The sequence below is a fragment of the Myiozetetes cayanensis genome, unplaced genomic scaffold (genome assembly GCF_022539395.1).
Source record: "Myiozetetes cayanensis isolate MyiCay16 unplaced genomic scaffold, myiCay2020 scf4, whole genome shotgun sequence".
Taxonomy (NCBI): domain Eukaryota; kingdom Metazoa; phylum Chordata; class Aves; order Passeriformes; family Tyrannidae; genus Myiozetetes; species Myiozetetes cayanensis.
Window position 1 is genome coordinate 26,288,366 of NW_026087631.1, and position 72,089 is coordinate 26,360,454.

At 38.0% G+C, this 72,089-nt stretch overlaps 1 protein-coding gene across 1 annotated transcript; it reads right to left on the minus strand.

Annotated features, from left to right (window-relative positions):
- Positions 1 to 29,936: 29,936 nt before the first annotated feature.
- On the minus strand, positions 29,937 to 37,961 carry LOC126647497 (fas-binding factor 1 homolog). The gene is made up of 16 exons (XM_050329796.1): positions 37,675 to 37,961; positions 36,936 to 37,013; positions 36,542 to 36,636; positions 36,132 to 36,222; positions 35,631 to 35,688; positions 34,410 to 34,502; positions 34,113 to 34,213; positions 33,655 to 33,809; positions 33,261 to 33,379; positions 33,022 to 33,144; positions 32,451 to 32,624; positions 31,529 to 31,705; positions 31,213 to 31,350; positions 31,021 to 31,120; positions 30,574 to 30,677; positions 29,937 to 30,005 (listed from the first exon to the last, which is right to left on the minus strand). Exons 1-16 carry the CDS (start codon positions 37,959 to 37,961, stop codon positions 29,937 to 29,939), a joined length of 1,962 nt encoding a protein of 653 aa, XP_050185753.1.
- Between the last annotated feature and the right edge of the window lie 34,128 nt (positions 37,962 to 72,089).

Consider the following 72,089-nt stretch of genomic DNA (forward strand, 5'->3'; position numbering starts at 1 on the left):
AACTGTTTTGATACTAAGTTGCTTAAAATCTAATGTAAATAAGATTAAATTAGTGCATGTAGCAAAAGATTAACAATGAATGGCAGTACACATATAAACTAATCACCTGCCCATTAGAAGATACAGAGAAATAAGTTGGAAAGTGAAGAGGATGAGTATTATGAAAATTTGATTTATGAAAGGGAAGAAATAATGCATTTAATGAAAAACCTGGTCTCATGATGTTACAGAAAGCAACTATTTTTTTGACCAGGGTGGGGGGAAGTATACATAGACCAAAAGGTTACTGTTTTTGCTCTGTGAGCAAACAGAAGGCTACAGAAGTTTTTGACGAGATCTCTTGTAGGCAAAAATTTTTAAAAAAAAGACATATAGGGAGGAGAGTTTAGAGAATGAGGAATAGTCTGCTGAAACTGAGGCTGTGGACTTACTGGGAATAAAAATCTTAAGGTAAATACACATTTTATGAAGCTATTAACAGTTATGAGGTCACAGGGTCTCTATTAGAATGAAAACTGTATGTGTGTATTTGATAATTCAATCATACTTTGAATAAAACTATGTAAAATACTAAATAGAATTATTGTAATAAATAATAAATAATATAATTATAATAAATAATATAATGAAAAATAAAACTATCTCTATTGCATGACACTTAAGTATTTTTACAAACTTGGTGCTTATGTCTTGCTTTGTAGGTGTTGAATAGACCACCGCAGTCATGATTTTATAAGTGCCATGTAACCACTTAAGAACCATTTATAGAATCCTGTGATGATAATTAACCAAATTAATCTAACCAAGATACCAGTAACCTAATTTAAGTGAATATTTACTTGAAAGCATATTCATGTTAATAATTTTACTAAATTATAATTGCAATTTACGTGTCACTCAAGAACAAGAAGTTAAATTTTTTGTTAGATAATTTGCAATAAAATATTATTATTGATATTTTAACAATAATATTACTTTGTTGAAAGGAGAAAGATAATTTCCTACTTGAGCTCTTGATGTGGCAAATATTAATTTTGTGGCTAATTTGAAATCAATGGAGATCCTTATATTAATAAAGCACTTACATGCACAGACATTTCTAGGATCAGTCAGACAGACAGGTCAGACAGAGAGGCTTTGGTGGGCTGCTGGTATCCAGCCCACGTCAAACCACCACAAACTGTTAACCTAGCAACCGTCTTTTCATCTTTAAGCAGTGTCTTCCAAGTGCCACATCCACGCATTTTTTGAACACTGTCAGGGATGGCAATTCTACCAATTTGCTGAGAAGCCTGTTCCAATGCCTGACTGGCCTTTCAGTGAAGAAATTTTCCCTAATATCTAATCTAATCTAAATTTCCACTGCTGCAACTTGTTCTGTCACTAATTTCCCGGGAGGAAAGGCCAACCCCTACCTGGCTACAACCTCCTTTGAGGTAGTTGTAGAGAGTGATAAGGTCTCACTTAAGCCTCCTTTTATCCAGGCTAAACACCTCCAGCTCCCTCAGCCGCTCCCCCCAGGATTTGTGCTCCATCCCCTTCTCCAGCTCTGTTGCCCTTGTCTGAACACACTCCAGCACCTCACTGTCTTTTTTGTACTGAAAACCCCAAAACTGAACACAGGATTAGAAGTGCAGCTTCACCAGTGCCCAGGACCTGTGGGCCACGCTATTTCTGATCTAAACCAGGATGCTGCTGGTCTTCTTGGCCACCTGGGCATACTCTGGCTCATGTTCAGCTTCTGTCAATCAGCACCCTCAGGTCCTTTCCTGATGGGTAGATTTCCAGACACTCTTCCCAAAGCCCATAACACTGCATGGGGTAGTTGTGACACAAGTGCATAGAATGCACTACAACTCAAAAAAATCCGAAGATCCCAATGACCCCAAAGATAATACAAATGAGTGACATCAGAAAATGGTAAATATATATCCATTACAGAAAAGTGAAAATAGTAAGGATTATACTTTGGTATAGCATGATGTTATATGAACAGTGGCAGAGTTAATGGTGTGGCAGAATCCTTTATAAAACTACTTTACCTCAAAATGCATGGAGAATTCTTTCCATTCAGTGTTTTCTGGTCCATGAATTCTTGCCTGTTGCATCTCTAATGGGAAGGGGTGGCAATTTGTTCTAGACATACTGACTTTAATTTGTCTCTATTGTGTCATTCTAGTCCCTTTCCTTCAGATGAGGAACCTGTATAATTCAGGAGCAATCATAGCTCACTTTATAAAACAGGTTTTACACAAAACGGTTTTACAATTGTTGTTTGATCTGAGCGGTAGAAGGGGAGTGTGGTCTAAAGATAGAATGGAATAAATCTTTGCAAAACATAATTGAACAAAAAAGAGGAAAGCATCAGATCACGGAAATTTGCACTTCCAACCCAGCTAACAAGGACCCAGAGAGGTCAAAGTCATTGGAAATGTAAATTGCTCCTGCTGTAATTGTTTAATAGAAAGCTTTCTGATGTCCAACAGCTGCAAGAAGAGGGATAAGTGGAATATCATCATAATAAGAAAAAAGAAAGGATCAGCAACAAACCCCAAAAGAAATTCAATGAATGGGGGATTTTGGGAAAACAGAAGGAAAAAATATTTAAGAGAGTATGGAATCCACTTTTAAAAAGGTATTTCAAAAGTATGCCACTCAATAGATTTCTAATGTGCAAATAAATAATGTCATTTTGAAAATTTTATGTAGACTCTGAAGTCTCAGTTAATCATAAACTTTTATCACAAATATATATATTTATAAAATATAAAATGTGTAATAAAGAAATTGACATCCTTAACTAACAAAAATAATAAAGTTACCTTTATTTAGGCATCTTTAGCACAATGTTGTGCTAAATGTTAGTTTAGCTCTGTGTTGGTTGAAACCATGGTATTTAGGCTATAAGTCAAACTAATGCATTAAAGTATCACACATAAGCTAATCTATATCTTAATAGGCATCTACCTATTGTGTGATTTACTCAATTCTTGAAAAGCTAAAAGAATAATGCAATTTTTAATCAACTGGAGAGCTAGCTTATCACAAGAATGAAAATCATGTCTCAATACTTGTTTCATCTGAGTAACTAATTGTATGACATTCTTTTACTTCATTATAGTCAGAAAGTCATGCCACAGATACATCTTCTCTATATCACTGGTATAATATTTTTCTTGCTTTATTGCACTCTTCTAAAAGATTGTTAACCAGAATCATTCTGAGATAAAGGCAGTATTCTCAGTATTGACTAAGCTACATTAGAGAATATAAATATGTACATTTCTTAAGCTGTAGTAAAATGGTTTATTCTATTTACAGCTGGCATTTTTTTTATATGTAAAAACACATAGTGACATAGTAATAAAAATGGAACATGACAGTGGCAAAAGAAAGCATTCACTTTTATATTGCTTGATGTTCCATTGGTAATAAAACAGTTGGGCACACCGCTAATTTTCTAATAATGACACATTTGTGCAGCTAACATATTCTCAACTCCTTAATTAAGTTAAATGATGCTTTTCTTACAATTATGATCTTTAAAGTATGTGTGACATTTGTTGATTTTTTTTATAATGGTTAAATAGATGAGTAGTACAGCAAGCAAAATCCTTAGAAAAAGGTAATGTAATTTTATCAGTGAAGTTTGGATTTTTTTTTTTTATTCCTTTATGAAAGATATGAGGGAAACAGCTATAAAGGAACAGATAATTCATACATAATGCATTTGAATTACCAATTTTATTTCTGATGTATATAAAGATAGGAAGGGTTTACTAGGAAATAGATCACTATCTGAAGATCAAGAAACCTATATTTGAAGTGATTCAAAACTGCTGCTGACCTGCTTTGTAACTTGAAAGTTACTTTCCTTCTCTTCCCTTCAGTATCTCTTTTCACTGGGGCAAGCTTCAGCTGCCGAAGGAAAAGTCATTTAAGACTCCCTGGAGTACTTCTCTTGGATTGCAAAAGCACATGTTTTGACAAGATTTGGGTGAATTCTGCCTGTTCCATGTTGATATCTTAGATGTACCATCATGCCTTAATGGTACCTGTGTTAAGGTAACAGCACTGAGCCCTGGTTTTCTTCGAGAATCTTGTGCACTGCTATGGCAGTATATGTACATGACAAATAGAACATATTCAGTAGCTGTTCTGGTAAGAAATAGTAAAAATCATAAGGATACAGAAAGGCTTTTAATAAATTAAAAGTAGTTTGTTCCGATAAGCATTTGGTCAAAGTAATTTCTTCTTACATGTTAATAATTTCTTGAAGTCAGAGATTCATACCCAACAGAAGGGCCATTAAGAAAATATCAATTACTTTATTAATGAAGTGGTAGAAAATAACTAACTTTCAAAGTCTTCTGCTGTAGTTCTTTGGCAGAAGAGAAAGATCTGGGATTTTTTTCTATATGAAAGAGATTTTTGTCTTTTTTTCCTGTGCATCTCTTTTCTTGCAGATCATGTCTGTGGTGCTTAAGTTTGGGAGAATCACAAAGCAAAGCTGAACAGTTCTGCCAGACTGAAGAGTTACAAGGTGATGCTTCTGCTCTTGGAAAAGTCTGAGAAGAACATCTATTAACATGTATGTATGCAAAGACAGAACAAATAATCCTTCCAAAATTATTTAAGAGTTTTTTCTTTGAAAAAGAAGCTATACCAGAAGCTTAGCTTCAAGTAATTGGGGTTGCATTTGCTTATTTCATATCTCTGAGTTACAATCTCAAATAAATACAGAATAAAACCAAAATCTTGCAATACTAGGCAGAATCTCTAGGAGGGCTCTCAGCTCATTTCTTGATATCAGCTGTGGATATTGAAGGAACTGCTTTCCTTGCCATATCATTGTGACTTCCTGGCACAGCAGTCAGGATTGATCTCTAATTTAATTTATTTTTCATCTAAAAAGACAATCTAAGTACAGTAGAATCTTACTTAAGTAAACCTTCATATGGACAACATTAATTCCTAGAATTGTTCTAGCACACGTGTTTGAGCTATGTTAGGAACACTTTACTACTTTTGTTTTTGTGAACCGTGTATGATCTGAGATAGCATGATGCTATTGTCATGAGCAGACTTGATTCCATTAGACTTTAGTGGTTAAATGGTTAAGCTAATCAACATCTCACAAATTCAGGACCAGAGACCACACAACTGCATATCATAGTTGCACTTATACTGTATACTTTTCTAGGGCAAATTTGTCAAACAGTGATTACACAAAGCAATCAGATCTACTGATACATTTTTAATTTTTTCCTTTAGATTCTGAACTTAGAAATATTAAAAGCCAAATTTTAACTTTAAACACAAATGGATGATTAATCTGCACATTTTTTCTGCACTGTTGTTTAAGTTACATCATCAGACAACTGATAAATGTCCCCTAAGTTCATAAAAGCATTAAGTGATTAGCATCACGAACTGTTGATGAGAATAGCAGAGAGTGAGCAAAATAGACAGTTGAATATTCAGTTGAAAAATTCAGTTGAATAACAAAGAATACAGAGATGATAATTGGACGTGGGAAGGAAAAATCCTTTTAACTGGCAAACATGATCATTAATACTTGATTCTACACATAAGAAGAAAACAAGAGCACCTACACTTACATAGATTCTTCTAATATAAGCAGATTTCTTACTGCTGTAGAATTCCAAGTGATAACTCTATACAACAGAAGAAAACTAGAAAAGCTATTTTTGCTCTATAGAGAAAGGATTCGGAATCAAAAATTTTAAGGAGTTTTACCTGTCAGTCACAGAAAGACGAGATGAAAACGGTTGGCAACAAAAGATACTCTTTAAGAGTACATCCTGAAAAATAACTCTTTTACAAAAGAAATGCTAGTACATAGAAAAAGTGAAACCACAGTTAGAGAAACATGAAATTGGTTGCAATGATTTTCTCATCAAAATTTTTCAATAGGCCATGGTTAGAATAGAAATATGTACTGAGAGGATGCACAGAATGACAGAACGGTTGAGACTGGAATGGCCTTTTGGAGGTCATATCGTGCACAGCCACCTCCAGCTAGTTTCCCGGGATAGGCTTTCATATCTATATGGCTTTTTTATATCTGTAAGGAGGGAGACTCCACCACGACTCTGGGCAACCTGTGCCAGTGATCAGGTTATGGTCACACTAAAAAAACTTTACTGAAACTCAGAGGGAACCTCCTGTGCTTCAGGTTGTGCCAGTTGCCTCTGGGCACCACTGAAATAGCCTGCCTTCATTTAGATCTCAACACCCTTAATGGTAGTAAAATGATGCATAAGTATGCAGTTTATTCACTTCTTTAGTGAAAGCAGCATTTCATATGTATGCAGTTTTCATAGTTTAACCCCAGCCAGCAACTAACCTTCACACAACCGCTCACTCACTTTACTCCCATGGGATGGGGGAGAGAATCAAGAGAGTTAAAGTGATAGAACTTGTGCGTTGAGGTACAGACAGTTTAATAGGAAAGGTAAAAGCCACATACATAAGTAAAGCAAAACAAGGAATTCATTCACTGCTTCCCAAGGGCAGCTGGGTATTTAGGTTTTCCTAGGAAAGCAGAGCTCCCTCAGTGTAACAGTGACTCGGGAAGATAAACATTGTCACTTCAAACATCTTCTTTCATCCTTCTTTTCCCCCCACCGTTATGTGCAGAGCATGAAGCCATATGGCCTGGAATATCCCTGTAGTCAGTTGGGATCAGCTGTCCTGGCTGTGTCCACTCCCAACTGTTTGAGCACCCCCAGCCTGTTCACTGGCAGGGTGAGGAAAAGGCCTTGTCTCTGTGAAAGACCTTCTCAGCAGTTACCAAAACATCCCTGTGTTACAAGGTTGTTTTCAGAGTAAATCCAAAGCACAACTCCACACTGTGAAAAAATTAACTTTATCCCACTCAAAACCAACCTACTCAGTGTATGTTTTCTACACTGTATATACGTAGAGATTTTTGAAAGAAAATCACTGGTGTCTGCTAGCAAAGGCATGAGTAGTTTGATTGTCTGGATCTTTAGATTGATTGCAACTGTATGCATTCTACTGTTCAGTTCTAATTAAAGTTTCCTTTAATAGATTATTGGGCGGTTAATCCCTGTTGGAAATAAGAACGAAAACTTTTATTAAACTAGAACAGCTTTTCTTTTAGTTTGTTTTGATTTCCTTTTATGAGTCAAGGTTACCTATAGGCCTTTGAAAAATCTTCATGTAAAAAGAAGGAAATAAATAATAACAAAATAGCAACCAAAAAAAAAACCTATAAGCTCAGTGAAAAGAATGGGAACTTGGGATGCGGAAACCCTAAATGATACTCAGATGAAAACATATATGTTGTTATAAACTGAAATTGTCAACAAAAGACTTTTAATAGTCTGGAGATAACATGAAGTTAAAAATCAAGGTTCTTTATCAAAAAAATGCAAGACTGGATTTTAAGCATCTCTAAAAAATACTCTATATGTGTTAGACAATACTAAATTGAATGTAAGCTTCTCCCAGAAATTTCAGTGTTGCTGATATTTGCATATTTTTCTATCAAGTTTTAGATTTGACGTCCTATAGCAATAATAATTATCACCTAGTGTAATTACTGATATCACTGGCAAATTATCCTTATTTCACAAAGACTATGACTTTATCTGTGTGATTGATATGAAAATGTTGTATTTAAGTACTACAAATTAATCTTGCGTTTTCTACCTAAGTACATTATATTAGCCTGACTATTTCAATTCAGTTGTCAGAGTTTGTAAATGGTGATGAAGTGTGTAAAGATAGTAGATTAAGAGATTATACACATTTGTTTAGTGATTATGTTCTTTGCTTCTTCTAGAATAATATGCTGACATAAAATGACCATTCTTTTGTTTAACTTTGAAGACAAAATTAAAAACTTTCAAAACTAATTAATTTCATAAAATTAAAAATAAATATCGTGCTAAGGTTGGATTACATTTGTTGTTTTGTTTTTTTTTTTCTTTTTATCGTTCTGTAAAATGAAATTATAGTATAAGAACTTTATAACAAAACATCAGAACTATTTGATCTTTGGAATTAACAAAGAACTTTTTTTTGACAAGTACTTTGAAATTGACTAGCTAAGGAATTCAGAACAGAGTTTGTAAAACATGTATTTTGTTTCTTGAATGTAAGAACAAAGCTGGAATTTGGGCAGATCAAAAGAAATAGTACAATGCTGTCTTATTAATTCTGTGAAAAGAAAGTTCTTCAGCCCCAATAATGGATGAAATAGTGCAGCAAAAAATGCCCACACTCACAGCTCTTAAATAGACATAACATATCCTAGACTATACACAAATTTTAAAGGAGTAAATTAGTTTGTTGCAGTATTGAATGCAGCTGAGCACACAATAAGAACCAGAAATCTGAGAAGAAATAGAATTCCTCAAGATGACAACAGAGACATAGACCCTTTTCATATGTCTAGCTTGTCTAACTAGGTAGACATTATGGCATTCCACAACTCCACTATAAGTGTATTTGAAGTTTGAAAGGACATTGTTTCAAAAAAATATGATGAAGTGTAAAAAAAAGAGATGCGATGAAGTAATTTACTGCTAGTTTTCCTCCTTCTGTAACTAAAAATACTGTTTATTAATTAAAAATTTTAGAACATTACTAACAAAAATTTAGTCAGACATAGCAACATAATTCAAGAAAAAATCAATTGATTAAAAATTCAATTGATTGAAAGTTCAATTGATTAAAAAGAAGTAAACATGAATGAATGCCTGCTTAAGTGACATTGTACTGATTACTAATAGAAGAATAATAACCACCATATGACTTCTACTTTATTTCATCGTAAACTATTTCTAAGTATTTCCAGGTAGGATCTGTAGAATACTGAAAAGATCTTCTACATCAATGAGTTGTCAATCTGAGGAGGTTTCTACAACAGACAGATGGCTAAATAGTAAAGGAGCTGACAAGGCATCAGGCATTTGCTTGAATTTTGTTAATCATTCTTAAACCTTTAAGTATAGTGTCCATTGCATATTTGGTAGGTTGTCAGCTTTTAATGGGACCATTTAAATTTGTTTAATAATTTAAATTTTAAATTTGCTTACTAATAGTTGTTGTAGTGGATTGACCCTGGCCGGATGCAGGTACCCGCTAACATCACTCTCTCACTCTCCCTCTGCAACTAGTCAGAAGAAAGAAAAAAAACCAACCCAGGATTCATGAGATGAGATAACAGCTGGGAGAGGTCACTTACTGATTACCTTCATGGGCAAAACAAACTCAAAATGGGGATAGTACTTAAATTTATTACTAACAGTATAAAAGTCAAAGAGTGAGAAATAAATCAGTCTCAAAAACAACTTCCCCCCATCCCTCCTTCCTCCCATGTTCTCCCTCTTCCCCCCCGGCAGTGCAGGGGGATGGGGAATGGGTGTTATGGTCAGTTGTTGTTTCTGCAGCTGCTCAGAGAGAGGAGTCCTTCCCCTGCTGCTGTGGGGTCCCTCCCACGGGAGACACCACCTGATGGACCTCTCTGGCATGAGTCCATCCCTCAGGCAGCAGTTCTTCCCAAACTCCTGTCCTGTGGGTCAGTCCTCCATGGGGTGCAGTCCTTCACAAATGAGTTGTGCCAGCATGGGTCCCCCACAGGGGCCATAAGTCCTACCCAGGAAAAACCTGCTGTAGTGTGGGCTTCCCACTCCATAGGCTGCAGGTCTCTGGCAGGACCCTGCTCCATCTTGGGCCTCCCACGGGGTCACAGCCTCCTTCGTGCATCCACCTGCTCCAGCATGGGCTCCTCCATGGGCTGCAGGGGGGTCTCTGCACCCCGATGTCCCTCCCTGGGCTGCAGGGGCACAGCTGCCCCACCATGGGCTGCACCAGGGGCTGCAGGGCCTCAGCTCTGGTGCCTGGATCACCTCCTGCGGCTACCTTGTTCTCATGATCTCACTCTGCTCTTCCCTGTCTGGAATTCCCCCTGTGCTATATTTTCTGTTCTTAAATATGTTATCACAGAGGCGTTACTATTACTGCTGATTGGTTCATCCTTGGCCAGTGCAGGAAATCCATACTGGAGCCGGCTGGCATTGGTTCCACCGAACAGGAAAAGCTTATAGCAGCTTCTAACAGAAGCTGCTCCTGTAGCCCCTCCCACCTCTGGCTACCAAAATGTAGCCACAGAAACCCATTACATTTGTATACAGCAATTTGATAAAACACTGCTAAGTCATTGGGCTACATTTTTAATTACCCTTTTATCTACTAATTAACAAAAATTAACAAATAAAAAGTTCAATATTAACATATTTCATGCATCATCTGTAGTATATTTATCCATCTACTGCTGTTTGTGATTAAAAAGTTGGTTAATACCAACATGAAATAGACGAGGTGCTAGGTAATTTAAACATGAAAATTTGCACAAATGTACTTCAGGTTTGACTTGGCCACAGTTATTCTAATCTACGTGTTAATGAGAGAAGGCTAAATGACAGCCAGTACTAAGGCTTAGGGAAAATTTAGTAAAAATAAAAAATTATCTGGGTGACACTTATTAAGGTTGTGGATAGAAAAGAAGGATAGCTGTAATTCTGGGCAATAGCATATTAAAATTTTTTCTGGTTCAAGAACTTCAATGTTTGAAAAGATAATAATGTAAAAAATGTAAAAATAAAATAATAATAATAATATAAAAATAGTATAAAAACTTTCAAGATTTCAGTTCTCTAACTTCCCAAATTAGGAAGTTAAGTTTTTAAAAATGAATAGTAATAATAATCCTAAAATAGATATTTTAAGTTGGAGTAAATGTTTTCTGCCTATTGACCAAGAAGGAAACCTCTAATTTTAACTGATTTTTGTAATTTTATTTATTTATTTTTATAGATGTGTACTTAATTTAAACTGACATAACGACTTTCTGGAAACACCAAAGAAAACCTCCAGGACAAGGCATGACTTCAACTATTTTCAGTCAAAGCATTTCTTAAAATTAAGATTTATTCATGCAGTTAAGTTTGCGCACATCTAATGATATTTTGCACTGTGAAAAATATTATTTGAGAAAAAAAAGAATCACTTATATTGTACCTCTCTATTTCAGGTGCGTGATCCCACTTGTATCATACAAGAATGCAGGTTCTTCCCAGTTCCTGTGATGTCAAGCAAAAGAAACTTGTTCTATCATTTTGCCAGTACTATTAGTGTGTTGTTTGCATTAATTATTCTGCATGAACCATTTATAACCACATACACACTGATTTAGTATCAGAAGGAAGGATGTTTTGGTCAGCTGAATTGCTAACATGAATTGATATGTTAAAAATAATGTTGCAGAAATTTGGGAGGCACTGGCAATCCGATGGACTTCCCAAACCCTATCGCCACCTCCACTGAGATGCATACATATCACTTTTCTTCATCTACTACTGCAATGTTTCAAGGTTCAGTTATTTCTATAGTTTCTCAGGTGCTTATCTCATATTTTCACATGTGTAAATCAGAGACATTTGGGTTCACTGTAAGTTTTGCTACAAGTATGCCTAGAGGCATTAAATTCACCTTTCACAGTTCCCCTGCAGCCCTGATCTCTTTGCCATTCACTTTCTGCCATGTTGCCATGAAATTGACAAATATGCTATTAGTATGCTCTTAATAGTGTTTTTCCAATTTCTTAAAAGAAAAACATTGTGTTAATGTTTTAAAAATATTTTAAAAGATTTTAAGAGTGTTTCTTGGAACACTGTCTCTGGAAGTGTTCAAGACATGACTGGAGGCGGCATTCACTGCTCTGGTATACCTGCCAAAGTGATGATTGGTCAAAAGTTGAACTCTGTGATCTCAGAGGTCTTTTCAAAACTTAATAATTCTGTGATTCTATGATCTTTCTTATGAGCCCCCTCTAAAGATTGAAAAGATGCAAGAAAGTCTCCTCACATAATTGTGTTCTCCAGGCTGAGCAATCCCAACACCCTGAGCCTTTCCTGATAGGAGAGATTATTTGTGTGGCCCTCCTCTGGACTCGATTCAACAGGTCCATATATTTTCTGTTCTGAGGACTCCAGAGGTGCATGCAGCACTGCAGGTGGGGTCCCACAAGAGCAGAGTAGAGGAGCAGAATCCCTTCTCTTGACCTGCAGCCACACTGCTTTGGATGTAGTCCATTGTGTAGTTGACTTTTTGGGGTGTGAACACACATTTCCAGCTCGTGTCTGGCTTGACATCCTCCCATACCCCCAAGTTCTTCTCCACAGCCTGTACTCTACATCCCCCAGCCTGTACTGAAACCAGCAGTTGCCTCGATCTCTTGCATTTGGCCTAGTTGAATCTCATCAGATTCACACGGATCCAGTTCTTAAGCTCTTCCAGGTCCCTTTGGATGACATTCCATCCTTCAGGTGTGTGAACCTCACCTTTCAGCTTGGTGTCTGCAAATTTGCTGAGGATACACTCAATTCCACTGCCTGTGGCATTAATGAAGTTAATAAACAGTACTTGTCCCAGTACAGATCCATGAGGAACACCATTCATCACTGATCTTCGTCCATACAGTAAGCTGTTGACCATTAAACTATGAATATGACAATCCAACAAATTCTTTATCCACCAAACAGTCTACCCATCATAGCCATGTCTCCTCAATTTGGAGATAAAGATGTTGTGGGGACTTACACTTAGAGATGGCCAGATAGATGACATCCTCAGCCCTTCCCTTGTTCACTGATGTAGTCACTCTATCAGAGAAGGCCTCTACATTGATCAGGTAGGATTTACACTTGTTGAAGCCATGCTGTCTGCCTTGAATGTACCCTGCCTTCTATGTGCCATAGCACAGCTTTTAGGAGGATTTATTCCATGAACTTCCCAGGTACAGAGGTAAACCTGACAGGTCAGTAATTTCCCTGATCCTCTTTTCTCCCCTTTTTATAAATGAAAGCAACCTTTACACCCCTTTCTAGATAGAGGTTCCTTATCATTTTGGTTGTAATATGTACCTATTTTCCAAGTACCTGTTACTATTTCACAGAATCACAGAAATCATGCGCCACAATTTCTTTGGTTTTAGCACAGTTTACATGGTTAGTCTATTTGTTTTAATAAATTATGTAAAAGAATTTAAAACAATCTGTCTGTAACAGTGAGAGAGATAAAATTCTCTACTATTTGGTTTTTATTAATCTACATCTAAAATATGGAAAAAACAAATAGTGGCAGACATAATTTCCTGTGTTTGAACATTTTATTTCTTCTAACTCTGACATATTTTCCGGTTTTATTTATGGTTTGTATTAAAAGAGAACATTCAAGCATAATACAGATTCCTCAGGCAAAAGTATTACAAAACATATGCCAAAACCCAGGGGTGGTTGCTATTGCTCTTTATTAGTAACTGGGGTTTAAACAGGTTCCTTCTAACAAAGCATTTTTAAAAAATGAAATTGCAATGTCATACAAAGTACTGGAGATGTCTGTGTGCTTGTAACTGATTTTTATTTGATGAACCAGTTAATGTACTGATCTGAATCTCAAATCATCCCAGTATTTTTCTCTTGTCATTCGCTATGTATATATTATATGCAAATCTACACTATTTGCAACAGTATTACCTTATACTTCAGACTGGAGTTCCAACTGCAGTGGTTCCAGTTACACCCTTCACACAAAAATTCACTGATTCATGTCACAGTGAAATTATTCTATAAGCTTTATGGTCACTCTTTTACACATGAACTGGATAGGAAATGAGACTTCATGTAAAACTTGCACTCTGATGTATTGTTTATTTAAGTTCCATTTATTGTAACTGGAAAAAAAGACAAAGTAAATAACAGCCTCCTCTCCAAATTGAAAGATAGATCTGTGGGTCTAGGAAAGTTATAAGATTATCTTAGAAGTACAAATCAGTAGTGTTTGCAATTTAAAAGTTTTTGATAATATTGTTGTAGATGTCCTCATATTTCTACTGGAAAATACAAAAATTGCCTAGAACCATAGGAATAAATTGACACAATGTATTTTGTTTCCTGAATCCATATGTCCTAACCAGTCTACTTCCTCTTTCTTCATCAGAAGAAAGAATAGAAAAACTGAAAGCTATCATTTATTTCCAGTACTGATTGTTGCTTTAAGTTTGAATACTTTCAGTTTAACACTGTTACAACTGTTAAAGCCATTTTACAGATTGACAAAGTTTCTGCGGTGATGGCAACAACAAGAAGTAGATTTTCTGGAAACACCTGTGCAGATGTTTTTGATGAATGTGAGAAGATAATACAAACAAGGAAAAGAGAGAAGAAAAATAACACAGCTGGTTTTGTTTCTAATGGTTTTCCAAGTTTAAACTCATCCTCATAATTGTGAAAGACAGCACATACCTGCTACTTTCGCTACAACATTAGTGATAAAAATATGTATTTATTATTAACATTTCTTGGTTTAGTTCTCTTTCATTCTTCAAAGCAGTTAGAGAGAAAAGAGAAATCTCCATCCATGGCAGTTTATGAAAAGAAGCTCTGAAGAAAGCTCTGAAGAGAACACATGGTCTCCATTTCTTAAATGAGGCATATACATGTCTGAACATCCACCATATTTAGAATATTGTCAAAATATGTTTATGATTAGGCCAGTGCTGTTAGAGATTTTGGAAGTGGCTGTGATAGTTACTAAAAAATACATAAAGCACCAAGCAGTCTTCTAATCCCCCTTGAATGTCAGAAGACATTTAATTTTTTTAATGGCTCTGGAGAGCCAGATCTGAACCATGAAAGAATGTGAAGCCAATTCACACATGCAGTTAGAATAATAATCCTTTTAACGTTATCCTGAGGGTATCTTAGCCTGGCACAGTTTTTCCCATATGAAACTCAAGGTATAACTATGTAATTGAGCTCATTTTTAGACCTTTTTTTCCATTACAACCTTGGTAATACATAACTGAGCAGATTAATTTGGATATTTGTGAGTAATATCTGAACTCAGGATAGGCCTATGGATATTGAACTTGTATATTCTAAGATATATGTGAATGGTATCAGTGAGAAAAAAAATATTGATTTCCATAACATCAGGTAAAGCACTAACCCAAAATAATCCCCTTCCTCACCTCACTTACATTTTTGATTCAGAGAGTAAATGGAAGTGTGGAAAATAAAGACTGCCAAACAAATACAGGCCTAATGTACATATATATCTGTGTGATAAATTTATTATTCCATAAGCCACATGGGAATTAAGTGTTGATAATAAGATTAATTAATTTCTAATAGCTCAGTCTTTAAAGAGCATAGTTTAGAATACTTAATTTGCATTTATCAATGAGCACAACATGAGTTAAATCACAAAAAGGCTTCAATACATGTTTTAAAGTTGGTTGAAGTAATGAGAACCAAATACAATACCCATAATCCAAAGGCTGAAAAAGATTTGCCATCTGTCTTCAAAACAATTAAGAAAATTAAGAAAAAAAATCTTTTGTGAGATTAATATTTCCTGTAAAATTACTATAGTGTAGTTAAGAAACATAATGAAGAATTAGGTTCATAAAAATTAGATTTGGACCTTCTCTTACAAAATACAAGCTGAATCTTAAAGCAATTCATAGTAAGAGTACTTTAAGGCACTTTTTTTCCTCCTTTCAGAGAAATTATTAAATAGACAAAATTACACCCTGAATTTATTTCATCCACATTGTACATGGCTACATTTAAGAGTTATTTTCATAAAGTATGTGATATCTGTGAGGTTTGTCTACAGTAATGAAGAACATGGCCCAGCAGGAGTGCATCTGAAAGTCAGAGAATTCAAGCTAACTTTTAACGCTGTGTGCATTTTGGATATGTAGGGCTCTGGGTTACATGGTTTTTTTTGTAACTTCTTTACTTTGATATGCTGGAGCAAGTACTTGTCAGTCACGAGGGAGCACCGGATCTTGGAGTTAATTTGCTTACAGGCTCAAAACAGGTTCTACCCTTCTAGCCCCATCTGCGATGTGAAACGAAAGTATTACTGCACCGCAGAAGAACCACAGCAAATGCACACTCCTGGGCCAAGTTGAAATGTTTACATAGAAGCACTACTAGCACACGACCTCATCCATGTCATGACATGGAAATAGATCTTCTTGAATGCCCATAGAATGGACAATAGATTCACATTTTTCAATGTGCACTAGCTTCTCCAAACAACATCAGTGGTTAAATTTTTATCTCTGTGTACCAAGGATTTCAAGCATTTTAGTGAAGCATAAATTCTTACTTGAATGTCAGTTCATTATTATAGACAGGTCTCAATGCATTTGTCAACCTGCTTCTTTTACTCCCCCTGTTACACCTGCCAAAAACAGTAAACATCTAAAGGGAAATATACAAAGCTCAGTAGTATTAGTAACAATCCCAAAGAAAATGTGTTACTGAATTCATACTCCTTTCACCTTCGGAGTCTCTCTTCAGAACTTTGATTTCCCAAACAAATAAAAATGCAGATTTGGCCTCATCATAAATATATATATATATATACAAACAGATATATATATATATATATACACTTTAAATGCTTTCATTGGTATGCTTTTTGACTAATACACATGATTTTAGCTGTAGTAGTTGAACATGAATGGAATAATTGACAATTTTCTTTCCCTTTGCCCACAATATTGCAAGTCTTTTCTCCTACATATGTGCACAGTGTGAGTTGAGGGTCATGGTATTACTTTCCTATTGCTCTGACGGAGATGAATGTCATCATCTTCATAATACATATGGTTGTCTTGAACTACCTTATTTTGGAGTATATCTGTTGCATGCTAGTGAAGTTTCCATTAAAAAAACAGTGTAAAATTCTGGACTATCTTTCATTGTTATGAGATAAAGAATCACATCATGAAAGCTCTGTTTGTTTTTGTTGGTTTTTTTTGGTTTTTTTTTTTTTGCCTGAATGCTCTTGCATTATATTAGATATTATTGCAACATTTGTACCTTTACACCTGCAGATATGAAGTTCAGTGTATATTAATGGAGAGTGCAGACAGAGCACCAAACAAAAAAACATGGTTTGGAAATTAAACTCTCTTATTGTACAGAAGACATACTTGTTCTCAGGAACTTGGTTTGTCTGTTGCATTAAACCTACCAAAATGTTGCTTGCATGCTCTTACATCTGTAGGTAATGACTCTTGAAAAGAACTTTCCTGAATGCAGCCTTATGCTGACAACAAAATAATAACAGAGGAAACCACCTACCTATTTCATAATTGTTTAGCTTGCATAACCTTATGTAAGAAAAGTCACTATACCTATGTGGACCTGTTCTGGGGTCTCTGGTGTTCTCTGGTGGCAGATTGGAGAGGCTCCCCCTACTCAGTTTTAAGCAACGTTCAGTTCAGGAAGTGGAGAAGCCCAAGTTGAGTGCCAAAGAATATGTGATCTGTAATTTGATGTCACATCTTCTCAGACAATTGGCAGTAGGTTGTAAAATACAAAAGTTTCCCATAACCTTTGAGCAACATCTGCTTAACACACTTGGCAGCATCTTTTTACATTCAAAAGAGGGGTTAAAGATGAGAATAATTCTTTCAGATTTCATCTGCAACAGAGATGAAAGTAAGGGATAGGAACAAAGAATTCTCCTTAAAGACAAAAGGACAACAGGAAAGGACCTCAAGATAGGCCAGGGGAGGTTCAGGTTGGACAACAGGAAGAATTTCTTCATGGAATGGATTGTCAAGCTTTGAAGTGGGCTGTCCAGTAAGGCGATAGTCACCATCCCTGGAGGTATTCGAGAAACAACTGGATGTGTCACTTGGGCTACAGTCTAGTTGCTGTGGTGCTCGATAGTCCAATCTAAATGATTCTGTGATTCTATGATTGCTTTTTAGGATTGCCATTTTTTTTCTGTCTTTTCTAAGTTGTAGTGCTCATAATTGATATTCAAGACATTTTGTCTTCACTCCTCCTTAAAAAAAAATTCAAAAAATGATGTAACATCTTTTGCTATTGTCTGAAGCTTTAATACCTTCTCTGCAGTTTTCTATTAGTTGAAAGTGGGTTTAGACAGCTGGACCCATGTATTTCAGTCAATTACTGGCTTTTATCTTGCTGTTATCATAAAAGGCCATTTCTTTCTTAAATTGGTCAATTAAGTTCATGGAAATAAATGGGGAAGAGTGTACAATTTCTTAACAACACTGTCAGGATTATTCTGGCATTGAAGAAGAAACTATCACAGACTTTCTTAATGAACAGAAGTAGCTTTCATCAAAGTAGATGTTGTTTTCCCAGGTTTTTTTCTTTCCTTTGGTCACAATTCAGAGTTAACTACACAGCAATTGAGTGCTTTAAAGCTTTTAAAATATCCACAATGCATTTAAAGTACATGTCTGTGTTTTTACTTATCTGTTCCATTTGTTTCAGTTTTTATAAAGCACATTATAAAATCAATTGAAGAAGTCATTTTCATGAAAAGAAGCAAACTACAGGTTCATTTTTTATCAGGAGGTAATGTGATAGAAGAAACAAGCAGATGGAATAAATCAATCAAAGGGAAATTATTCCAAAGCATAGAGGAAAGTTAAAGCAATGAATATGGGACTTAAAGAGATATTAAAGTGACAGAAGGTACTATAAGGAGTAGAGAAATCCTATTCCATTCACTTAGGAAGCCTGAAAACTACAAAAAGGTCTTTTGAAATAACAGAAGATAATGACTGGACCCACTTCTTAGGAAAGTCTGCTACCTCCCTGAGGACCAGTTGAAAGACATGACAAAAAAAGCTTCCTAACCTTATACAGCCCTTGGATTATTATCTATTATTGATTTCTCATGTGGGCAGAGATGAAGTTGCAGTAAGAAATCCAAGGGCAATCAAGAGAGACTTCAGGGCCTTGGAACAATTGGTTAAGGGATCAGGAGCACAATATTGTTCTCTAAACTGTCAGTTGCAGGGAATGACGTTGGAAGAAACACGGAGACCAAGCAGATCAATACCTGGCTCCCTGACTGGTGTCACAGGTAAAATTTTGAGTTTTTTGATCATGGGTCAGTCTATACAACACCAGGCTTGCTGGTGACAGACAGGGTATACCTATCTCAAAGTAATAAAGGATCTTTGTGGAGGACGTATCAAGGCTCACTGAAAGAGCTTTAAAGTAGATTTGAAGGGGAAAGGGATAAAATTAGTCTCATTAGAGATAAACCTGGGGGTGGCACATCAGTGTGTAAGGTCTGCTGTTATGGTCCCTTGGTGTGCTCTACAATGTGCTGAGTACACTGGAGCACATTTGAAATGTCCCCTTACCAACACACGCAGTAGCTTGGCTGTCTCAGGAAAGGTAGGGAATGAAGATACACAGCAGCGAAGACGCAAGTCTTGTTGACGTGTTAGAAACCATAGAAACACCTGAGAACAGTTACATAGGAGTTAGTGTTTCTTGCAAAAAAAAAGTGGCAGGATTAATAGCCCAGTTGAAATGCATATAGAAGAATGAATAGCAAACAGCAGGAGTTGGAAGCTGTTGTGCAGCTGGAAAACAATTATGCAATTACAAGAAGTAAAATGTGGTGGAATAGCTCACACAATTAGAGAGCTGCAATGCATGGTTAGAAACTTTTCAGAAGGGATAGGCAAAGGATGGGTGCAGGGGGTAACCCTGTATGTTAAGTAGGTTTTTCGTTGTCTACAGCTTGAAAATGGCAGTGGAAATATGGAGTGTTTTTGGATAAGAATCAGGGTAAAGGACAACCAGGCAGATATCATGGTGTGAATCTGTTATAGACTACTCAACCAGGATGAAGAGAGAGGGGAAACATAAGCAGTTGGAAGCAGTCTCATGATTACTACTCTTTGTTCTCATCAAGGATTTCCACTTACCAGATATCTGCTGGAGACAAAACAGTCTAGGAGGTTCCTGGAGTGTGTGAAAGATAACTTCCTGTAATAGCTGGTGGGGGAGCTAATTAGGGAAGGCACCCAACTGGACCTGCTGTTTGTGAACAGAGAAGAACTTGTGGGTGATGTGATGGTTGGGGGCCACCTTTCTTCACTGAAAAGCTGCTCAGGCACTGGAGCAGGTTGCCCAGTGTCTCAGGTTGGACTTGGCTTCCAGCCAAGTTCCCAGACCACAGTGAAAAACCTTCCCCCTCCCTCTCCCTCTCTTCGGACAGACCAAAAAGACTATATAAAACTAAAAGAACCCAAACTGCCTGAATTCCAAGTAACACACATTTATATATATATTTAGAATTATATACAGTTAAGATATCACCTACAGGGAACCCCCTGAAAGGGAAAAAGGAACGGAAAGGAAAAGGGAAAAAAGGGTCAAAACCCAGATACTTCCCTCAAGATAGCAGAGAACCCCACCAAGAACCGCCAGCACTCTCTGCTTCTCAAGGCCAGCCAGGTGCATCAGGCCTCACTCCTTCACCGGGGCAGAACGACAGCAAAGAACCTTCTCTTTCAGTCCCCTGGAAGAAAGAGAGCGAGAGCTTCCTCTCCCTTCTTGTTTATAGTCTTGCTTACGTAAAAATTGTATAGAATACTGGGAACATGGCCTTTGTTCCTTGGTTACAACCTGGTTACCAAGAAAGGTCTGGATTCAAAACCACTACACCAAGGGAAGTGGCTAAGCCACCAGTCCTGAAGGTATTTAACACACATGTAGATGTGGCATACAGGGACATGGTTTAGTGGTGGATTTGCAGTGCTGGTTTACGTTTAGACTCAATGATGGGTCTTTTCCCACCTAAGTGAATCTACATTTCTTTGATTCTAAGTCATGTGCTCAGAATGTTTTCATTATCGATGACCTTAACAACCTGGTTGTTTTATGTTCTTAATGTTGCTTTCTGTGATGCAGAGTACAGGGGTGGATCTTAGATAAATCTTTGAGGCTCTGTGGACAAAGGTGTATATTTTCCAAGCAAATAAGTAGATTTCTATAGACTAAGACATGATGCTAAAAGAAAAAGACCGAAGTGTTTTCTTAAATCTATAAAATCCAGAAAACAAATCTAAAATGTACTAGATTTATTCCTCTACAATTTAAAGGCTATTCATAATGTAATGCCAAAATAGAGTTAGAATTTATTTCAGTCTATTTACTTCAATCTATATGGAAGTAATTTAATAGAAAACCAGTAGTATTCAAGTTGTATCAAAATACATATAATGAGAAATAATTAGAAAATATTACTAAAGCTGTTCAAAAATAAGTCATATAAGCCCTGTACTGTTTAAAAGAATAATGTTACTCTAGAAAATAATCCTAAAATTTTTTTAATGAAGAAGAACTTTTGTTCTTCAAATACAGGGTTTAAAAAAATTATTTTATTTCCAATATATTCCTTCAGTGCAACAGCTTTTCAGCTTTTCAGTAGCTCTGATAATTATCAATATATTTCATTAAATTTTGGTGTTACCTTCTAACTAGGGAAAGTCTTTGACGGGAAAATTCTAATATTCTTTAATGTATTCTTGTTTTCTTGTTTTCTTAAAATAGGAATTATTAAAATAATGATATTTTAACAGAAGAAATTTAAAAGTAATATATGTTGTACTATAGCTTATGCAATTCATATTCCATAAGTATGGAAGAGTCTACATCCAACTCAGGAATACACAACTCTCTGCTTCCACTATGGCCAATAATACCTGGACATAAGCTAGGCAGAGTGGCACCCTAGCAGGACGGAGCAGCAAAATAATTCAAAGGTGTCATAAATCCCTTGAGGTACGCTACTACTCCTTTGGCCAGGGAACTGTGTTTTGAATTTAAGAAGTTTTCAGCACCCTTGGTGGCAGCAAATATTGTGTATGTTACAATTTCTGGAATGCCATCACAGAATTTTTTCCAACATTTTCTAGAACTTTTTAAATGTCAACGATTCCATTTAGGGACAGTTAAAATTTTATTTAAATTGAAAGAATGGTTATTATTCACAATCCATAGAGTAATTCACTTGACTCTTTTTGTCCTTTTATTCAATTCAACAATAAAAATATCTTACAGGAAATCTTACATATTTACAGAGTGGTTAGAACAGGGAGAAGCTAGAAAGTCATATCTTTCTCTCCTATTCTCCCATTCATGAAATTATTAACCTGAATCTACTTCCATTTTTACTGTGTCTTTATTAAGAAGACATTATCCTAAAATGTTTTCACATTGTGTTAAGCTGAGGCTGACTGACACCAAGTCCTTGATCTCAGCTTGTGCCTCCAAATGTCTGCTTATAATACATAATATTAAACCAAAGGAAAAGCATTTCAGAAATACAGGCAAAAGGTTTTTAATTAGTGCACAGAATATTGATGTGCTTCCTAAGTATAAATAAATGCTTACTATTGACCATAGAGCTGATTTTTCTTACACTTACACAAGTTGTTCTGCAACTGGTAGACATGCCATAACTTAGAATACTCCCTTCGTAAAGCTAGAAAATAAATTACAATTCTCTCACTTATCCTTCTACAATACCCCAGAAATTTACCTCACCTACTAAGGAGATGTAATGTCAGGATGCAGGGAAAAGTACGATTTTGATAGAGGGTCAGAAAGCATGGAAGAAAGTAATGACACTTCATAAACTTGAGTAGTCATCCAAAACCGAGAAGTATCAGACTACTAAACTTGAGAAATTAGCAGTAACATGTTTTTTTCTCTCTCTGTAAGCAGACTTGCCAGTTTAACATTGGCTATAATTTCTGAAGGAAATTTGATTCCAAACCAGTGACATAACAGAAGAATTAGGTAAGTGAGAAATAAAAAAGAAAAATCCAGGCAAACACAACAAACCCCTAAATAAACAGAAATTGGAGCATTTCCCCCACTCATTTAAAATATAAAATGCCTTATTCCAACTCACCCTATAGTTTCTATTGAGAATTTGCATCTCATTTCTTATAAAAATACAGAACAACTCTTGAAAGATGATATGTAGTCACGTGGTGATTGCACTCCCACTGCAATGTTTATGTTTATTTTTATTAGTGGAATGTGCTTCACTTAGTCAGAAACAAGCAATGTGGTTCCTCACGGAAAAAAGAAGGCTTTGATTTTAGTGTTATTATCTTATTTAAAGGTACAGGCAGGGAAATATGTTGAATGTCTTCTCTATATGTTTCAGTGGTTTTAACATGTCTTCCAGTTTTCCAGATGCAGATATACACAGATAGAAAACCATGTGTTTTTTTCATAGTCTTTAAACTTTTCTTTTCTTGTGTTGTTATGTCTCAATCTGTGTTATAAAGTGCCAAATCTGAACATTATAAATCATAATACCTAAGCATCATAATAATCAAATGCCTGAATAGCTAGAGGTTTTTGCAACATAACCTACACTGCTATAAATATTAGGTCTCTTATTCTCAGATAGCTGGGACATTTCAATTATCAGTTAACTTGTTTATTTCCTGAAATCAGTTTAGGAGTTCTTCATTTTAGCCCAGTAAGAGACAGTTTCATTGAGGAAAAAGTATCACGGTGTCTGACAGGTCAATCTAGTTAGAAATCCATACCCTTGTGTGAAGTTTACTCCTGCCAGTACTATGCAGCTCCATTATAAAAGTTGTATCCCATAGGTACACCAGATAACAGACACAAACTCTCCTCTACTTGTGACCTGTAGGTTATTTAAACCTCTTATTGATCCAACTAGGGATCATTAGCTCAAATGGAACTAATACTTGCTTCCTTGCCAGTGTAGTCTCATAAGTGGTGGTTGAAACAGTGAAACAGCAATGACACACATCAATTCCAGGTTTAAGGCTTGAGTCTGAAGAGAGCCACAGAAACAAGGTATAAAGACTTGCACTACTACACTGAAGCTCATACGGGATTGTGACAGACCAAGATTTGTACAAGTCCCTGTGCAGTTTTCCTCTAGGTATTTTTGTTTCTCTAAATTTTCTGATATTATAATAAGATTGCTGATCAGGATGCTAATAAAAGTCCTGTGCCTAAAATGTCCATAAAATATTTTTGATTTAATTAATTTTATCATAAGCCTTATGTCAATATGCAGACATTAAGAGATGCTCATTCAACCTTTAAAAAAATAGGGTAGCATAAGGAAAGTCTAATTAGTACACTGATATTCTAAAATATTATGATCTCTAGAGGAAATTAGTATCTTAATTTAACATACAACAGTGTGTAATATCAAATGAAGTAATTGAAAGTCACTCACAACTTCCTCAATGATAACAAATCTTTATAAAGATAATTTATATATTCTACTCCAGGATGAACACTATGGATTATAAAAAAGAAAGGTTTTTTGCATTCTATTGTTTGTTTTTTAATGATTGTCAGAAATAAATTTTTATATCAACCTTAAATCACTGAAATAGCATTACCATGTATTATGTTTCCATTTTCTTAGACAATATTTTCAAACAACGAGATGTGAGGGTATTAAGTATCCCCAAATTAAGGGTTATTACAGAAAAAAGACTACCATCGTTTTGTAGTCTACTTTTAGTCTACTTTTCTTTAGATAACCTTTGTCTTAGAAAAAAGATAAATTATTTTAAAAATTCACAATTTTCTATAACTTATTCCCAAATCCAAATTCCCTATTAGCCACAGTTTTCTAAAAATGAAATTAATTTCCACAGCATCTAGCTGGGCCATCACCAAACAGTAGCTCAAAAGACTGGTAAAAGAAAACAAAATTCTTTATTGGGGTACTTTTACTTCATTAAGCAGGGTAAGAAAGGAGAAAAGTAAGAAGGGAAAAAAAAAAGAAAAAGAACATTTAGCACCATCATTCAGACTTATTTCTTCATTGATTCTTATTTTTCAGTACTTACTATAAATAATCACAAACCGTTGTGGTGTCTTTATGCTACATTCTCTTTTCTTCAGTTGCTAAAACAGGATACGATAATTATAAGGACTTTTATGCATTTAGAAATTGAAAACAGAAGAGTAATTGACATATAAATCATTTACGTATTTTGCACCCTTCTTTGCTACACCACACTACCCAAATCATTAACATTGTTACCTGAGTGACTAAGCTTCAAATGAAATTTATGTTCCATTCCTAACAAACAGAAAATGCACTTGCATTAATATGCCATGTGAATTTTTACATTTGTCAGAGAATGAATATGTGGACCGCAAAGACCATAGAAACAGACACATTTTGCCTCCAAATGGAAAACGATGGTTTTAAATAAATAAAAAAAAAAATTTATTAACAATTTTTACTGTTCTTTATTTGAAAATGTGTATACAAATTTTCACTTCATGCCATAGAAATAGACAGCATGTAACTTTGTGTATGGCTTTCCCCAAGAAGTCTTGACATGCCAAAACCAGCCTTGAAACTTAACATTTACATGTACCATGTTTTCATTTATAAATGTCTTGCCATTTGTACTTAGGTTATTCAGACAGCTGCTGGCTACAGTTAATCATCCTCCTCCAGAAGCCTATTTACAAGAAGAAGGAGAGAGTTTTGTTACTCTGTAGAGCAAAGCAAGAACAAGCTGCCAAACCCAAACAGATTTACATTTTTGGAATCTACATATACTGGTGTTTACATGTTTTATGTTACTGTACCTAATAAATGTATAAAAGGATTCAATGTATAACTGTGCCCAAGACTTCTCTTTTTCAAAGAGGACACCTAACAGTAAACCACGCTTTCTTATATAACGAGTATGCAACCTAGTAAACAGGAAAGCTACTAAGCAGTAAGCTGCCACTACCATCAAAAATTCACTTTAAAGATAATTTTGCAGAACTGCAGCTTCAGCAGAGAGGCAAAAAACAAATATTTTGAAATCTTATTTTTTCATTGAGTCAAAAATTTAAGTCATATAATCACTTCAAAAAAGAAAAAGTAGTTACTTTCCCAAACACTTTAAATATGTAACTCCAATGCTTTTGAAAAGAGTGCAAATGGTATAGTTATGTGTTTGTGGCTTCTTGAAGCTATACACTGGCTACTAAGAAACAGAGAAATCCACTTCTGTCCTTTCATTCAGGTTCTGATCTTCCATTTAAAAAATATGTTTAAAGTTTATGATTGTGAAGCAGACCTCAGCACATCACTGATGAGGCATCAGCTTAAACTTGCAAGGAGGCATGAAATACAGTTATGAAAAACTAGCTATGAAATGTGTGAAATTTTCTATTTGTTTCAGCTAAAAGAATTCATACATATTTCCACTGATGATAATTGAAATGTCAACACTGTTAATTTCATTCTACAAAAGTCAGGGAAGGTGTCTTTCACACAGTTCTGAGGTTTTATCTTTTTTGTCTACTTCAAATGGATTTCAGTTTAGACATACTTATGTATATTTTCATCAATGAGCATACCGAAGTTAATTAATCAACCATTTTGATGGGAAAATGTGACAGAGATATTTAGATACTTAACACAGTTGCCCTTTTTTTTTTTTAATGTTTGAATGAAGGCTTCCTGATTTAATGATGATTCATATGTTTCAAATATTCCATTTCATGTATTGTTAATTGTATTTCTCATTAATTAATTAAAACACAGTGATTTTACCCCACTTTAAATGATCATGACCTACCTTGATAATATACTAAATTTTGTAAATTATAGTTCTACAAAATATTTTGCCAAATCGCAACATTGCTAAGGATTACCAATTTGTCAAGAAATTTGGAACTACAAGAATTTATGTGGTTCCAGGTCATCTCTTTCCCTGGTATTGACAGTTGCCCTTCAAATTGCTGTAAAGAAATTACTTTATTTTCTTTTTACCTAAAATACCTCTAAGTGGCAATTTCAATAACTTTGGTTCTAGTTTCTTCCAAACTATTAGGTAGAAGAGATTTTAAGTTTTTTTAAACTGTACAAAGCAAAATAGGCTAAACTTTAATAATTATATTATATATATAGTATATATATATAGTGACAGCATAAAGTACTTCTGAAGGAAAAAATAGGTATAATAGTTCTGAAAAATAAAATGAGGTAAGATATCAATATTTACATGTGGGGTTTTTTAGCTTTCTTCTTTCCCCACTTTTAAGGAAAGAATGAATGAGTCCTATTATGTCAAGTTATCTGTTTTGTAAAGGCATTAGCATCAAAGGTGAAATGTGTGTGTATAAAACCAGATCCATTGGTGCTCCTATTACTTTCCATAGGAGAAGTCAGTTGCTCAGAATATATATACTGAATAGCAACTTTCAGTAATTAATCTCCACCATCAACAGTATCATTTAGCATATGCTTCACTTTAAACATTTGAAATAAGACTAGTCATGTAGCAAAAGCTAAAGTTCCTGCCAAGAAATTTTATTGAATGGGTCCATAAAGAAGCCTTAGAGAAAGGGTAGAAAAAGTAGTTTAAAGAATCACTTGTATTTGAAAGATAGATTGCTAAATAGTCAAGACTGACAGATAAATCACCTGCTACTATTCACTAGCACAAATGAGCATATGAAAGAGTGCCTTACTCTTCTTACCCTCTACTCCTCTGCTCTCAAGGTAGCCTTTGTTTTGTGTTGATCTTCCCATCAATCTTTGACCATTGTCAGAGCTTCCAAAGCTTAATGAAAATTGTCCCTGCACTGCTTAAGACACCACACTGCTGTCAACGCATGTCAGTGGCTTGAGCAGTGTATTGTACTTACTTTAAATGCAGAAAAGAGAAACTAAGAGAAAGTAACAGAAGAGAACCTAAACTAAGCTGATCTAAGCTAAGCTTTACTCTCTTAATCTCACTTCCTTCACAAGTTCTTTTCTTGCTGTTTTTCAATGTCTTATACACACTTTCTGATTAGTCACTTGATTTTCATGTGCAATAGCTGTGCTTCCAGTTGACCAGCCAGTCTTTGGGTCTCATGATCTCTGGGATGATAAAAGCTGTGAGTATATGTAAAGGTGCTGACACACACATAGAACAGGGAAAAGCTCCTGGAAAATTCTGCATTGGAAGTACAGACTATTGGCATCCCTTATGGAAATGGCATAAACGGTGAAATTTTATGTGAAATACTACATTTTTTTTAAATACTATGAGAACAGTAGCAGAAAGCATACTAAAATATTAAAGAAATATGCATATGTACAGTTACTGAGAAAGGAACAAATCTAAAAGCAGGTCATTCACTTATTAAAGAAAGTGACAAAAAATTTTGAACTATATATGAATGATGATATGCATTTATGTGATTCATGTCTTCACAGGATAGTGAAAGTTCTAGGAGTGAATAATTTACAATCAGGCGAACAAACTTCTGAATGTGATTGACCTTTGGGAAACAAAGACTGTCCTCTTTGAAGGTCAGTACAGCTGAAATATACTTTTAGAGGATGGGAAGAAAGAAGCCAGCTGTCACAGGTTGTCTGAGTCATAATAAAATGCATTAAAGTGTCACTTTGGAAGCTTTTTCTCCTTTTACCAAGTCAATCCCAGAACGAAAAGTATAGTCATTAAGAAGAGAAAAGTAAAAATGTTGCAAGGTGCGTATTTAGTTTCAAATTTTAAAAATACCTTTAAATGTGTGCCAGAAAAATCAGGAAAGGTTTATGATTAGTATGACTATATGACAAGACTAGTAAGAATCTGCAATTTTGTGTCCATTATTTCCCATAATGAATCACATTTTAGTAAGTATCTGAAAATTAATCTTGTTTTCTTAAGGTAAGCCAAATGAAACATTACATCTGATCAGATCCTTACGACTAACCAAACAGTGTCAATGAAATTGCAACTGAACATTAAGAATTCCTTTCTTCATAATGATCATTAATGAAAATAATGTATTTGATTGCACCAGTCAATAAGTAAGGTATTAAATCACATAAAATCCATATCTATTAGTCTTTAATATGTATTAACTAAACTAGACAGAACAGTATCAAAGTATTAGCTTACAGGATGTAAAATGCACCACTCAAAAAAGTCAAATAAGCAAGCACAATTTATTATTGCTCTCACTCCTCTAAAGTCTGCATTTTAGTTTGCTTTCAGACTTCCAATACCAAGGGCACAAGTGACATTATACTCATTATAGAGCCACAGAAAAGCTTGGGTTGGGAAGGACCTTAAAGATCATCTAGTTCCAAACCATCTCCCATGGGCAGAAAAACATTTCATGACATCACAAACCCAACCTTGAACACTTCCATTGACGAGCATCCACAAGTTCTCTGGGCAACCCAGTGCCTCTCAACCCTCACAGTAAATAATTTCCTCCTAAGATTTAATCTAAATCTATTTTAGTTTAAAATCATTTCCCCTTGTCCTAATACTATCTACCCATGTAAAAAGTCACTCCCCTTCTTTCTCATAATCTCTCTTTAAGTACTGAAAGGCCGTAATGAGGTTTCACAGAACCCTTCTCTTTTCCAGGCTGAACAACACCAGTTCTCTCAGCCTGTCTTCACAGCAGAGGTGCTCCAGCCTCCTCCATCTTTGTGGCCTCCTCTAGACTCACTCCAACAGGTCCATGTTTTGTGCTGAGGATAGTAGGCCTGGATCAAGTACTTTGAGTGGGATCTCACAATGGCAAAGTAGATGGGGAAAATCCCTTCCCTCACCCTGCTGCCCACACATGACACTCTTGGCTTTCTGGGCTGCAAGAACACCTTGCCAGCCTCTCACCTACCAGCACCCGCACGTCCTTTACAGCAGAGCTGCTCTCATCCCCCAGGTTGGATTGATACTGGGGGTTGCCCCAACCCAGATGTAACACCTCCCATTTGTTCTTGCTAAACATTATGAGATTCCCACTGGTCCACATCTCAAGCTTGTGCAGGTTCATATGGATGGCATTCAGGACCAGCTGTACAGTACTGAATGATTAGCAGTGAATTATGGAACACTCTGACAGTGTTTGGAAAGAGAAGAAGCTGACAACTCAGAGTATTTAATGTTCATTTTCCTCCCCAGATTTGAGGGTACAGTATCTCTTGATATCATGTGGAGTGATATCACCTCCTCAGGGGGACAGGAATCATGCAGAATTGGGTGTTTTCTTCAGGGACTCCAGGAAGATGCGCTCACCTTCCAAGAAATCAAGCTCCTGAGAAGAGAGGGATGGATGGGATGAGTATGAGTGACAGGGGCACATTCCAGGGTGATGCTCATGACAGAGGGAAGGATTCCAAGCCCTTCTTCATGCAGGGAGCTATGGGCTGGCACTCATCTGTGGTACCCATTGGTGTACATTGGGAGGCCTCCCTATAGTCCATAACTATGAATGTGACCCACCAACAAAGCCTCCAAGACCATCCCTGCTTGGGCAAGGACACATCTGGGAAGCAGGAGCTGATACGAGAGAATGGGGACTGAGCCAGAGTCTGGTAGATTTGGCTTCAATTATACAGGGATGTGGTGGGAGAAGGACAACCCTGGTGAGCTAGGGATGTTATCCATGAACATGAGACCAGCTATGAGGAGGCACTTGTCCTTGCTTTTGTTATTACTCCTCTGTTCCCAGTTTCTGCAACCCTACCCAACCCAGCAGCTCAGTAGTGGTCTTAGGAGACACCCCACGCTCTGTATATCAGTCTCAAATCACATTTTACCCAGCCCTGCTCCCACTCAGCCGGTTCCAAGCTCATTCCAGCCCCTGTATCCCACTGCCTCACCATCTGGGCCCTGTGTCTCAGCATCTGCAGCGTGGCATTGAGTGCAGCGGAGCTGTCTGTGTTGTTCCTGCAATACCACAGGCCATCCTGAGGGTGCATCCTGCCTGCAAAACACACCTGACTGGATGGTGCATTGCTGTTGGAGGCTTCACAGATGGGGAAAACAGTGCAAACCTTTTTTGTTTCTTTGGTGACCACGTGCACCTGCAGCAGTATTCTCCCCAAATTCCCAGTGTAGAAGGGCTTTAATACACCAACACCCCAGAGCACTGCCCTGGCTCAGAGAGTTTAGTTGAGCTCCTGCAGAGGATAAGGAGCCAAACTCACACACAGATGAGCTTTAGGCATTAAAACTGCCCCCAGGAACATCCCAAGCCTCCTGACAAACGAACTACAAAAGCAGCTACTTTCCACACAACCCTTTCTGTCAGCATCATGAAGTCTTACACTGTGTGCTGGAGAGGCTTTCCATAGGGGCACAGAGGTTCTGGGCTGTGCTGCACAGCTGTTCGAGCTGTCTCCTCTGCTGAGTTGTGCTCAGCCAATCCTGCCCCTTTCCCACAAGAAAGAAAAACTGTTGGCAAATGTGCAGGCCCTTGGCACAGTGGCCACAGGCCAGAAAGGGGAGGAGGTATTTGCCTGGTGCAGAAGCTCTTGATGCTGCCTCAACTGCTCCAACTGCCTCTGCGTCGCCTGGAGTTTGTTCTGGTATAAGGACTCTATTCGGCGTGCCTCCCGCAGGGCTCGCTTCCCTAGTTTATACTTCTGGGATGAGCGCTGCAAAGCAGAGTGGAAGATGGGAGATAGGGTCCCTTGCTGCCCAAGGGCAGGGCTTCCTTGCACATCCCCTTATTCCCAGCTCAGGATTAGAATACAGGATTTAAGGAGGGTGAAGCCCCAGATTTGCTCCTGGCCTCTGTACAGGTGTGAATTGCAGTGTAGATGCTTCACTTACTTCAATCAGGCTTTTAATCTCTTTCTTCTGCTTCTGGATGTGCTGTGTAGCACTGTTCACCTTCTCCTTCTCTAGCTGCAGCTCATGCCAGGATTCATCTAGCTGTTCCCTGTCCCTCTCCAGCTGCTCCTCCTTGGCTCTCAGCCTGTGGCCCTGGAAACTCAGCTCTGCCTGCTCCTAGGATGGGCAAGAGGAAAGAGTTGTATTACTTGCCCTGTTCACCTGGACACTGTCTAATGTCTTCCTAAGTAGATGAAGGAGATCAGTCCTTGCTGATCTCCTACAGGCCAGTTTGGGGTGCAGAAAAACACCACTAGGTACTCAAGCAGTGCTCTTATTCACCTGCCCTTGAGGGTCCAGACTGGTAGAGCTCTGTGCAGACATACTCACATTCTTTCCCCAGAAAGGACAGAGCCCCTCACCACATTGCACACCCTAAGGTGTGCTCAGGGCATGGTAGTTTGTCAGCAGTGGGAAAACTTGGCATGAATGGTTATTTTCCACCCCATTAGTGCTTAAAAAGGTAGCTCTGCTGCACTGTCTGTGCCATATATTCACTCTTGGCAGCTCCAGGCAGGAGCAGAACGTGGCAGGACATGTGCCCATGGCACAGGGAGGTTTTGCCTAATCCACCTTGGAGGTTTCCTCTCAGCAGACTTAAAATGGAGGTCTGCTCCTTCTGTTCTGACCATTCAAACTCCTCATAGGCACAGGAGAGAGACAGAGAGGACTGATGCTTCAGTCAAAATCTAAGACATAGTGGTGGATGCTGTTCCTCAACAGCCAGGTTCACACCACACTGAGTTGTGTCTCTGACTTTACACCTGAAGGCAGCACTGAATGTCTTCCCTGTAGGCAGGACCTATTCCTGGAGCCTGCCAGGTGGTGCTGGAGGCCATGGGAAGGGGCTCCACTGTAGTACCTTGGCCAGTCTCATCCTGGTGTGGTCCATCTGTCGGGATTGCTCCATCTTCTGCTCCTCCCACTCCTCCCTCAGCTTCTCTTGGGTATGGAATTCTGCCCACTCAGCCTCCAGCTTTCCTCGCTCCTCTGAACACTTCTGTAGCATTGATTTTTGCTCCTCCAGCAAAGTGTTCTGGAAATCATGGCAAGAGAGGTAGAGAAGAAGCCCTAAGTCCCATCTACCAGGGGATTTTTCATATTTGACACATCGTTCCCATTAAACCCCACACAACATTGGAAGGCTGGTTTCAGCCCATGGCCAGAACTCTGCAAGGAGAGCTCTGGCTTCTTCTCCTTGAGAACCAGCATGAGTCATGCAGTCACACTGCAGCCTCTGGCATCTGCACAGTAGAAGGTTGTTTGGATGGTGATTCCCCACATGAGCAGGTGTGGGATGAAGAAAACAGAGGTCAGATGAAGGAGGCTGCAGCCCAGCACCCAGCTCTTTCTGTCATCACATGCTGCAGTGCAGTGCTGCACACACTGACAGTGCATGTCAAAAGCACCTGGCCATGTCCACCTGACCTCACCTTCACCCTCTCCAGCTCTTCTCGCTCTGTGGAGAGCTGTTGCCTCATGAATTGTCGCTGCTTCTCCATTGAATACTGCAGTGATTTCACTTTGGCTTCCTCCACCATTACCCTGCCACGCTCCTGGGTTTGGACATGAAGGAGAGACAGATGTCATTCCCAGACTCCAGTGGACGAGGCACATGACCCATACCCACATGGGAATGCTGACGTGTGCACAGGACACAAACTGGGCTCACCTGCTCCAGCAGCTGAGTCTGCTCACTCAGCCTGGCCTCCAGTTTTGCAATCACCTCCTGAAATTGGCTCCGCTCCTTCACCATGTCCCTCTGCTGCTGTGACAGCCTGTCCTGGAGCTCTGGGGTAGAGGCAGCAGCAGGGTTGTGAGCAGCATGAGCTGGGATACTCCCACAAGTAGGTGCAGAAAAACTGTACCTACTTGTGCTCACCACCTGCTGTACATCCCCAGGACTCTGTTTTGTCAAGGGGAGATCCTGAGATGTTGGGTGGCCAAAGTAAGCAAGGCTTTGCCAACCTCAGCTGGACTGACTTTCTCCAATAAACTCATTAGCAGAAGTGAGGGTCTGCAGGTGTAGGTTCCATAGGAATGAATCCCACTTTGATGATACACACCCTTGAGCTGCTTATCCTGCTCCCGTGGCATGAAATGTTGCTGTGCTGGGGCCACGTCTTGCCTATGCAGTGGGAGCTCAGCTGCCAGCTGCTCCTCTTGCTGCAGCCTGTCCTCCTGCTGCCCGTTGTTCTTCTCCACCACCTTCATATGGCTCCTGCCGAAGAGTTAACAGCAAGAACAGTGTTGCTTTCTTGGCCATACCCAGCATGCTGGGGATGTGCTGGCAGTGGGACTGGCCCCTCCTCCTTGTAACCCATAGCAATGTTGATGAGAATGAGCCACCACCCTGGTCCCCTGTGGGGCTGCTCTCTGCCACCACCAGGTCCACATTGATATGGCTCTGCCCTCACCAGGGATGGACTGGGGAAGCACTCCAGCATTCCCGCCTCACAGGAGATGGACAGAGCTATAGGCAAGGACCTGACAGAGGAGGGAAGAACAGGTCAGAATCTGCTACCTGTGGGCAAATGTAATGAGATCCAAGTCCTCCTGGTGCTGCTGCTGGAGAAGACTCAGTAACTGCCTGAGCTGTGCCTGCTCTATCTCCAGTGTCTGGACCTGCTTGACACCCAGAGAGAAGGTCCTTGTGTGATCCCAGGGACAGAGTTCCCACAGCAGCACTTTGGGGCTGTAGGCATCTCTGGACACCAAGATTCCATGTGCCCTGTCCCCAGATGCTACTTGGAGCAGACAGCCCCTTCTCCTCCCTCTGCGTAACCTGTGCTCTCCCCACCCAGCAGGCAATGAGGCTCACCTGGCCCTCCAACTGTGACACATGAGCTTGGATGTGGAGCAGTGCTAACAAGCAGCTTGATGCAGACTGGAGATGTGACTCAGCTACATTACCCTGACAGGACACAGGGATGTTGTCAGGGAGGTAAAGCACCAAATAGAACACATCTTCCTCACCCTAGCCCACTGCAGCACTTCCTGTATCCTTCTCCTGCCCAACTGCACTGCTGGTGGGTCCTTTCTCCCCAGGAGCAACCCCTACCCCAGACACAAGGACACTGGGCTTTGTTTTCGGGAGACAGATTCAAGGAGAAGAGTGTAATTCCTCTGGGAGACAGTGTGTATCCTGCCATCTGGGCAGGGTGAGAAGACCCATCTAAATGAGAAATAGAGGATTCCAAGACCAAGCAAGAGCAGCCTCTGCTGTCAAAGCTCTAATTCCCCTTCAGTTCTCTAGAAACAACTTCACAGCTCATCCCTGATACCCACTGCTGACTTGAACGGTGTAAGATTGAAGCAGGAAGGGTTAATTGAAACACTTTTACTGTAAACCCACAAGAGCCCCCCTTACCCCCTGTATTTCGTTTACTGTAATCTGTACTTTTACAAGAAGGCTATGTTCTCTATTAAGAGCATTAGACCTTAAAGGAACCACAACAAACACTAGACAAAGAACTCAACACACATAAATCTCATCCAGAGGAGCCAAGGTAGACATTTGAATAGGTAAAGTAGGCCTAGAGCCAAAGGTCTCTTCAAGCTGGACGATCAGGACACGAGAACAATGGATAGAACAAAAGGTCACGGATGTCACCCGAGGAAGATGAGTAAAATGCAGACCCCAGGATGAAGGCAGGCAAGAACTCCCACCATAATATTCCTCAAAATAGAGACCACACCTCAATCTCCACCCCGACTCCACCTGCTATGAATATTGTAATCTAATTATGCAATAATATGAATATGCATGTGACTATGTTGTAATCATGATTAGAAACTGTATAAATTGCTTGTTTTTACTGAATCACTTCGGAGCTTTTTTGTCCAGCCTGAGCTGGAAGCTACCCCGGTGTCGTTAATCATTCAATAAATACCTGCTGTTTATAGGCTCAAAATTCTGCCTTTAAGCAGTTTTTTTTTTTTAAAGCTGCCTTTTTTTGGGCATCAAGACTAGGGACAGTATTGGCCTGCCTCTGCGCCAGCACTTGGGACACTAGGGCTTTCTCCTGAAATTTGGGCTCACCTCTAGAAATTCTATGTCCTCCTCAAGTTTGTTGAAGAGATCATCCTCTGGCACAGACCTGTGACACAAGCCTGGGCATTAGCAACACCCCTCATGAGCTTGGTAAAGATACTTTGGGAACAGTCAGGCCAGGCAGGGGGAGGTGCTGGTGACCAGACAGGTAAAGTGCATCAGCCACATCGTACAACACAGAAAAATGAAGCAAAACTAGCACTGGGATAAAAGATAGCAGAGTTGGGGAATTGCTCTGTTTAGCAAGTAACTGTTACAAAAGAGATTTACAGGGAACTGGGTGCTGAGGAGCACTCAGCTCTTGCTGGAAAGCTTAAGGCTCTGGGGTCCCAGTTCCCAAAGGCATCACAGGTAATTCACCTTCTCAGACAATGGTTATTAGGTCAGGGAATGAGGTGGAGAAGCCAAGGACAGGTAGATCAGAAGAACCTGGAAAGAGACTATGGAGAGATACCCAAGAGCGATAAGATGTGTCTGAAAGGCACTCACTTCTCACTGGCCTGTGAGTAGGTGTCCTGGGCTCTCAAATTGCTACGCTTAGCTGTTTGGAAAGCTCTGGCACCTTTAACGGTATATTCATCTGGAAACCAGACATGGAGTGATTAGGACAATGGACATATTCCTGACTCTGTCTTTCCAAAGGGGAATCTACTGCGTCTCAATGGGCCACTGCTGAGCTCAGTGCACCCAGCACCATGTCCCCACAATGACACAAAATGAGGATGTCATGATCCTGCAGATTGACAACATGCTCAAAGGATGGCTGGTCACAGCCTGATCAGCATTCCCATGGCCAAGGGTGATGCTGTAGCTCCTGCCTTTTACTGGGTTCTTTTTGAAGAGCAGGGGGACCCTTTCTGCCTATGACTGTCCAAACTATACAACCACATGATACGCACCCGAGGCTCTGACCTTTTGGGAGGGATCTGGCTTTGCAGACTCCAGAAATTCTGCTGAGGCTTCTTTTGTGGTGCTGGCCTGAGAGACCGGCTGACTGCGTGGGCACAGAGACACAAGTAATTCTCAGCAGTGTCACAGCTCTGGTAGAGGTGCACAGGCATTTGCCTATTGCCATTTTTGTCAGTTTAAATCTTTGCTGTCCCCTGGGATCAAATAGGCAAGGGTCTGATGATTCTTCAGAGCTGCCTTCCCTCTCAGATACAGAGGTCCCAGAGCAAAGGTTTTACTGGTGGCCACCCACTCTCCCCATTCCCCCATTTCCTCACACACGCAGTTGCTTTCTGCAGGACACTTCTCCCATGGAGGATGCCTGAGAAGCAAGTGAGGCCTTACCTGGAGCCATTTGTGCTCTGTGCCTTGTCCTGTGGAGTAGCTATCTGTTGTGGTGCTCTTGTGGAGGCATCTAGCTGGCTTCAAGCACAAACCATCCAATGGGAGACAACCAAGGAGAGGATGAAAGATGAGACCCTTGCCCCTGACACCCATTCCTGCCTCACAGCTGACAGCAGGTCCCAGTTGACTGGGGCAGGATTCAGCTTTTTGATTTCAGAAGGACCACAGACACTTCAAAATGTCCATCAATGGTGTTCCTTCTTGCTGAATCCATCTCCTGCTTCTGGCAGCAGCAGCCCCAGCTAATACACTTCTGCCCACGACACATGTCAGTTTGTCTGCAGTTCACTTCTGAGTCCCATTTGGTTGGCACAAGTCTGAACCTGTGTCCAAGTGAACTCAGCACAGGAGGCCCTTTGCTTGCAACTAGCAGGAATGACGGGAAGTGGAGGTAGGAGCAAGGAGGGTGGGGGAGCTTTTTGGGTTGTGCTGATCCAGGACAGCTCCATGGGATCTGGGGCTACATGTGCAATCTTGACCACAGATGGAAAGAGAGCTCAGAGCTGGGACAAGACATTGGGCTGGGTCAGTAGTAGAAATCCCCATGTTAATACCCTAACCTGAGGACGGTGCTTATAATTAATTTTCTAAATCTAAGCTGAAGATTTCTGAGATGTCCTGCTAGAACAGCTACAAGTTGAGCAGATGGGAGACCCACAGCCATTGTCTGTGCCTTTACCTGACAGGTGTGTGGAGGTCCTGCCCTTCACCCGGGGCCTCCAAGGCTTTTGCCTGGTCTTGACATTTCTTGTGAGCCAAGCCAGCACTCAACCAGTCCTCCTTCTTCTTCAGTGGGTCAGCTTTAGCTGCTGCCTTCTCTTCCTCCTCCCTCCTTCCTCTAGTTCCTACTGGGATTTCTGTACCTGGGAAAACATAGCTGGAAACATCTTCACTGAAAAATCTATGTGTGAATGGGAACACTTTCTTAGTTTGGAGTGAGCCCATATCCAAATGCAACTGAGTCATGGCTACAGTGCAAATGTTACCAGGCTGCCTCTAGGGCAAGTATGACACTTTTGCATCAGCCACCTTCCCTTCTGTGTTGACAGAGAGCCCATTAGCAACCCTATTCACCACTACAGAAAAGGCAATTCCTCTACAAGGGCATTAGAAACCAAACTCGCTCTGCCAAGATAATACTGTCACATCTGACAACCTTCCCAGTGTCCCCGGCTGGGCTCACCCAGCTGCTTTTTATTCTTCTTATCCAGTTCTAATTCCCTATGCTCTCTCTTGCTTGTGTCTTCCAGGAGGAGTATAAAGATGCTGCTCTTGCAGCTGCCAAGCTCACAAAGCAGGAGTAGGAAAGCTCCCAATCTCGATAAGCCTTGCTCTTTTGAAACTCCCCAAGAAGGCTGCTCTTCAGCCTCATCAGCGTAATGCCCTCCTTGCTGGGCTAAAGAGAACTCCCAGGACTTGAGCCAGTATTAGAAGAATAAAAGATTTAGCTTCACTTAGCCAGCAATGAGACATCTTTACCAAGTAAGCCTGCTGCTTCCTATTCAGTTAGCCCCTGGCCACGAGAAACCCTTGATCTGTAAGCTCTCACCCTGCAGTGTTTCAAGAGTCCCTAGGCAACCTCAAAAGCACTGTTTCAGAATCAGGGCTGCAAGAGGCCTCCAACCGGGCAATTAGGGAGGAGAAGAACAAAAATGAAATGTAGATTATCCCCTAGATTTGGAAATGACTCCAAGAGAGGAATACAGGTCCCCAGTAAACAAATCGCCTTCATGGGAGAGACAGATGAGCATGTCTGGTTAAGGAAGGACGTGATGCACTCAACTGCAGCTTTCAGACAAGGATTCTGGAACATTCCAGCAGCCAGGGTTGCCATCTGTGCCCAGTGTGCCCTGTCCTCTGTCCCATGCATTTCCAGGAGATAAGGCACTTGCATACATGAATGGAAAGCAGGTGACTGTACATACCTCCAGAACTCTTCCTGCTATTTTCAGCCTATGGAGAAAGACAGATTCCTTCATTAGAACACAAAGCAGGTCTGACCCACACCTTCCCAAAATGCACTAAGGCCAGAGGCATCCCATAAAGAACAGGACAACCCTCCTCCTGCTCTTTGGGAATTGGCATATGAAATGCAGAGAAACCACAGGAATATTTCCAGCTTTAGAGACAGCAGTGAACACAGCCCCTCTAAGCACTGGCCGTGCAGAGCCTTTAGCTCCTGATATCCCTCCTATCTTCCAAAAGAGGGGACAGCGCATCCACTTTGGAGATGACATTCTTGCCTTCAGGACTTATAATACTCACCATGGCAGTGTGTCCCAGCCTTCTTGTGACACAGCAACTTGGTTTATGGCTTGTTCCAATGACCAGTGGGGCGGGATGGAGCCCCCTGGGTCAGGATGGAGCCCGCCGGTCCCGTGGCACGGAGCTCCCACCCCCTCCGCCTCAGCGGTGCCACACTAGGTTCCTTGCACATGTTCCTGGAGTTCCAGGTTGCCATGGTGATGATGCTGCCACTCCCAGAGTATCATCAGAGACGTCTCCACAGCCCCAGAGCCATGGGCTCTTCCCTCATCCCGGGACCATTCTCCCTCCCTGAGCTGAGGGAAATATCCCCAGCCCTACTTCATGTAGTGAACCACGGTCTGGCTCTCATCCTTGGTACCCCTTGCTGTGTGTGGTGGGCCTCCCTATAGCCCATAACCTCACACTGTGAGTGGGACCCACAGACAAAGCCTCCAGCAGCATCCTTGCCGAACAAGGGCACATCTGGGAAGCAGGAGCAGATAAGGAGAGGATGGGGACATCAGTGAGCCAGAGCCTGGCTCCTCCCATGCAGAGATGGGGTGGGAGAGGGACTACCCCAGTGGTCTGAGGATATTATCCATGAATATGAGACAAGCTGTAAGGGTACACCTGTCCTTGCTTCTGCTATCACACCTCTATTGCCCATGAAGCTACAGCCCCAGCCCAGTGGTTCTGCTCTCCCTGGAGACGGCAGAGAAAATAGGGCTACTTGAGTTCAAATGGTATTTATATTACTTCATAAATATCTAGCTAATATAAAATAAATGGTAGCACTATTAAACTTTCATGCAGAGGGCAAAATGCTTTAGCCCTACCTGAAGAAACATTTGCAACCTTTTCTTTTTGACAACATTTTAACTTTAGACAGTCCGATCGGAAAAACTGTTGTTGCAGAAACGTTTTGCTTTGTGGGATATACCTGGGCAATTTCTCACATCAGGAAAAGAAAAGTCTTCATCTCTGAACATGCTTTCTCTGAAAGAATTTCATCCAAAATAATGTTTGCAAATGCTTACATAACTAATTTCTGTATCAGTGTTTTTCGATATATTTTTCCCCCTACCACTGTTGGACTTTTCTTTTACTGTTTGGGCAAATTACAAGTTCTAAGCAAATTATGACAATCATGAACTAAAAGGAAGGTGACTCCTTAGTTAAGCCTACCAAAACTAAGAAACCCCTTGTGTCTACATATATTTTTTTCTTTTACAGTTTTTACCTTCAGTCTTGTTCATTGCTTTGACCAAATGACAAGTCATGTTCATTTCATGGCAATTCCCTTTCATTTCAGAAACAGTGAGGAAATAATTCCAGCTCTTACTGGAGGACCTGGAAGTTCTATATTTTCTTGGTCATTTTTTATCACAAATTCCTTTATCTACATAAACATTTGAAACTCATCAGAGAAATTTCATTCTTACAAAAGACTACACAGCAGAGTGGAACAATCAGCTTAGATGGTGCCACTCTAAAAAAGGTTTTAAAATATTAGTCTAATTGCTTTCAAAATTGTAAATTAAGCTTTAATGGTCAGAGTAACAGAGATCAATATTCCCAGTGGAATTACAACAGAGATTATACTGCCTGTTGGTCTGAACTATTCAATGAACTCTTCTGCAAGTTTCCTCGGAGTTGCACTGTTCAGTGTGGAACACGGGCAGTGAAATGGGGGTGACAACTGAATGTGTTGCTGGGTGCAGTATATACTAAGTACTCTAAACATCTGTATGTGGTCAGAGACCAGTGAATACTGCCAGAATGTACAATGTTAGAAGGAATGTTGAAGGACCATTCCTAACCCAGAAGAACATGCATGAAAAAGTGTAAATTCAGAAGAAACCGAGGAGTTAATGAAAATGAACACAGTTAAATTCCATACCTGTGGTACCTTGGCCAACCTCATCCTGGCGCAGTCTATCTGTCAGGATTGTTCAATTTTTCTGCTCCAGCCACTCCTCCCTCAGCTTCTCTTGGTTGTGGAATTTCACCCACTCAACCTTCATATTCCTGCACTCATCTGAGCACTTCTACAGCATCACCTCCTGCTCCTCCAGAAAAGTGTTCTGGGAAGCATGGCAAGAGAGGCAGAGAAGAAGCCCTAAGTCCCATCTGCCAGGGGATTTTTCTGTGTACTAGAAGGGTTGCAATTCCCCACATGAGCAGGTGTGTAATGAGGAAAACAGAGGTCAGATGAAGGAGGCTGCAGCCCAGTACCCAGCTCTTTCTGTCATCACATGCTGCAGTGCAGTGCTGCACACACTGACAGTGCATGTGAAAAGTACCTGGCCATGTCCACCTGACCTCACCTTCACCCTCTCCAGCTCTTCTCACTCCACAGAGAGCTGCTGCCTCATGAATTGTCACTGCTCCTAAGCAAGTGCAGAAAAACAGAATTCAGAGAAAAACTACACTTCCTTGTACTCACCACCTCTGCAAATCCACAGGACACAGTTTTGTCAAAGGGAGACCCTGGGATGTTGGGTGGCCAAAGCAAGCAAGGCTTTGTCAGTCTCAACTGGACTGACTTTATCCAATGAACTCATTAGGAGAGGTGAGGGTCTGCACTGTGACTGTGCTTGTCTATCATTCCATTATTCTATTACTGGAATGAATACCGCTTTGATGAAACACACCCTTGAGCTGCTTGTCCTGCTCCTGGGACATGAGACACTTCTGGGCCACTAGGGCTGTGTCCTGGATGTGTGACAGGAGCTAAGCTGCTGGTTGCTTTTTCTCATGCCACAACCTCAGCCCCTGCTGCCACATCTGTGGGCACTAGTTTTCTCATTTATGGGGTAGGTATGCTCTTCCTGGTCTTTCTTTTCTGACCTACGCCCTTATAGATTCCCTTATTGTTTTTCACATCCCTGGCCAACTCCTGTTACATCTGTGACTTAAAATTTTAAACAATATATTTAAGGAAGGACTTCTATCAAAACTCTTCATAGTTTCAAAAGCCTTAAAGAGACTAGGTGTAACTCAAGGAAGAAGGTTCATCTGCAACTCAAATCACTTTCAACAGAGATGCAGTACTGCCTGTTACTCTCTTCTGGAGTTTATTCAACTATGCCTTGCTTGTGTCATGTAATTGAAAGTTAACAGCACAGGTTATTTAACCAAGTGGCCAGCACCACGTCTTGCAAAGATATAAGAAAGGCTATTTGATGTTGTAGCAATGACATTTGATTAGACTTTCCCACTTCAAAGTTTTGATAACACTCAAATAGGTAACAATAACATTATGTTCTTTGTTTCTTTGAATTTCATTGAACAACAGTTGAGATTTTGAAGATCTATATCAAACAGTTAATACAATAAGTCCACTTCATTAAATGCCAGGTAAAATTGAGGTCTGGTGAATAATACCTTGTTATTGTTCACAGTTACTACCATTAGAGATGGCATCTACTTTTTTTTGGTTTGTTTTAATTTAAATTTCTGTATGAGATTACTGCTGGCTTTAAATTTCCAATTTTCAACAAGAGCTAAGTTCAAACCTAGAGTTTTACAGCTGCAATTTATTAAGAACAGGTATTTTAAAGTTACAGTATTGAAAGATTAGCAGTGAATTATGGCACAGCCTGCACATTAAACCACCAGGTTATGTAACAAATTTACAGGCAATCTGCAACCTAAAATAGTAGTATCTTAGTGCTTTGGAGATTACATTAATTACAATCACTCTAAGAATGCAATAATTAGACTGTTTTACAGTAGCCACTAAGGTCAGTTTATACAAGTAATTTTTTACCTGCTACAAAACTCCATGAATATATTAACTCATCACCAACCTGTGTTTTCTGCTCAAAATTGTGTTGTTTTGAAAGGGAAACAATAGTATTGATGGACTTGTGACAAAATGAAGTTCCACGGCTACAGGTGGAGATGTTCTTGCATGGGATTTCATCAGAAGGCAATGTACGGTCATAAATGCTGACGGTCCTTTGTCATAGCTGAAAATCAATCCTGTCTGCTAACACAAAAAACTGCTGTGATAACACTGATGCCACTGGAATGCTGTCAAAGCTGCACAATTTGTATGTTGTAAGGTGTTTCCAAAAGTGCAAAACAAATGTGGCAGTACAAGCTGGGCTGCAACTCTACCCCGCAGCACTAGTTCGAGTAAGTACCCCAGCTCTGCTGGAATGTTCAGCTGTGGGAAAAGGCAGAAAAAAAACAAAAGGAAGTAAATAAACCTGGGTTTTGATTCTTAATAATAAACTAAGTATTAGCTGGTGCCTTATAAATAGAAAGACAACTCCAAACAAGGCAATAAGTTTATTTGTAAGTTTTTTAAAGGTAATAGTTTGAGTGAATACTGTAAAACACATCCATGAATATTTATTTTGTTTTCAAACTCACAGAGTTCAAGTATACCTATAGAAGTGTATCAAGAAAAAATATTTTACAGCAGTTATGGCAAAAGATTTGAACAAATCAGCACTAAAATTTTCATTTATTAATATTTGAATTGGATAGCCAAATCTGAGGATAAATAGTTATCAATCAGCAAAAATAGTTTCCTTACATGTCCAGTTAAAACATTTCACATTACCAAAATGGACATTGACAAAGGGGTTTTTTAGAGGAAACTGAAGTGCTTTTTATTTTTTTGGTTTTAATTGTAATAATAACATCTTGCAATTAAGACCTGAACTGTCTAATTCCAGGCACTGTACACTGTACCTTGGAGTGAATCTCTGTCTGCAGAAGATTAAGACTGATGGGATTGATTGCATAGAAAATGCAACTTCAGAACTCTGTATTAGTTTAGAATTAATAGTGCATTCTGTATACCATCACCTTTTCCATTTCTTTCCTATTATAGCTATATCTGTGGACATCAGGCATTATGAATATATTTGCACATATAATTAGTTATAAGCAGAAATCAGAAATTTATTACTTTACTTAAATGTTCAAGCAGTTTTCCTCACTTCATAGCTCCTCAAAATCATAGTTTTCAATTTACATTTCTAATACATTAATCTCTTGCTGTCCCACCAAATTGGAACTCCTGGTCTTATGGTGGGCTGATCCCTTTTTGCTTATGAAAAAATTCTCACTGACATATATCTGAATTGTAGGATAACCAACTAGAAAGACACTTGAAACAAAGAAAATTTTAATTTTCTATATAACTGTGCCAAGTGTGTAGGTGATAAACAGGAAGAAATAGAACTACATGTTTCTGACAATAAGTTTTCCTTAAATGGTAGTACTGAAACTTGTGGGATTCGCATTACTACATTGTTAAAATCAATATATATTAAAGGAACAAAAGAGTAGAAGGAATGGTGTTCTATCTGAAATGTACTAATTAATTCTGGGACATTGAAGGTCTAAAGTAAACAATGTTGGATAACCATGCCTTCATGTTCTAGTACCTATGACAAGTACTGGATAAATATGGAATGATACCACTATTTCTAAAAGTTATTTTCAGTTTTCTAATAGAACATTGTTTCTGACACATGGGAATGTGACAATATACATTGTGAAAATTGACGACAATCTGTTCACAGAAATTAAAACTACTTGATTAAATGTGCTACATTTGAAATCCCATCTACTGATAGACATGGCTGATACATAAAAAGAAGTCACATGGTCAAACTTAGAAAATACTTTTCACAGATCCAGGTAGGACAATAAATACCTCAATGAATGAATAACAAACGTCCTAGATCCCATGAGAAAAAAGGTAATAAAATGATATTTTATCAAAATATTTAATCTGAAACAAAGATATCCATCAAAAAACAAAAGCAAATCCCTACAATATAGCAAGTGATGGGATGGACAGGGAAAATTGATAGTGATGATAAAATGTGGAAGCAAACAGCTAATGAACATATAAACACACCCCAACTGCTTGCAGTGCTAAGAGGAATAAATTCCACTGGGGTCTGTCTGCTTAGTCACAAGTCAGTCTGAATACAGAAACACTACAGGTCTACAGGAGTTGAACTCTGATCCTTGTGTGTTCCTTCCAACTCAGGATAGTCTATGATTTTATGATTTGTTGTTTAATAAGTTTAACCTTCAGTAGTGGAGGGTAAAGACAGGTGAATACTTACTTCCAGGTTCAGAAGGGGGTTTAATTTCCTTTCACAGCTCAGCCTTTACTATAAAAATATTTTTTTGTGTTTTAACTTCACTGCTCAGTATTTTTTATTACTAATACCCAGGTAAAGATAAGTGATAATTTAGCAGTATTACGTGGCTTCTAGACTCAATATAGCAATTTTACACTACTTGCTATGAGAACTTACCACATTTATGTGCAAAAATCTGTGATCTTCACTGACTAGTTGACGTGCACTAAAGAATCTGTCTGCATGACAGTGAACTGTTGTACAAGGATATCCTAGCAACAGTGCAGGTAAGGTAGTGTTTAGCTAGTATTTTTATATTTTAGGAATACTTAGAATCAGTATATATGTTGTAATGACAATAAACACTGTAATTCTACTCCTAACTCTCAAGCATGTTAAGTGACATTTATTAGCATGTAACATATTTAAATTGGCACAGTTATTTATACCAGTTTTATGTTAAGTTTTGGAAGACTGTGAAAATTCTTGAACACTAGTAGAAAGTTAATGCTATGTCAATATTTAGAAAGAGTAAATTAAACTGGGTAATAGATATGGTTAATTATAGGCCTGTCAGGCTGCTATTGATCCTGAAGAAAATAATGGAGTAGCTGGTACAGGGTTTGATTAAAAAAGAATTAAGAGGAGTTAATATAATTAATATCATTAATTGACATTATGCACTTATGAAAACTAAGTCTAATCACTCCAACTTAGTATCTCCTTCGAATATAACTGTAAATTTAGGGGATGAACTCAATCTCTTCCTTTGACTTCGAATCATTCCATTTTGAATTGATGAGTGGAACAATACAAAATCCCCTTGGTGTATATTATATGGAATAAACTCTGTTGGGCCATGTATCTTGAAGGACTTCGTAGAATTTGCTTCTTGGTCTATCACTAATAAAAAAGCGTTAATAAACTTTTTAATGACAAATATTGTTCATAATAAATACTGGTTCATTGAATCATAAATATTGATGATTGCTAACATAAAGTCACTTGTAAACTCAGTTACAATATAATAGATGTGAAGAGAATTATTCAAGCAGAAAAACGTAGGATATTCTGGCAATCTGAAGAATCACAGAATGACGTGTGTTGGAAGGGACCTTAAAGATCATCTACCATGGGCAGGGACACCTTTCACTAGAACAGGTCCTCAAAGCCACCTCTAACCTGGCCTTGAATACTTCCACGGATGGGGCATCCACAGTTTCTCTGGACAACTTATTCCAATGTCTTATCACACTCACAGTAAAGAATTTCTTCCAAACATCTAGGCCCCATCAGGTACTGGGAGGCTGCTATAAGTTCTCCCTAGAGCCTTCACTTTTCCAGCCTGAACTGCAAATCTTTTAGCCTTTCCTCATGGGAGAGGTGTTACAGGCCTTGGACCATGTTTGTGGCCCTCCACTAGACCCACTCAAGCAAGTCAAAGTCCTTCTTGTGCTGAAGACCCCAGAGCTTGATGTAGTACCCCAAGTGAGGTCGCATGAGGGCAAAATGCAAGGGTAAAATCATCTTCCTCAACCTGCTGGCCACACTGCTTTTGATGAAGCCCAGGATGTGTTTGTTATGCATGGCTGCAAGTACACATTTCTTGCTCATTTACCGGCTTTCAACAAGCAACCGTCCCAAGTCTTTCTCCTCGGTGCTACTGTCATAATTCTGACCCAAAAAACCCCCAAAACCATAGTTATTAAAGTAAAATATATAGTAAATTTTTGTATTGCTCACTTTGACTGTGAATAAAAAAATGAATGAACAAATGAATAAAACCTTTTCTATGGAGAAATATTTTAATTGGAGTAGAATTTTTATTACCTCTGAGTCATATATATATATCTCTGCCTGGCATGGATATGACTGGAATACTGAGTCCAGTTATGGTGTCTGTACTTAATTTTTTTTCCCCCTAAAATAATATTAAAAATCTGAAGTTCAAAGAAAAGTTGAAGGTGTTATTCAAGAGTGCAAATTATCACATTCTGATAGTCTTCCCAAACTGCTTGTTTGTAGTATCCCTTTTACATTTTTATAAGTAACTGTCAATATGGACTTCAGGGTAGATTTTCACATTTCCTCTGTGTTTTCTCTCCTAATCCGAGTTCCTACCCACTAACTCGTGACCAGTAACAACTCCTTTTCCACTTTTGCCATGCACATAACAACAGATTTGAAAGGAGTACCCTCTGTTTAGTTTATCAAGGAAGAGGTTAACAGTGACACAATTACAGGTTATAGGTGCTTACTGAGGTACTGACATCTGATTAATCTAATTAGTTCTTCAATCTGAGGGAGAAGAAGCAATGGATAGATCATCAACCTGTGTGAATTCAGTCCAGAAGTGAGACACAGATTTTCACACTACATAGCAATCAAATACTGGGACAATTTAGCAAAACTGATTTTCCATTATCAGAAATTTATAAAACAATATTAGGTGGGGTTTTTTTTCATTTCCCCTCCCCCCTTCAAACATGTTGTAGTTCAGCACATCTATTAGATATTAAATATTATTATCTATATTAAATATGAATTAAGTATTAAATATAAATTCAGATTAGTTTCTGTTAAAGTGACAAAATACTTTGATCTGGTCCATTTCAAAACTGCATGGTATGCAGAGATATATTTAGAGTTGAGTTCCTCTGAATGGTTCATACTTTTTGGATTGCTGACCAGGGTTTTTTCTTGTTAGTATAATCTTTGATGTTAATCCAACACCAATAAATGGAAATAGAGTTCCAAAGTTCTTCCTCAAACCCTGTTAGTTACTTCTGTCTATGAAGTCAGTGAAGAACCTATATGTGATGAAAGAAGGTATGACTTACATTACTCACTCTTGCAGGAGAGAGAACATTCTCTAATTGTTCTAAATGTCATAGAAAAAAACTTGAACTTTTTTACCCAATAGTTTTTTTTTTATTTCAAGAAATGCATAATTGGAATATAGTCACAGTTTGAAAAATCTATTTGGAAATAATATTGTAATTTTTTTTTTTTTTTTTTTTTTTTTTTTTTTTTTTAAAGAATGTTAGAATGATGGCTTGGGGTAGAACAGTTGGAAAGCTACCTGGCAGAAAAGGACATAGGAGTGTTGGTTGACAGCCACTGAACATGAACTGGTGTGTGGCCAGGTGGCCAAGAATATCAACAACATGCTGGCATGGATCAGAAGTAGTGTGGCCAGCAGGACAATTTCAGTATTTTCCCCTTGTACTCAGCACTGGAGAGCTGTACCTTGACTCCTGTGTTCAATTCTGGGCCCCTCACTGCAATAAAGAATTTAAGGCGATGGAGCGAATCCAGAGAAGGACATCTCTTAAAGAAGATTCTCCACTCTAGATTTCCATGAGGAGAATTTCAGGCAGAATTCAATTAATTTGTGTATTATGCACAGTGACAATATACACCTCGAGCTGTGTGTTTCTGGACAGGGATCCCAAAGAAAGAACTGGAAAATTATACCATTACAATTTAAGTTTCCTGCTCCTCAGACAACAGTTCAGTCCAATAGTGTTATTAGGATCTGGGGTTTACTTGTTCTTTATTGATGCACTTTATTGTCTCTTGAGTGCAAATGTAAACCAATGGACCTATGGCCTTTTCCATTGTAAATGATTCTATAACCAGGTAAACTGAGTTCATCTAGGTTCATGCTTGAGAAACAATTAATTCATAAATGAACTGTACCATCATCATGCTTAGTTTTCCCACCTTTTTACACTGTTCATTCACTACATACAACTGAATGGCCCTCTCCTGTCCAATAGATTTCCCCTGTGATTCCTACACGAAACAGAATGTTCACCTTTGGCAGGTAAGATTTGCCGGCATGGATATTCCACTTCACCATGTTTGGAGTTTCACTTCAATGAAGAAATTAAAAGACTAAAAATTCATTACAAAATAATATTCTCCTAATCATTCCAATAGACTTGAAGGCTTTGGCCAAATAAAGAGGTCAGAAATTGATTTTGTTTTTATTTTACTGGTATCAACATGACAATCTAGCGTGGCTGCCATTCTACAAATCAAAATGCTGTCCATAAAAGTTGCTCTTATGAACATTTGTGTGCTATTGTTGAGTAATTGTGCATGTGTTAGAGAAAATTGCTAATGTGGCATACAATTAAGTGCAATTTGGTAAGAAAGTATCACAGTGCACAGATGGGTGCAGGGTAGTGACCAGATAACTTCTTTCCACAGTGTTTGGCATAGGATTTAAAAAAGCAAATCCCAGTGACAGAGGGAAATAATTTTTTTCTTTGTGTATATGTGGTACAGATAGAAATGCAGAATCAAAATTATACTCTGTTCTAATTATCAGTAGGAGCCATACCAAAGTCTTGCAGGTGTGTTTGTGTAGGGATTATGAAATATTCACAGCTCCTAATTTGTAGTGTGATACTTTTAGTCTTTATATGTCAGGTACAGTTGGATTATATTGGTTGCTGGAGTACTGTACTTCATTGCCTTATTTGGTATTTTCTAAGTGGAAAATTCTCTAGATAGCTGGGTTTGTTTGGTTTATGTATCAAATTGGTTTTGCTATTTTAGTCATTAATTTCAAGATGAAAATAATTGTTTAATTACAGAGCACGTGATTCTCAAGAACACAGAAAATTATTATTTATCCTAAAGTTAAACAAATAATTGTAACACAATTTTTCTGTTTATCAAACACGTAATTAAATCTTTACAGACTATTCATGCATATATCTATAATATATTCATAACAAATATCAAAACAAAACTACAGTTAATGAATGTTCATACCATAATCATTCTATTTGCTTTATTTAATATACACTTAAAATGAATGCATTTGTAACTGGTTATTCTTCAAACAGATTAACTTCTGCCGCTATACTGCTACTATGCAACCTTCAGAATGAAGCTTCACAGTTGCACTGAGAAATCTGGTAGTTTACTGTCACTTTCACAGAGGTGAGAAAGACCATATTAACCCTTCCTGTATCTGGCTACCACTTATTCTATATTTGACATTAGTTTATGCTTGTCTTGTAAAAGTAACACTTTTCAGACTGATTTGGAGATTCTGAAGGGTATAACAGCTCTGAGCTCATTCTGCCTCACAGAGAAGCCAGATATGGATGCAACATGCACACTAAGTTTGCCAAATGTACTTTCAGAAATTACTTTTTTTATTTGAAATCCTATTTATTAAGTGTCCCTATACTGACACCACAAACTTCAGCCCAATACTGAGCCATATTCTCAGACAACATAACAGATAACGTGCTTTTGCTGGAGATGTAACAATGCTAATAAGTATGCTGACCTGGTGAATCTATATGTAAATATGCTGCTACCTGTTTCTTTCCTCAGACATACTAAGTTGTGCACAGGATTTTCTTGTGTAGCAAAGAAGTGTCAAATCACTTGCACAGTGCTGTCTGCTTCTAAGATCAGAGTCCAGATATGCACATTAATATGCAGCTGCAGTATTCTGAATATATGGTTATAGATGTATATGTATAAATACACATGTGATTATTTTTATAACTCCTGGTAAATCAACTTTTTCTTAGGTTAAAGGGAATTGCAATTTAGTTAAAATGTAGTATTTAAGTATTTTTTGTATAATAACAAGATATAAGAGAGAATTCCAATAAAATCTTAAAGGTTCTGTTTCCAGGAACTCAAGAATACATTATAAAATTATTGTAATAAAGAACAAGAAAGAGAATACAGCTTTATCCATAAGTTGTGTTTCAGATACATTTATTATGTAGTCATCTAAGGCAGGGGCAGATGGGTTTTGAAATGATCAATGAGACTCTTAATGTCTTATATATTCTGGTCTGTAATTATAAGCAACTGCACTTCTGGTACTGCTCAAGACAAGCTTTGTAAGGTTTGCCAGGCTTTATTTCTCTTCCTTAGACAAATTATCTTAGAAGCCAAAATAAATGCAATACTAAGTATTAGAGCAATGGCAAGCTGATAGAAAGCCATAGCCGTAACACAGTGGTATGCTTTCTTTTTTTTTTCTTTTCTCCCCGATGTTTTTATAGTGGATTATAAAACCAAACCCAAGATGGACTTTATTGACTTACATTCTCATATCTGCTAAAATAACTGAAGAATTGCAGAGTTTTCCCATCAACACAAAAGGCAACATGTCATTTTTAAAAGGAGCAGAAAAGACTTCAACAATAGTTGGATTCCAGTCATACCCACCCCCCAGCACAATACAGCAGAAATGTCAGTGTGAGAATAATGTTGAATATTTTGTTGCTTTGCCTCCAAAAGGAAAAAAAAATGATATAATTTTATTTTTCTTCAAGTAGCTGATAACACAGTTTCTGATTGCCAGCATTTACTCTCTCACCTATCACTCAGGCCATGCTACTCCTCTTCTTTAATCCCTTTCCCCTCAGATGCAATGAATCCTAAGGTGCACCTGTTTGACCTGACAGGGATCAGTTTAATCACTTTAAGGTGCTTCCAGTCACTGATTCCATATTGACACGACCAAAGGTTGTGTTACAGAGGTATTTCACCTCTTGAAAAATACTTAATCCTTAAGAATTACTACCATTTCCTCTTCTACGCTACATTTAAGTCAGAGCACCTGAAAAATTATTGAGGTGAGATTAACCTGCAACCATAGCACAAGCAATGCTCAGCATGAGGCAAAGAACTTTAATTCATTAATGTCAGTGGTTCTAATGAGCAAGAGACTTTTCAACAGAAATTATAAAGATTCATTTCATTGTTTGCACAACATTAGTTTCAAAATATACATGTGTAGCATGTAGTTAATATGCTAGGTAAATTGTGTCCATATATTATAATGCATTAGGTTTTGTAATGTTGTTACTCATTTTTACCCTTTTATCCTAGTGTAATTAATATAAAACCTACAACCAAAAAGAATAAAGCAGTATGTAGATATGACATTTCCAGCATAATCTGTAAAATTTTTTTCTTGACTTAGTAGAAGTACTAGTAAACATGACTGATGGAATCCAAACTCCCAACCTTTCAAAGCAACCATTTGGTTTCAACGTCCCCCTTTACCCTTTTCTAAAGGTAGTGTTGTTGTGATTTCCCCAGTTAAACAGACCAGTGTAGTTCCAATACACAAGATAAAATGCTGATGTTGTCCAGACCTTTCCCTGTAAAAATGCATTAGTTTCTCAAAAACAAGGGTATCAAAATGCCCAGATCCCTTTTAAACAGACCCTTCCAAGCAAAAAGTCAACAAATGGCTCTTGGGACACTTTCAGTGTGTTACAACTAAGAAAAGTGCTGTCATAGTGAGGGAAACTAAGACCAAGCTTCTTTTCCTTGTAACAGTTTGTCTAGTACAGATCTCTGAAGTGATATGGGAATGTCAATCGTGGGTCAGTGAAAACTAATTTCAAGGAGAAAAAAAAAAATAAATAGATGGAGAATCCTCAGATCTTCACTGATTTTTGATCTTGCATGTTCAAAGATGTCTCTTTGTTTATGCTGTTCAATTCTAATTAAATTGAAAAGCTGAAATTTTCAGAAATAAAGAGATATGCTTAATAAGTCCTATTATTCCAGGAATAGCAGTAGAAGAACCCAAAGCCTTACCAGTATGCTAAACTTCCTTTTTGAAGGAAGAGGGGTGGTTTTATTTTAGCAATTGCCAACTTTGTATGTGTCTTTGTTCTCTATCCATTTTTCTTTCTGACTCCTTTCAGAGTATGACTTTTGCTAGCATACATATCACAACAGAAATACCTCTGTAGATGTTATCTGATACAGTTTTAAACACTGATATGACCCTTGTTCCACATCTGTGAAGAATGAATTGCGCTGTGTATGTACCAGCTTGTTTTACTTCTCTTGCTCACTTCTTATGGAAATTTTCCTTCTCATATTCTTACACATGAATGCCTCAGAAAGAGCAGTAATGTGTCCTACTGAGCAACGAGAACATTCTGGAGTGCACCTGTCTCATTTCTACATTCCTTTGGCTTCACCTTTGATGCTGCACCCACCTCCTGTTTATACAGCTCTTATAACTTCAGTTCCTTCTTTAACAGCAATGGTATTTTCACATAATTCTCCTTCTAAAGCACTTTATAATGAAATCCATATTTTCTAATATTCTGTTTTTTCTTTGTTGTCTTTGCAATATTCAATCATGTTCAGGAGGTCAAGCCTCAAAGTATATAACAGATGAAGGCCTTATGACATCCAATCTCAAGTAAATCTGCCAAATCTGAACTTTTCCCCCTAAGTATCCACACACCATAGTCCTTATTTCCCTTTCTGAGTTGTTTATACTTATCACTATCCTCTGGTTCCTACAGTGTCCATTCCTTTAAATATACAAAAAAATAATCAAATTCATTACTGATATTAGGCCTTTAGTCCAATTGCTGTTGCTCTTTAAAACAGAATTTTATCAGAGATGTTTCAGCATAAAATGCCATAAGGTAATCAGATAGATAATAATTTTTTCTCTGTTACCAATTTAGTGAGCTTTATAGTTGAAAAGTTATGGAAAGAGTTTATCCAATCAGAAGCTCTTAGAAATCTGCACACACTTTGTTATTTAAAGTCTGAGATAATTTTATGTCAGTCAGTGAAATAGTGATTTAGCTGTTCAGCCCTGCTCAATGTTAGTCAGAACATGATAGGCAAATAGAAGGAAGATAATTAAATGGAAACATCAAAGACACTCCAGAGTATAGAGGGAGTGGTACAAAGTTTAAAAAAAAATAACACTTTATTAGCTCATATGCCAATGTAGATTTGTGTGGCATTTACATAGGCACTACTGTTGTGTTGCAGAAAAACTATTAAAAACATTGAATTATAGATTTTCAGATGCAAAAAGGAAGATGAAATTTGGAGGATAAAAGGCATGAGACAACAGAGGACGAAGCTGCTATGGGGTGCATGGGATCAAGGCAGAGAGAGGGAGAGAGAGATGATTCAAACAAAGCCTGGCTCCTGACAATGAGCAGAACAAATACACATGACAGGTAAGGGCAGAAGAGAGAGATCAAGATTAAGAAAAATCAGATAGCTGCAGATTCAACAAAAGAAGTGCAGTGTGTGTGATCAGAAAAGCTTGTAACAAATAATAGAAAGCAAGGATCCAAATAAATGGAATTGTTCATGCTCATTCCAATCTTCCAGTCTAGACTTGAATACGAAGTTGAGGGACTGATTTATTCTGTTTTTCTAAATTGCAACCTTTTCTTTTATCTAGTAGAAGTAATAGATATCTGTGAATACCTATAAAGGTGGAAAAGTGTTTGACTTTTCAGTTCTGTTTTATATAATCAAAACATTTCCCTAAGTATTTACTAATCTTGTCATTCCCAAGGCACATTTCTTCCACTGTGTAGTAGTTTTAAGACTAGGCCTTCCTTGGTGACCAGGTTGTAACCAAGGAACCAAGGCCATGTTACCAGTTTTCCATACAATTTTTATGTAAGCAAGAGTATAAATAAGAAGAGAGAGGAAACTCTCGCTCTCTTTCTTCCGGTGGACCGAAGGCGAAGGTAGCTTTGCTGTCGCTCTGCCCGGGCGGGGAGTGAGGCCTAGCGCATCTGGTTGGCCTTGAGAGGCAGAGAGTGCCGGCGGTTGTGTGGTGTGGTTCGCTATCTCTGGAGGGAAGTATTTGCATTGTATCCCCTTTTTATTCCTTTTCCCTTTTCCCTTTCCCTTCCCTTTTCCCCTTTAGGGGGTTCCCTGTACATAATTTTATATATATATATATATATATATATATATATATATATATAAGTCTTCCACTTAAAATTCAGTTCGGTTTGGGTTCTTTTGATTTTCTTTTTCGTGATCTTTTCAATCAATTGCACGAGAAAGAGAGGGAGGGGGAAGGTTTTGTCCCTGAGGTCCGGGCACTTGGCTGGGAGCCAAGTCCAACCTGGGACACACTGCTTCATTTTTACTGTGTTCACTTTCAGCCTTTATTTCTATTTAATACTTTATGGAGAAATAAGTTACTGCTTCAGAAAAGAAATTCTACCTAAGACATAGTAATATAGCTTTCATATTTTTTTCAGAACAATTTTTAAAGGTGTTTTGAACTCCTCAATATTTTTAATAGTTAAAAATAAGAATAGAATAATGTCAATAGGAATTCTGAACTTACATACTTATCTTACATTTGTAATGTATGTATTTCAGCTTAGCTGTTAACTGAAGAAATCTAGTAATTCTAAAGTATCAAAACTATTTCTCAGTAGCACATGTTTCAGCCTAGGCATGTGCTCAGCCTAGTTAAATTTGTCCTCAGTAAAACTCTCCCAGCAAGCAAAAAACCCCAAAAGAGCTCAAGACAACAATGGAAAAATGGTATACACATATTTATAAATAAAGAAGTAGTAAATTAAACAGGTCTCAGCAGCAATGCCTGTAGATAATAAAAACAAACCTGAATTATCTGTTACATAATAAAGAAAGTGGTTTGCATGGTGAACATTTCAGGAAACATCTGAAATCCACACTTATCTCTTGGAGGTGAAACCACCTTTTTCTCCTAGGTTCATTGTGAAAGCAGTGCAATTTCTTGTTGAACTACAAACAAAAATGAATTTCTTTATCTTCAATTTTATTTTCTTTTTACCAATATCAATTTCTTGAGCTCTTTCAGTTCTCTGGGTTTATAGGTTTTATCAGCATTTTGAATGAATAGTGAACTAGAATAATACACCTCATTGTCATGGAATCATTTTTATTTTATATGGAGTGAGCATGATTCCTATTCATTTCTGAATGTTAAAATACCCAGTATAATAGAGTAGCAATCTTCAGATGCATGCAGTATCCTTGCAAGGTAATTCATATGCCCTAGAGACATTTGATTCTGTAAATCAACACCTCCTTTATCTCAAACATTCACTCTAAACCAATTTTGGAATCTGTTTTCAGTTTATTTTGCTGTATTGCTAGTTCTTCTTTAGTATGACTGTTATATTAACACAAGCAGGAGTCTTGCACTGCACAAGAAACTTCTCATACTTTGATGTAATGAATATGCAAGAACTGATTACTGCAATTATTATATACCCAGGGTCACAAAAGAGGTATTTCATCCTCAGGGTTGGAATGAAAAGTCAGTAAGAAGTAAATCTGACATTTCTAAATACATTGTCGTTTAGATGACATCTAAGAGAAATGTATAGTAGAATGTGTAATGGACTTGCAGAAGTCTCATTTTACTACATTAAATACTCTAATCCAGTCCTTGGTTTTGATTCTCTTATAATATATAAGTTACTGCACTTATGTCAATCATTAAAAGGTAGAAAAATATTGTCTGTGTTGATAGCTCTACAAAGATTTGTGACCATTTAAAATATTCTAGCTTGTATTATGAAAAATATAAAAAGACTCATAGGAAAGCAATAGTGTAAATACATCATGAAATGGACGTATTCCTGTCGTGGTTTTAGCTAGTTCTTGTAAACCAGGCAGAAAATTTTCTCCCTTCCCCCCCCACCCCAGAACCACCAAGATAAGCCCTTAAGAGCACAAAAGGCTAGCTGGCTGGGTAATGGCCGAAAGATTAGTCTCCTAGGAACGGGGCAGATAAGGAACTCCACCTTTTGTTCTTTTTTTCTTGTCTCCTGGGTAAGGAGAGGGAGGAGCTGGGGGACTATGGTGGGACTGGAACTCAGGTTGGGAGGTGTGGCTGGAAAGAGGTGGGGAGGAGAAGCTTGTGTGCCAGTGGGCGCAGGACCTGCTGCAAGCTGCAGAGCTGCCTGGTTTCTTCTTTCTTCCTGTCAGAGGGGAGTTTGCTGCTGCTCTCTTCTCAGCTGTTGCTGGCTGCAGGCACTGCTTAAAGTTAATCCTAACCAGCTGAAGTTCGTGAATTTTCTTCCATTGGGAGAACTTTCTGTTTTATTGCTGGGTTTTTTCTCCTTCCCCCTTCCCCACCCCCCCACCCCCTCGCCTTTTTCCAGTGTGGGAAGGGAAGAGGAATCAAGTTTTTTTTTGTTTTTCTCCGATATACCCTGGGGGGTGTGACTTTTTTCCCCTTCCCTCCAACCCACCTGGCGGCAGCCAAAGATCTCACAGCGCCGCCTGGTGACAGGCACTGGACATTACAAGTTCTGCTCCTCCAGTGACCCAACAGCGCCACCTGGTGAATGGTACAGGACATTACAAGTTTTGCATCTCCAGTGACCCGACGGCGCCCCCTGCCGAGTGTGGTTGGAACCGCACCAAAGGGTGCAAGAAATTGAACTATTTAATTTTCCTTTTGCCAGTTCATTGGTTTTGTTCTTGAAGGGAATTATTGGTGGGTATAGGAGTATTGCCTGGTTGTTTTACTTGTTTTTCTGGTGTTCCTGTTAATACACACATACCTTTTAATAAAGGGTTATTATTTTTCCTTTTCCATAATTTGTTTTCCTTCAATCAGAGCCTCTTAATTTTGGATTTATAATTGCTTAGAAAGAGAAGTTTGGGTCTTTTTCTCCTTATCCGTCCTCAGCAAAAGACCCTTGTCTCATTTAAACTGGGACAATTCCTTATAAAGTATAATTTACATTATAAAAGAGGATTAAAAAGAAGAGACAACACTGTGAAACTATTGGAATGAGCAATACAGCTTGAAACCTAAAGCTATTGATAATGAGACATGTAAATAAATTTTCACCAAAGGAATCCTGGGGTGCTACAGGACCTCTAGAAACTGAAAGATTTGTTATTTCCTACTAATTGCACCTTAAACTGACATCTGCCAGCGGGTTTTTTAGATTCCATTTCTTGAAGCATTATTTGTAAAGCACATATGGTGTGCATATAGGTGAATAATGTTGCTATGGTCTTGTGGCTCAGCATGACTTTAGACAGATTAACAATTGAAATAGGAGAAAAATGAGGTTATTATCAGTCACATACTTAAGAATGAAAGCAAGACTTTGAGACAGAAGAACTATAATCAGGGCAGACATCGGACCTATATGCTTTCAACACTGCCATCTTCAGAAATTTTATAAGACATACTAAATACTGCTTTCCAAAATACAATAATATATTAAAAATTATGTGGAGTGAGACACTAACTCTGTTAGTTGTAGATAGACTGCAGCACAGCACTACTTCTTAGACATTTCTGGAATACTTATGTCTCTGTGCACATAATCATTGAGATGTAGAGACATTTCTGGAATACTTATGTCTCTGTGCACAAAATCATTGAGATGGTTTTTTACATTGTGATATGATGCTGAGGAAGATGAAATCTTGGCTAGAGTTGAAAGCAATAAGATTAGTTGACATCCTTCTAATGGCTGTCTTTATTTTAATTCCTATGAATTGGACAATAGTATCAAGAGATTGAATGGGAAATTTTGAAAACAATTTTAAGCTTTATTTTACAGCAAATCTCTCATTGCACTGTTTCAATCTAGTTCCTAAAATGTCCCTTTGAGAAAATCTTTACGCAGCTCCTTTGCAACATCAGAACTCTGCATCAGTCATGTCTCATTAACCAATGAGGGAAGAATGACTGAAACTTTTTTATAATGTTTTGTTCTTTTGTTTCTAATATTTTCCCCATTATATAGAGAATAATATTCCTTCCAGTTTGTTAAGAGTAAACCCCAAAATACCAAGGTTTTGTTTCTGGAACTAGGTTCTGGGTTTTATGGGGTCATTTTGGGGATGTTGGGTGTTTGGCTTTTTTTGGTAGTGGGATGTTGTTGTGGTGGTGGTTTTTGTTGTTGTTGTTGTGCTTTTTTTGTTGTGGTGGGGGTTTTTTGGTGGTTTTTTTTGTTTTGTTTTTTTTTTTTTTTTTTGTGTGTGGTGGTTTATTTGGTGGATGGTGGGTTTTTTTGGATGGTTTGGTTTGGTTTGGTTTTTCCACATATTTTGTTCTTATGTACTTGGCAAGCACATAGCTTCTTCCACTATTGTATGGTAAAAGCCACATGTTGATATATCTACTAAGTACAGTTATATGCTGAGACATTATCTTCTTTTTGAAACACTGCCTACCTAGTTACTGCTACAAATTGTATTTTTTATTCACTTTAGACTATTTAAAATGATGTTATTTTATGAGTTTAAACTTGTTTAAAATCTGATATGCTCAAACCACTGCTTTTGGCTTTTGATAATTTTTTAAGCCTCTGCTCTAAATAGAGTGTTTTTTAATCAACCTCTGCAGGTGTATAGTTTGCATGCATATCTACTTTTATGGACCTGGATAGATAGTTTTTGCTACTCACCTCATTAAAAGATGTAAAGTTTCAGATTTCTATCTTTACAGAGACATAGCCTAAAAAAACTAATTAAAAAAAAAGTGATAAGGAACCATGTCTCTGATTTTCAGTAAAATATCCAACAGTGCTTTCTGTCTTATTTTCGTTAGTTAAGTTTAGTAGCAGAGACTATTTCTGTAATTAGAACAAAAAAGGTTTCACAAATGAAGTAAATGTTATTTACTATAATATAAAATATATTGCACGGAAATAAATTATAACTTGTTAGGAAAAAAGAATTAAATAGACTGATGAAAAACCTTCCCTTTGAATTTTGACCGCTGTTCACTTTGAGGACTTTAAAAAGACTGTAAGTAAAACAAGTCACATTTGGTAAAAAAATTTAACTGTTATTTGCTTCTCTTAGTACAAATTTAACTCAAAATAATAGTTTTATTTGAGTTAAATTATTGTTTAATATAAATAATATAGTTAAATTATTATTTAATATAAATAATATGCATGCATGCATGCATGCATGTATGTTTATTTACATGTCAAAATTCTTTCGCTCTACACGTGAAAGGGCTTTAGAAAGCTGCTAAGTTCCCTGTGAAGGAAGGGGTAATAATTTCATTAATTTGAATCAAATCCTTACATTCTCAAAACGTTTTCTTTTACACATGTAAAAGAAATTCTCTAGCAGTTCCTTTGTTTAACCATATGCAACCTGTGCTGAGAATCCAGCTTAATTAGTTTTCTGGGAATGTGCAGCACAGTACAAGTGGATGAAGGAAAGTTGCTGTCTCCTGTGTAAGTTTGGTCACAGTCATTGTCTCTCAAGTTAAGATTGTAGAAGACAAGTCATGGTCTTCCATGTCTTGGAGGGAGGCAGGAACTATAAGTGTGGGAACCGACCAGTACCTGTTTCAACAGCCCTATCTGTATCTCATGAATCTATACTGTACAGAAGAATTAGTAGGGTAGTTAATTGTAGGGTAGTTAATTGAAGCAGATATCTAGAAACTACACATTAAACCTCTCAGTGATGGTGAAACTTTTCTGGATATAGAAAGTTTCTTAGGAGTAGTAGGAAGTTAAAGAATCTAAATCACTACTAAAACATACAAGGTTTTACTGTATTCTTCATCTAATTTTTCAGATCTTCAGTTTCCCATAGTAATGAAATAACATTAAGCATTATGTGGAAGAAAGTGGTGTGCTTACCTTCCAAATCATTGATGTACCACATTCTCCCATAATAAGTTGTGAATAACAGGTAAACAAGTATAAAAAAACATTTTTACATAAAAAACCTTGATTTTAAAAGGTTTGACGATATTCTTTTATTGGAAAGTTGAATTTTTTTTGTGTGTTGTCTTCATCATCCATATTCCAACTGAGCTTTATAAATACATATATAACTCATCCTGCTCATGCAGCTGGTTGTAATGCATCACTTTGATAATGTCAATGATTAATTTCTGAAATTGGTTTCATCATTCTTTTCCAAAATGTTAAATAGTTGGGGTTTTTTGTTTCTTGGAAATGTATGATGTAATTCCTCTGTTTTCTAGAATCTAAACTCTTCTTCTGATCATTTAGTAACTTATTCTCAGACCATAAATTAGATAAAATTTACAATTATATTTCAGATTCCATTAACTATTTAGAACTGAGCCCTGATAGTCTCAACAATTACTAAATTTTTTCTCTAATCTGTAAATAATGCATTTTAAAAACTGGAAGACATACAGTGCTGCTTTTTAACACAATTAAAAGCATATTTGTCTTTTGTAATTTTTACTTTTGAGGAACAAACCTATGCCTGGGGGGGTCTAAAGATATGACTTGTGTCGTATTGGAAGAACTTTTTCAAAATCTTAACAAAATATCTTGGCTATCTCCATAAACAGAGAACATGCAGTCTTTCCAGTTATTACAAATACATTATTTCACTGTCTCACTTTGCTTATTTAGATATTATCCTTCCTTCTGGAAAACTACTATGTATCTTTAGAAAACAAATCACAAGGCTTCTGTCATGGGTTTCCTCTGTGCCAGTTGCCTCTCACCCCCCACACAATTACTATAAATTGAGAGAAGGTTTGTGCAAACAAAAGATATCTGATTGGGGAGAATAATATTAGGATTTATTACTAGCAAGATAGTAACTAAAGAACTATATTTGCAACAATTCTAATTAGGTAAAAGTATTATGTATTTACAAAAATACTCCTCCCACCTTTGTATCAGTTCAGGAGGAGAAACAGTCTCTTTCTCCATTTCCGGAGCTTCAGGTCTTTCAAATAATTTTGCAGTACTTGAAAGTTCTTCTTTTATTATCTCTAGGACAACAACTTTGATTTGTTGCAGCTGGAACTGTTTCTATTTCTCTCTCTTCTATGTCGGCCTCAGGGCTGGGCCTACACCCCTTCTGGGCTAAGACCAGAGCCTGGGGGGTTACCAAGGTCCTGTAGGGTCTTTCATGGACTGCAAGGGGACACTTGCCTACCATGGATTTTCACCACAGGGTCACAGGGGATAATGGCTTTTGAATCCATCCCTGTTTCCTGTGGGGTCCCTTCCCACGGGAGAACAGTCCTTGATAGACCTCTCTGATATGGGCTCATCCCTCGGACAGCAGGTTTTTTCATTCTCTGCCGTCCCTCAGGGTCGCAAATTCAGCTGCATCACCATGGATCCCTCACTGAGATCCCAGACCTACTCAAGCCGTTCTGCTCTAGAGTAGGTCTCTCTGTCTGTCCATGAGTCACAGGTCTCCAGCAGGACTTTGTTTCATTTCAGGCTTCTGATGAAGTCTCAGCTTCCTCATGCATCCACTTACTTCAGTGTAAGCTCCTCTATGAGCTGCATGGGGGTTTCCTCACCTCAATAAACTTCCACAGGTGGCAGGGTTTTTTTTTAGTTTTCAGTCTTCCCTGCTGAAGGAAGAGAGAGAGAGAGAGAGAGAGTGAGAGAGGGGGAGAGGAGTTTAGCACTCCCCCCACCCACCCTGTTGTGGCTTTTGTTCTCTCCAGCTGCCAGCTCTGAACTTGAAGGCCCATTATCTCTACCTGGAATTTCTTCTGCAGCAGTCTTTTCCAGGCAGTCAGTCCTTCTCTAAAGTTTTTTTTTCTCTACTCTGTTACAGGAGAGAAGGAGGGCTTCAGTGCTACACCTGCCCCTGGTCCAGGCCCAGGGGAGGAGGAGGCCCTGACCCACTTGGGGCCTTTCTCCTCTCCTACATAGCTACTAATTTCATCTGCCCAACCAACTTCTCTTCTGTTTTCTTAAATATGTAATTGGCAAAGACATTACTAAAACTTTTGATTGGCTTTGCTCTGGAAATTCATCTGGAAAAAACTATTTTCAGCCCCAGTGGGGGGTAGGGGACTTTGGCAAACCTACGACAGCTTCTCATCTACATCTCATCTACTCTGAACCCCAGAGTATGCTTTTTCTGAGCTCCACTCACAAGGATCAGCCTCATTGAGATTAAAAAACAAAACAAAACAAAACAAAACAACAACAAAAAAAAACACACAAAAAACCCATGATACTATTGTGCTTTAAGTTTCTAGCCATGGCATCAGAGATCCTAGGGGCAGATTTTCACTCAGGTGACATTTTTTAGAGTAATACCTCAATGATTCCTTTTCATGTGCTGCTTCGTGTTTCATTTGGAATGGGGAAATAAATTATGGGCAAAGATTTCCCTTGTAGTAACTCAAGCACTGTTGTCTGTCCTTTGCACAGTTTTCTGCTGTCAATTTGGTTGTTCTTCACTAAATTAATGACTGGGGAAAGAGAAAAATAACTAATTCCTTCAGTGCCTAAGTGCTTTCTTTCAAAAATCTTTTCCTTTGCCATTATCTGTCATTAGTAAAGGCCACAGGAATAATGCCAATTAGTTTTATCAAGAAGTGGCATTAATTCACAATTGTGTGGAGTAAATACATATGCATTCATAAAGTCATCACCAAGGGGAGAGATGGAGAAGATATGGAGAGAGAACAGCAATTTCTTGAAACTTCAAGTGGATGGCAGGAAAATACAAGCTGATGTCAGGGGTGCATCTTTCCAGTTCTGTAAGCTGATGTGTACAAAACACACATCATAATTCTGCCAACATTTTTACTAGGCCCTGTGGGAGATACGGCCTTCAGTTCTGCATGGTAAGAGAACGAGCATTCTCAGCCGAGGAAATGTGACTTGTTAGATGGCACTGTTAACACAGAGCAAAACCCTCTAAAGTGTTCTGTACATGCGTGGAGCCTGAGTCAAAAAAAAAAAAAAAAAAAGAAAAAAAAAAGGAAAAAGATTGTCCATTATCTTTTTAGAACGGATGAGACATTGTTTGCTCTGGGATTTATTTTTTTTAATATTTTTGTTTGTTTGTTTTCCACTAAATTTTTAGATGTCCTAATTTTCTGGAAGCTAAAATATCACTGCTAAATATCAGTGTAATAAAGTATCACTAGCTAACAATTAAAATGATTACCTCAATGGACACTTGTGTTATTGGGAAGAGGTTTGGTGAGGTGTGAAAGGGCACAAGCATACATGTATTCCATCAACTTCAACCAGAAACAAGAAATGTCCAACTACATTCTCTTTATTGAGGTTGTAGTGCTCATTTTCAACTGGATGTTAAGTGAAGAAAAGCAGAGATTTGTATCCTGTACTCACTCAAGTTTTCTTGATTTTGAAGTTTGTATGCTTTTTGTTTGTTAGTTTGATTGCATTCTGAATAAATCTTCCAGCTTTTAGTGTAACTACTGCCATTCTTTTACTGCAATCAGTTCAATGGTTGTCTAAAACAGCTTTTGAGACAATTTGTATTCTGAAATACTATGCAAATAGTATGCTACCTGCTGAGATGTATTTCATTCTAAAAAACAGACTAAACTTACAGGATTTGTAAAATATGAGAGAAATATTTCAGGCTTGGCTATACCAATATCAAATTTATAGTGAATTAATTACAGAATAGTATTTGAACTTGATAATACATGGCACTTCTCTGAATCGTAAGCTACTAGAATCAGAAGGAATTTGGGAACTCCCCATTTCCCCAGTGAAATGAAGCGATAACCTGGGGGTATTCTAAGTCTGACTCTCCAGACTCTACTGGCAATTAATATAGTTTCACTTTTTTTCTTTTTTCTTTTTTTTTATTTGTACTAGAGATAATAAGAAATAATTTCAGTCTTTCCCACTACATACATAGTGATTGCTGGGTGATTCCTTAGATTCCTTCATTAAATCTTCAGATTTCTTCTTTCTATGTCTACCTGGGTGAAATAAATAATAGGCAAAATTATTCAACCAGAAAACTGTTATTTTTAATTTTGTGGTTTTGGCTGTATTCTTCACTGTAGACCAGAAACTCTTATGTTCATTACATATTGTTGCATAGACACTCATGGACCAGCAAAATAAAAATTAAAGAAAGTACAAAACAAATAAAACAAAACAAAATAAACAAACAAACAAACCAACCAAACCAAACCAAACCAAACCAACAAAGAGAGACTGCTAATTCTTTTAGGGCTTTGCATAATGTTAATTGCCTTAAATTAGGTTCAAGATCTCTCTTAAGTATCAGATGTATCAAGGGCTGTCTATGTAGTGTTCCCATATTCACTGAGAGTTTTCTTTAAACACACTGGCTACCTTTACAGAAGGATTCCCTTTGGATAGTTGCTAGACTTTCCAGAATTTCCACTCGAGGTGTTATTCAACGAAGTCACACAAATAAATAGCTTTGGGGCTCAACACTGAGGCCGGAGTTCCTCTGAGAATGTTCCCACCTGGACAGCAATAATCAGTCAATACTTTGTAGTGAAGGTTGCTGTGAGCTCAGGCAATCCTCATCTCAACTTTGTCTGTTGTCTTCAGTCACCCCATTGTCTCCCCGGGAGTTTCAGTGGGAAGGTAGCACCTGAACAGCTTAGAGAATTGGTAAATGCACCAGGTGTGCCCTTATATGCATCTGCACCAGAACTATAAACATAGGACAAATTCGAATTTCTTACTTTTTTCTTTATATCTTATTTGCAAATTGTATTCCATAACTCTTAGCCCAGGACGTGTTTGGATTTACATATACCTAAGATGCTTTGTGTTTTCAGTTGGTCTTTTTGTTGTATGTTTTGTTTTGTTTTATTTTATTTTTTTCATCTGTGTGCTCATGCTTAGAGGACCACATATATAAAGATATGAATCCATTCCAAGGGATCCTTTAGTAAAGAACTTGGGTGGTAAAGAACCCCAGAGGTGGGTCACAACATTTTATTGACATTGTGGAAAGGTTCTTTTGGTGATGCAGAGCACCTACATATGTTCAAGGTCTTCCTCCAGGAGAAAAATTTGCCTGTTTTCTGAGGAGAGTGGATAGACAGACACAGTCCCGCATAGAGCTAATGACTTATTTTAAAAAAATATGACCACCCAGGTTGATCCAAAAAGGAATCTAGCCTAGTTTTATCTGGGATATTCGGGACCAGGAGTTTTCCTGACCATGGGTGATAACTGACAACCATGGTCCCTGACCTAGAGGGCAGCATACTGGGCAGGAGGCTAGGATCCTATGGAGAGGGGAGAACTCCATAGGCTTAGAACCGCCACAATTGGTCATATCATAGAATCATAGAATCATAGAATCATAGAATCAGCCGGGTTGGAAAGGACCTCTGAGATATCAAGTCCAACTCTTGATCCAACACTGGTTGGTTACACTGTGGTTATTAGACCATGGTACCAAGTGCCACATCCAGTCTCATCTTAAAAACCTCCAGCGATGGTGAATCCATGACTTCCCTGGGCAGCCCATTCCAATGCCTGATTACACTCTCTGTAAAGAATATATATTGGAAAGTGTGCATACAGTGGCATGTTTCCAGTTAATGCATACACAGTTACAGGAGACTCAACGTAACTGTTCTAAGGAAATTGAAGCTGATCATCTTCGGTTTCTGTTTTTATTCAGGAGTTTACCCAGTGCATTGAAAATCCACACCAAACAATTACAAAAGTAAATATGGTCAGGTCCCAAACCCTGCAACCAGAATGCATGTGAATTGACTTGTCTGGAAGTACCCCAGGATTTACAACCTCTGGACAGCAACTGAGAATTCCCAATACCTCCAAACAACTACCAAACTATGGACTGATGTTAGGAGGGTAAGAGAGGTATTGAGACCCACAACACAATGCTCATTCAGTGTGGTTTCACATTAATTCACCCCAAGGAATTTATGAAGAGGAACCTCAGTTACACTGCCTCAGAGGCAGGTCACAACATAGCTGGTCCTCAAAACAGGTCCTCATTCTCTGGATAAGAAATGGAAAAAAAAATGGTTTGCACCATTCTGTATGTCCTTCCTATGTAATACTTTCACTTAATCCACAGGAACAATCATCTGACTTAGGGAGGTGTTGAAGGATAACTGAACTCCCAACACTTCAGTGAGCAATCTGAGCCACGTTTCATACACATCAATTGTACTTTAAACTTGGCCCAGTTCCACTGCTGCCAAAGTAGATTGTAATGTTGCAACAAATGGTGGAGGACTGGAGTGGTACAAAATCCCAAAAACTGAATTCTGAATAATGACCAAATTTGTGAAGACTGGCATCTGTTTATAATTAGAAAAGAGCCGAATATGAAGAATAAATGAATTCTTAGGTAGAGTTCTTAAATTTCTGGAAGATATGCTTAGGATGATTTTGAACTCCTTTTGGAAAGGTTTCAAAAAAATAGCTCATTTTACAAGCATGTTAGTTTGCTTGGTCACGAAAAAAACTGGCTATGTAATGAAATTAAATAAAGGCATTAAGAACATTTTCATCAGGCAAACTAGTGGGTGGCTTTGTAATAATCTTTGTCAAGAATACTTACCTAATTAGATATGTTATTATAGCTATAAAAAAGATCTTATGTCCATACTTACCTTTCATCTGAAAGAAATACTCAGTTCTGAGATATACAGGTTCCTTATCAGTGTTTTTATATTTTGGTGTTTTTTTCACTCACCTCTTGATTGAAGTACCCAGGACCTCAGAATTTGAAAAATGCCTAGTCTGTGATATCAGAGAATAGGGATGGACCACTGGTCTGCCAAAACTATGTCTTTAGCTTAGCAGATTAATGTAATAATGACAAGGATAACTGATGGGGAAAACATTTCTCCTTTCTTGAACAGTGACTGTAGTATGACAGTAGAAATAAGGCTTTCTTCTTTCCACACTGCCAGCTGCAGCATGAAGTAAATATGCTTGGAGAATATCTCTTCTCCCATGATGTCCCTGCTTCTCTGGCAGAATTAAAGTATCAAGTAAAAGTAAGATCAAGCACATATTATTAGCAAAATTCTGTTCAATTTTGGTGGTAAAACATGCAAAGTAGTGCCTCTCAAGACTGTGAAAAAGAGATTTTTTAAGGAAAACATTCTTTCAGTTTACACAGTTAAAAATTATTCCTTCAAATTTGGGCATATTCCTAGTCAATCCTGACATACTACATTCATATTAGACTCTAAAATGCCTTAAAAAACAGTCATATTATTGCAATGAATCTTACATCCTGAAAGTCACATTTGTGAAACAATATATGAAGATTTAAAGTAAAAGCAACTTCACAAAAAATATAACTAAATGCAAGCTGCTTAAAAATGTCGGATTATTTCAAATTTACAAAAAAACACAGAAAAGAAAAGAATCATCACTTTTTGAGAGGAATCTATATTTACAAATAAATTTAATCTCTAATAAAAATCAGAATATTATCTGTTATCTTTTCCAGCTATCACTTTTTTGTCTACCTCCCAAACCACTTGGAATTATAATAGATTCTATTTTTTATATACAAGGGAAGTTACTTGCATAAATAACCACTGAAGAAATAGAACAGTGGCAGGAAAACCCTAAATGACTGTATTAAATTCTGTGGGTATTATAGTTGATATAATTTACAGAAGTATTCATAAATAAAATATTATGCTCTCCTCCTACTTCCCTTTCAGGCAGAAGGAATCATAAACTGGTAAAGCCATTTTCTGTAAGAGTGTAAAAATGACCAGAAACTATTTTGGAGAAAATAAAGCTAGTTTGCTCTTTCGCAGATAAGAATCTTACAGGGTCAGCTGGGTAGGCAATGTTGCATATATTATTTTTCATCTTCTGGAATAGTTATCAGAAAAGTATTGTTTGCAGTATCATGATTTTTACTGCAACAACAGCAAAAAAGTATATATTTTAAATGATGCTCAATAAAAGCTCAGTTGGAGAAAATAAGTGAGTTTGAGAAATATAAATTGCAATGGAAGTTTGGCACCTAGGAGCTTTTGAATGCAGGACTGGCTTCCCTAAGGGTCCATCTTCATCCTAAAATGCCTGAATACCTCCATAAGCACATCCTCAGTTTTAAGTCTCTCTCCTTGCAAAGAAGAAATTAAGATTTATAGCAGATTTATTAGGAAATGAGTAAATTTACTTCACCCAAATTAGTTATGTATATAGATATCAACAACCAAAATTTAGATCCAAACTATGCAAGAGTCCATAGTCTTGCTGATAAAATTCCATAAAGGACTGTTTCTGTGTTGCTCAAAATTACTCATCCTGTGACAGGACCTCCCTGTTTTGATAGAATTCTTGGAACATGTCCACCATTTTGGTGCACAGCAGTCCAGATAAGGTTCACTGCCTCTTTACAATACTGACTGGGCTATGGAATTGGTGAAAAGTAAAACGCATCTTGAATAATTTTGTAATGATCTGAAGCATGCTGACTTTGTGCTATTTCAATTAAAACTTATTTACTTTCTTGAGCAAAGAGTGGAATACGAGTGCTACTCTGGAATCATGGTAATTGCTGAAAACAGTTACATTTTCTCTCTCTCTCTCTCTCTCTCTCTTTCTCTCCTACACAGTATTCACTGAAACACAGAGATCAATAAATAGAGTTCTTTATTAGGTAAATATTTAAAACAACAATAACAAAAAGTCAGTGTGCTGACCTTTGTGTCATCCTATGAGATATCAGTGTCTAGGGCCCTCCAACAAGAGATGATAAGACTTCTTCCATAACTCCTCTTTCCACAACTCTCTGTATTGTGAGTTACTATATTCTGGATTTAGAGTGCTGTGTTAAACCCACCGTGGAACATGAGATATTCAAAAACAAGAGACAAAGACTTTTAATACCCTCGGCACCTGCCTATTGCCTTAAACCTTTAAACTCTATAACTTTTTTATTTTAGGCTTTTAGGAAGCCTAACTCAGAGCCAGAGGTTTGAAAAGGCAGAAGACTGACTTTTGCCTGGTTCCTTTTTATCTCCTCCTCGCTCCCTAGTCTGAGTTTAGCACAAATACCAGCAATTTGCCAAGCCAGTCAAAAGCATTATTGATTCTGGAAAGTATGAACCATGTTGGGTGCCTGTGATCAATATAAATCATTAACCCTTTTCAACAAGGTACTCTAGTCCAAAGAGCCATGAGAGTTTGCCCCAGCCAGCACTGCTCCAAGGCACATTCACTTTAATGGAGGAGTATCTCTGAGAGAAATCATTCAGCAGGAACTAGAGACAGGTGTAAAATTCCTGAGGGGTGACAAAGAGAGCCTTTAAATCACATCTGGGCCTAGCATTAGAAGAGACTAACATAACAAGTGAAAAAGGAAGGGTTGGTTGGGTCCTAAGGTTAATGGTCTTAAGGTTAATTGTTATTTGAAAGAACAAAGGCTCTGTCAATAAGTGTAAGTTGAACAATGGTTCCTGCCCTAGAGAAAAGCTACTGTTCGCTTTCTTCAAACCTGTATAAATTTAGAAAATTTCTTTTTTTTCAAAAAAAACCAAAAATTTGAGGGACTTCAGACTTTTAAACTCAAAAGGTATGAAAAAAGGAAGTTTGCATTGGAATGAACGAACTGGTGCTGAGTAGCTAAAATGTGCCAGGGTACAGATTTAAAAGTTACTTGGGAAGATCACTTAAGAGACTGTTATAGTGCAAAGGAAGATATTGGAATGATACTCTACTTTTTTTTCAGGCCTAATAGTAGTGTGGAGATACAACCTGTAGAAGTAGAAGTGAGTGGTCTAAATATCCTGAATATAGTCAGACTCTTAGGGGATGAAGGAAATGGATAAACAGGACTATAAACTTACGTGAGTCAGCCTGCATGAGCTCCACTGAGTCGTATTAGAGAAGCTCCATCAATAAATATTACAGAAGGCATACATTCCTGTCCCTCATCACCAGTACAATCAATTTAGGCAAAATATGAAATATTTAGATCCTATCTCTATTTTTCCCCTAAATTGGCATTTGAATCTAACTCATAACATTTGGTGGACTGTTTTTTCTTATCATTTTCTTCTAAAGATACCTTATCCCTTCAGGATACTGTTCTTTAGATATTTGTCACATTCTGCCAGCTATAGCAGGAACAATTCCTGTCCTATTGTAGGATTGATTCTTTCTACTGAAGTCAACTCTAATTTGACTCGAAAGAGAACAAGATCTGGACCTATTTGTTGTTTATATGAGCAGGGAAAATTCAGTATCCTGCTAACACAAATATTAATTGTGTCTCTTCCTACCGAAACATCTAAAATCTTTTTCAGAAGCCTTGCCAGGCTGCTGAAATGTCATCAAAATATGTGCCAGATGGCCATATTCTCAAGAGGATTTCCCCGAACATGACTACCTCAGGGAGCCAGGACCCTTATGTCCTGCACTTCACAGTCAAATAGGATTTGGTAAAAGAGTTCTAAATATCAACATCTGTCCCTAACGTGAGTGCTACCCTTGAAAGTACTAAATGTCTTATCCATGTCCTATAGAGGGGAATGGAAAAAATGAATCACACAGAAATAACCAAAGATGATATAGATTAAGTAATAATTTTTCTGGATAGAAAATATTAAAACCCAACTCTAGACATAAATGAAAGTTGATAATAAGAATGCATTTATATTTCTGCCCTATAACTCACTTGTTGTTTTGTTTTTTCTTTTTCATGAATTTTATACAGAATTATGGCATTCTGAGAGCATGAATCCTGTAATTTGGGAATTAGAGAAACTGGTTATACTGAACTTATGATATTCTAAATTAATAGAATTATTCCGTAACTGGCTGAGGCACCTATTGAACAAAATAACCAGGATATGCACCACAGTTTTCCCACAGATTTATGCAGTTTCCCATATCACACCTGTAATGTACTACTTAGACTTTCATTTCAAGATTAAATTTCATAGTATCAATGGTTAACTATGTGAGATCAGTGTATCTGAAACTGTGCGGCAAAAAGCTGCAGAATATTTAATTAACATAATCTACGTGTCTGCCAGTTAATAATGCCAAAAACTGAACATCAGTTCTCTAGTGAAGAGAAGACCACAATTTTTAATCCTCTCCTGCTCCTGAAGCAAACTCTGAATTGAATTTTAGCACACCTCTCCTTCTGAGATATTTCTATATTGGAAGTTTTAGTCTTGATCTGGTCATTATGC

Coding starts and splice junctions, on each gene's coding strand:
- LOC126647497 (XM_050329796.1), bottom strand. CDS start 37,961: ATGACTCAGTTGCATTTGGATATGGGCTCACTCCAAACTAAGAAAGTG. Junction 37,014..37,674: donor GACCTCCACACACCTGTCAG/GTAAAGGCACAG, acceptor TTGTGCTTGAAG/CCAGCTAGATGCCTCCACAA. Junction 32,625..33,021: donor AAGAGCTGGAGAGGGTGAAG/GTGAGGTCAGGT, acceptor CATGATTTCCAG/AACACTTTGCTGGAGGAGCA.